Source organism: Nilaparvata lugens, chromosome 4 (genome assembly GCF_014356525.2).
Source record: "Nilaparvata lugens isolate BPH chromosome 4, ASM1435652v1, whole genome shotgun sequence".
In the NCBI taxonomy this organism is placed as follows: Eukaryota; Metazoa; Arthropoda; class Insecta; order Hemiptera; family Delphacidae; genus Nilaparvata; species Nilaparvata lugens.
In genome coordinates this window covers 319008-391096 of record NC_052507.1, presented here as the reverse complement: position 1 = coordinate 391096, position 72089 = coordinate 319008, and the positions used below count along the sequence as shown (strand labels likewise).

The 72089-nt window shown below is 34.0% G+C and overlaps 3 protein-coding genes and 1 long non-coding RNA gene across 6 annotated transcripts in view; 2 read left to right on the top strand and 2 right to left on the bottom strand.

The window, feature by feature from the left end:
* Nucleotides 1-13280: 13280 nt before the first annotated feature.
* LOC111048816 (EEF1A lysine methyltransferase 2) lies at nucleotides 13281-57589 on the top strand. Of its 2 annotated transcripts, XM_039425480.1 has the most exons (7): nucleotides 13281-13683; nucleotides 18058-18156; nucleotides 18745-18829; nucleotides 19890-19997; nucleotides 26093-26312; nucleotides 29660-29739; nucleotides 57388-57589. In XM_039425480.1, exons 1-7 carry the CDS (start codon nucleotides 13631-13633, stop codon nucleotides 57439-57441), a joined length of 699 nt encoding a protein of 232 aa, XP_039281414.1. In that variant the 5' UTR covers nucleotides 13281-13630; the 3' UTR covers nucleotides 57442-57589. The 2 variants fall into 2 exon arrangements, with proteins under 2 accessions (XP_039281414.1, XP_039281415.1); XM_039425481.1 differs by lacking the exons at nucleotides 26093-26312; nucleotides 29660-29739; nucleotides 57388-57589 and adding an exon at nucleotides 24247-24549.
* Nucleotides 31181-31949, top strand: LOC120350758. Its single transcript, XR_005571017.1, has 2 exons — nucleotides 31181-31482; nucleotides 31703-31949. It is a non-coding gene; the product is annotated as an uncharacterized LOC120350758 (long non-coding RNA).
* LOC111048844 lies at nucleotides 33059-41051 on the bottom strand. 2 transcript variants are annotated; one of them, XM_022334826.2, is made up of 3 exons: nucleotides 40831-41051; nucleotides 39495-39565; nucleotides 33059-36551 (listed from the first exon to the last, which is right to left on the bottom strand). In XM_022334826.2, the coding sequence occupies exons 2-3, from the start codon at nucleotides 39495-39497 to the stop codon at nucleotides 34452-34454; spliced, it is 2103 nt and encodes a 700-aa protein (XP_022190518.2). In that variant the 5' UTR covers nucleotides 39498-39565; nucleotides 40831-41051; the 3' UTR covers nucleotides 33059-34451. The 2 variants fall into 2 exon arrangements, with proteins under 2 accessions (XP_022190518.2, XP_022190519.2); XM_022334827.2 differs by having other exon boundaries at nucleotides 40621-40859.
* Nucleotides 57590-65096: 7507 nt separating the features above from the next.
* The window catches only part of LOC111048842, a 27901-nt gene continuing 20908 nt past the window's right edge, over nucleotides 65097-72089 (bottom strand). The window contains exon 9 of the mRNA XM_039425479.1: nucleotides 65097-65390. Coding sequence (XP_039281413.1) covers nucleotides 65162-65390 — 229 coding nt within the window. The 3' untranslated portion in view covers nucleotides 65097-65161. The remainder of the gene's footprint in view (nucleotides 65391-72089) is intronic.

The window sequence follows — 72089 nt, the reverse complement described above, 5'->3', positions numbered from 1 at the left end:
AGATCAAGAAGTTCTACAAGCTTTCAAAATTATCAGGCGAGGATTACAACTAAAAATAGTGTAGACTACCAGACAACATTTTCAACTGTTTGAATAGAGATGTGAGTCATTTATTGAACGTGATGTTTTACTCAAATGCAAAATTTAACCGAAAATTACTCACTTTTTCAAGTAAAACGTAAGAAAATGGAAAAATTGAGTCATTATAGTAACTATTTATAGTAAAGTTATTGACAAAATTACTTCTTATTCTCTTATCCGATTTCCATGGAATAATGTGTTCTATATCCTGTATACACTGTATAAAATATGAATAAGGAAGAGAGTTCCGTAGTTTAGTATAAGATATTTCAGAGAACTTTAAATTTAATTTTTTTCCTACTCACACTGGCGATCAAGAGTCATCTCACGCCAGTGGTTTTTCCCTTACCATCTACTATCAAATTATTGAATTGTATTATCATGCTGAACTTATTTGAATTCTGCATTATGTATTTAGTGTCTGTGTGAAGTATTTAATATCTTTTATAGATTCATAAATAAAGTGATATTGAATATTTTTCATATTGGTCTCATTCGATGGAGCCCATTCCTATACTATTCTCATAATTGTCTCAAAAAATTCAACCGTGAGAGACTTTAAAAGTTTTCAAATTTGGCAGGCCAGCTCCACTACGTCCAGATTGGAAAAAAGTGTGAATCAATGAAAACAATTCTGGGCTTCAGTTCTATACCATTTTCATAGTTTGGGATCAAAAATCATGCTGTCAGCGGAGGAGAAGGATGTAGGTAATGAGGTCCTTTGCTGCCCCAGGTAAGAATTATTGAAGGAAACTGTGATGAGAATTTATGAATCAAGTCTTCAGCTATCACATTAAACTTTCATAATTGGGCTCAACTAAGATGCTGCCAGAAGACGGAATGGTTGTAAGTAGCCAGGTCCTTTGCAGCCTCCAGAGAAGAACTATTTTTAAAATATGATGAATTCCAATAGGAAACGCATCATGCCATCATATTACGTTCATCCATCATATTACCTCATAATTTCCGCTCGACAAGTACATGGTACGCTCTCAACAGAAGTTAGCACGTCTGCGAAGTTGGCCCGGATGATGTCAGCCCTCTCAATGAAAGTGTTATAATCATTAGTTTAGCATTAGTTTAGGTTTGTTTTAACAAATTTGACGTTTGTTCGGGTTTCTAAATACCAAATTTGAAAGTTTCAAATTTTCCGGGCCAACTTCACACTAGCCCGGAAATTTTCACAAAATTAGTTGAAAATAGTCTAGATCGTTGGTTTAAGTTTGTTTTGACAAATTTGACGTTTGTTTAGGTTTCTGAATACCAATTTTTGGAAACTTCAAATTTTCCGGGCCAACTTCACACCAGCCTGGGAATTTTCATAAAATTAGTTGAAAATAGTCTAGATCGTTAGTTTAGGTTTGTTTTGACAAATTTGACATTCATTTAGGTTTCTAAATATCAAATTTGGAAGTTTCAAATTTTCGTCCGGGCCAACTTCACACCCCAGCCACAGACCACATTAATCAATGGAATTGGTTGAAAACTGTATAGATCGTTAGTTTAGCTTATAATAGATAAGATTTTAGCTTATAATAGGGTATAGACTATTAGATTGGAACCCACCAGTCATGTAAGTGGCTTCTTATACATTCATATCTCCTATTGTAACAGTCATGAAAGCGTTTCTATGTGTACTGCTGAGGTGAATAGGATTTTTATTAGAAGTTGGCAGTGCATTATTTCAAAATCATTTTTTTCCATTATATCAATGGAACTATTGCTCATATTTATCAGGAACTACAGAACTATTGTGTCTGCATCCAGAACTATCGTTTTCTAATGTACTTCTGACAAATGTTCTGCTAACTTCACACTGACCAATAGTGTATGTAATCTTGTTATTCTTCAATAGGCTTAATTACAGCATTATAATATAGCATTATGACTATTCAACATTGAAGAATATTATACTTACAATCATACTTAAGTATTGTACAATCATACTTAAAGTTGAAGGATTGAAGAGATCCAACGAAGAAGCAGATACAAATTATAAAAAAATATGCCTAATCAATTACCGAAAGTTGAATAATATTTTATCATCAATTGATTGGAATAGAGAAATACCAGCAGTATCAGTTGATGAGGGATGGGAAAATTTCATTGACATTTTAAAAAGCGCTATCAAAGATTCACAAGAAAATCTTCTTTTAGAAAATAATTTGACACAGAAATATAGGTCGCCATGGATAAATAGTTATCTGATCAAGCAAATAAACTTAAGAAATGAGTTATACAAGAATGTTATCAAACAACCTAATAATGACGACTTAAAACAAATATACAATACATTCAAAAATAACTTACGTAATGAACTGAGAGAAAGAAAACAATATTATTATTCAAAACTGTTTAGAGAAAGCCAGGGAAACATTAGAAAGACGTGGAAAACAATTGACGCGTTAATAGGATTGAAAAAAAATAAAGAACCACTAAAACTGATTGTTGATGAGCAGGGAAATAGCATACATGATAGTAATAAAATTTCTAATTCGTTTAATTCTTATTTTCTAAATGTTGTGAATAAAATGAATGATGAATTAGAACAAACCACATTGCAAACCAGGGAAGAGTCTGCTAGAATATCAAAAATAAGGTTTCCATACAATTCTCCAACAAATTCAATTTTTCTCCACCCTACAAATCCGGAGGAAGTAGCAAGTACAATAAGAAAATTGAAAAATAAATCTTCGCCAGGTGTAGATGGGATAAGCACAAGCATGATTAAAAAAACTTACATGAATTATTTGAACAAATTAACCGATCTAATTAACCTGAGTATTGCCAAAGGAAAATTCCCAAGCATGTTCAAACACAGCGTAGTTATACCTATTCCTAAAAAGCCAAATTGTAAAAACATAGATCAGTTCCGCCTAATTTCACTTTTACCGGTTTTTTCCAAGATTTTAGAAAAAATATTCAAGATTAGACTTGAAAACTTTTATAAAAATAATAACTTTTTTAGTGATAACCAATATGGTTTCCGAGAAGGAAGAAGTACAGAAGCGGCAATTAAAAATCTCATTTCAAAAATAAATGACAGTTTTAGTGTTAATAATAAGTGTGCAGCTCTGTTTCTTGATATATCTAAAGCATATGATGCAATTGATAAAAACATGCTTCTAAAAAAACTTGATTCATCAGGAGTAAGAGGAATTGCCAATGATTGGTTAAGATGCTACCTATCTAATAGGAGTCAAAGGGTCAGACGAATTAACGATACGTTGAGTGAACCCGGGGACATTACCATAGGTATTCCTCAAGGATCAGTGTTATCAAGTACTTTATTCCTGGTCTTTATGAACGATTTGACGGATGGTGACTTACAGGGAAAGATTACATCTTTTGCAGACGATACAGTTATATTTTATTCGGCCAAAACAAATCAAGAACTTAAAAATAAATTAGAAATGGATCTTAAGCACCTTAGGTGGTGGTTTTGCGAAAATAAATTAACTATCAACATAGACAAATCTAATATAATACAATTTAATCTTCAAAACACGGATCAGGAGTTAACTAGTATTTACTTCCATAAATTAGATTGTGCGCAACAGGTGAATAATATATTGTGTAACTGTGAAACTATAAAACAAGCACGTACAGTTAAATATCTGGGCCTCATATTGGATAGTAGGCTCACTTGGTCAGATCATGTACAGAAGATAAAAAATGAGTTATTTGTATACATAAGGAAGTTCTATTACCTCAGACAGTTATGTCCAAAAGAAGTATTGTTACAATATACCATGCAGTTATTGGTTCTAGAATAAATTATGGAATAATATGCTATGGGAGTGCATACAATGTTCACATTAAACCTGTGATTACTGGTCAGAAACATATATTAAAAATAATTTGTAATAAACCTAAACAATATAGTTCAATGATGCTCTTCAGAGAACTATCAATATTATCAGTGAGGCATTCTTTTCTATTCAAAGCATTGCTGGATTTAGCTGAAAATAATTTCGATATTCAACAGATGAGAGAAAGAATAAACCTCAGGAATTCACAGGACATTAACCTCCCAAAACCAAGATTAGAACATTCCAGACGACACTTCAAATACATAGCTATAAAAATATTCAATTCACTTCCAGTAACAACAAGGAAAATAACGTCACGTCAGTTATTTAGAAAAGAAATCAAGAAATTCATTTTACAACTAGACAACCGAATGATTTTTTACTAAATTAATATAGGTCTAAATTTAGTATAATTTACACATTACACGACATGAACACTGCAAAAATCAAGATCATTGAACTCACAAATCCCGTCCGGTATGCGTAAACAGTAAGACAGTATCAAATTTCAATCACTGTATCTTTCTTCAAAACGCATTCATTTATGGTCTAATTACATCAGCACTTTGAAAAAAACGAAACGTTAACTATGAATAAAATTGAACTAAATATGAAAAAACAGCAACCACTCGTACATAGTTTTAAGTTTTGTGTAAGTGTGTGTGTGTGTGTGTGTGTGTGTGTGTGTGGTGTGTGTGTGTGTGTGTTGTGCGCATGTGTGAATGTGTGTGCGTATGAATGTGTGCAAGAATGATTATAAATATTGACATATTGATTTATTTCAATATAATACCATATTCAATTATTATGTTCTTCATGATATAATATTTAAATTTGTATATAAATATTTTATTATATATATTCAAGTGTCCCCACACAGGGTAGCCTATAGGGAACACATAATATTAGAAATTAGGAAACAATATTGTATTTGATTTTGGAATGCATTCGATTGTATAATTATTTCTTTGAATAAAGAATAAAGAATATTATCTACCTCTAAACAGAGTATTAAAATATGCTTATTATTACAATTATCTGTACTTCTATAAATGAGTGTGAGTGAAATATAATATTGACTGCAGAAAATTTTCTTCATAATAATATCGATTGAGAAATTCACCAGGAATGAGTTTTTTCACGTGGTTTAATAACCTGAATAGTTGAAACATAATATATACATCGAAAGTGGGCTTTATAATAAAAAAAAATATATATATAGGCTGACGTGAGACCGGCTAGTCGATGGGTGAAGATGTCAAAAACAAATGCCATAATGGAGATACAAGTCACATGTCATGGTCTCGAATAAAGAGAAGCAGACATAGAGCGAATGGCGCCGAAATGAATACCCTACTCTTCAAACAAAAAAGTAGAAAGGGCACTCCGTGCTACGAGCATGGTCATGCTAATCAGTGTTGTCTTGTGGACAGTGTTGGGGAAGGCCAAGCAGGTTAATAAATTCGTCAGTGTCCACAACGATAAAGATGACTTTTGGCGCACTAATGCAACAATATGAGCACAGACGCTAATAAGGGGCATACGTCTGAAAGAATTCTGTCTCTGAATCCAACCAACCATATACTAATGTACCATAGCTAATATTTTTCTATTTGAAACAGTCTACATTATTTCAAAGATTTTCAATAGAAGGGTTCCAAGAATTTTGTAGAAAGAAAGCCGACAGTTGGTGACAATGTTGAGGAATGGAGAAAGAAGAAGGATGCACTTGTAAAAATCTCTGTATGTCCACCACCAGCAGTACCTGCATTCAGATGAATTCAACATAAAATATAGCATTTATTCAGCATTTATAATAGTTGCGATTCAAAGTTCTATCAAAATTATATAAAAAACCGCGATTTTCTCAAAAACCACTCTAACAATTTTGATCAAGCTCATAATATAAATTGACATTGGTAAGATCATCACCTGCCACAAGTGCCATATCTGTGAAGGAGCGTACAGATATACGCGCCGCGAACATGAACAATTCACTTTTAATCAGCTGACTATATCTGTATTTTCACAGAAACAGAAAGATACAGATATAAAAGCTTGGCATCAGCTGTTTCGGATGGACACGTTAAGTCATCGGTCCCGGCTGCCTAAAAAGCAGTCGTTAGGTCATGTCAGAGGCCCTGAAATTGATCAGTTGCGACCTGAAAACTCTGTCACCAGACCTGAGCCAGCCAGGTAACTCGACATTATTATTATTATTAGCTGATTAAAAGTGAATTGCTCATGTTCGCTGCGCGTATATCTGTACGCACCTTAAGAATTGCAGGTGCTCCGCCTTATCCATGTAAATTTTTATTTTCCATTTCTAATTTCTGAGCGAGCCGAAGGTGAGCAAAGCTCTTATACATGAAATTGTTATTATTTGTTGGGATACTCCTCCTAGACCGTTCGACCAATGGTCATGAAATTTTGCAGTGATATTAAGTTGGACACGGTGACTGCTACTAGCAAATAATATTCTTTATCCGACTTCAGGACTTCTTATTGATTTTTAATAAATTCAGGAAGGCTATTGTGTTATCCTTATTTGAAAAAGTATGAAACATTTTGTCCAATATCCTTTTCCACTGAAACTTCGAGGTCAACATTTGAAGTCCAAGACTTAAAAACCAGAAAATCCTTTAAGCCACGTTTACACCAAAGTTGTTAACAAAATGCTAATAACTCAATCCTTATAGATTCTATTAGATTGAACGGAACTTGACAAACTCATATGATCATCATGTGTAACTATGATAAGTTATGTTCAATCTGATGGAATCTATAAGGATTAAGTTATCAAGATATTGTTATAACTTTGGTGTAAACGCAGCTTAAGAGCATTTAATTTATTATATGGAATTCTAAATAATAATATTCATGCCAGATTTCAGCAATTTGAAAAATTGCCATGTTCCATGCAATAGAAAAAGACTTCTTGGTGAAAAAAATCTTGTGAAAAATTATGCTGCTCAATTGATGATTAAATTATTATTTTTGAGCTCTACCAACTCTTTCTTCTTTCAACTGTTTCTTATTTCTTTGTATAAACATATTTTTCATACCCCTTTTTATACCCCTTCACTAACTTACCTGAATCTAACTAAAATACTGTTCTCTTCTAATCTTATTAGTTATACTGAATCGTTGAGAATATTTAATTAAGTTCGTTATTATTTTCTTCTGTTTTCCTTTTTAATTGTAAAACTATAATTATTATATAACTACACGGACACGGACACGTAAGGACAGGACATAATTCACTCTGATGGACAGTATTACAAGAGGCTGTGGTTTTGAACTGCGCGAGGTCTACTGTTCATTGAACTACTAGTCAGCTGATCAATTTCAAAATAATAATACATCACAATGTGGTAGGTTAAATCCAAATTCATATCACATATGGATTTCAAATCATAGTCCTAAACCGAGGTTTATTGTGATAGTGGTTTATTACAATAAGGCTTTGAGCCAAGTTTGCTCAAACCTCTGTTCACACGACACCAACTTTAACACAAACCTTTATTATAAACTAAACCATATATAAATATTCTATATGAAGTCTTTGAAGTGTTTATAAACTTGAGATGAATAGTAACTCAAGCCTCCTCCTCCTCCTACTCCTTCTCCTTCTTGACCTCCTCCATCACCTCCTCAACCCTCCACCTACTCCTCCTCCTCCCCCAACTACTCCTCCTTCACCTCCTCATCAACCCCTCCTTCTCCCCACCCTTCTCTTCCTCCTCCTCACCCTACTCTTCCTCCTCCTCCAACTATTCCCCCTCCTCCTCAAATCCTCCTCTCCCTCTTCTACCTTCTCCTTCGCCTCCTCCTCCTCTTCCTCCTCCTCCTCGCCCACCTACTCCTCCTGCATTACAGATCTGACTCGACTAAAGTTATAAAAATTATAATGTACAGCAGACAGCATTGGAATATTCAAGAAATAGATTGAGAGTCATAAGAAAATATGATTGGACTAATGTGAATAATAGTGCTTACTATTTAATTTATAAAATCTATCACTTTATTTTTTAATCACACAATAATTATAATACAACTTGGATAAAATATAAAAATGAAAAATATAAATGAATGTTTAAATATAGATTGAAATACAAACCTCAGTACCCTTTTAAATTATTTTATCACAACATGATTCAGATATTAAATACCATTTTCAAGTTTGAAAATGAATCTGAATGTTTCAGACTTGAAAATGGCATTTAATGTACGAATCATGTTGTGATAAAATAATTAAAAGAGTACTGAGATTTGTATTTCTATTTATATTACAAAAAGCCCTAAAGAAAAAGACAAATGAGTGTTTATATGTGATTGAGAAACTACTAGACCAATAAATTATTATGAAAGTTTGGGAATATGTTGTGTGAATAAGTCTTAAGTCTAGTAACACACACATCAATTTTTGAACTTTTTTATGCCATCCTAATAAATTTGATTAAATTGAACAAAATTTGACAAACATATATTATGATGTGATCATGAGTTTGTCAAGCTCCTGGTAGAGTTTATAAGGACGAAAAAAATTGTTCATTCAAAAATGATGTGTGTGTAGTTAGACTTTGGACGTTCGATAAAAACTTGTTAGAATTTTTATTGTACAACCAAAACTTGAAGTAGCTTTTAGACAACGTTAGTAGACAGTCTACGTTCTGTCTACTAACTTTGGCTTTTAGACACATTGATTCTATATCGTGGACGTGCATTTTCAATTATTTGCTCCAGCTGCTTGCCAGCAGTAACATATTGCCATTTAAAAGCCAAAACATAAACTCCCACACATTTTCTTTTACCTTTGAACCAAATAAAATACAATTTATTAGGTCATGTTTATTTATGACTCGACTGCCTGTGTATCAGCCTGCAATGTAAACGCAATGCTGTGACAACGTCCCATGTTCATGAACATCACAATGTCCTACTTTTGTTTCTGTTTGTCTGGTAGGAATATGCACTCGAAGATGTGAGACACTCCCTAAAGTAGGAACTTTGAATAATTTTACCCATTGAATAGTCAATATTGTAAATGAGGATATTTATTTTAAAAAAAACTCTTATTTTTCTGAAATACAAAAGTTTTTCAAGTTGCCCGATTTGAAAAAAATGTCATAATTAGTTTGTGGTTTATTTCTGGTTCAAAATTTTTCTTAATAACTCAATATCTTCAAGTTTTGAGAGTTTATTGAATGTCAGCATTCTATTATATTCGGTTTTTAATCAAATAAAAATTTTTAGTTTTATTTCTGGATTGAAAAAATAACTCAAATCAATTCAAGAGGATAGCATAACCTATCATTTTTATTCATTCATAACTCCACCTTCATTGTATTATCATTCATCTCATCATCATCACCTAGGCTTACAATACTTCTACAAAGTCGCCTTTGTAAAATAATAAATAATCAATATTATTAATTGATAAATTAACAGGATTGGCTCGTCAAGTGCTTCAAAGGCCTTGAAATCTTTCTAGTTTGATCACCGTATGACTTGTTTATCAATAATCACCTCGGTCGGTCTTCTAAAGCTGCGTTTATACCAAAGTTATTAACAAAATGTTTATTTTTCCGTCCTTATAGATTCTATTAGATTAAACGGATCTTGACAAACACATCATTTGTATGATAAGCTACAGTATGTTCAATCTAATAGAATCTATGAGGAAGGAAAAATAAACATTTTGTTAATAACTTTGGTGTAGACGCAGCTTTAGCTAGCCACTGAAAAGCCTTCCAACGGATACCACCAAATAGTAGCAAAACTGCCTTAAATATTACTAAGAATATTTCTGATATGAATTATGGAGTTGTCTGATACTTTCATTCAGGATGAAACTTTCATTACACATAGGATGTCTAATCTGGCAAGTCAAGCAGTTTATTCAGATCCAGTTATTGCAGATTCGGCTCATAGTTTCCAATACCGTACCTATGATTGACTCTTATTGGTAGAGATACGGTATATTTAACTTTGAATATCATATTTTTACCCTTTTGAAAATGAATATTTTTACAAATTTTGAATTTTATTTGGGAAGCTGTCAATTGTAATTAGGAATTGTGAATTGTAATTGAAATAGTAAGATGTAAGTTACTTGGGAAGTTGTTAATTGAAGATTAGAAAATAATCCACTTGTCCAACGTCATATTCCATACTTGCATTCTTTGCATGAATTTTAATTCATGAACAAGATCAACTGGATTTTCAATCAGATTTCTTAATTAAAACAGAAACTTCTGACTAACAAATCTTATTACCGCATCTCAAATTGAATTCATACTTTCTCAAATACAATTTACTACCATTCTTAATATTACATGATGTGATAACTTCTAAAATACAAATGTCTATTCTCAATTATTACAATTGATACTTTCTTGAAATTTAAAAAGGTATAGATTATTACAAGTCTGGTATAGGTAATACCTACACATTTAAAATCAATTCAACCAGATTTTAGCTAATACTTAGCCGTGATAAAAAATAACCATTTAATAACAATAATAATGCTTTTATTAAATCAAGAGCTTTTACAAACACAATGTTGAATTAATAAATATAAAATACCTTTAAATAATAACTTATCCACTGAGTAAACTGAATTCCATTCATTCACAACAATACATGAAAAAGGATTGTCTGTTTCATTGTTAAATCATGACTAAGTGCAAAAAGCCGGTTAAATTTTAATCGTGATTAATTCCAGGAGAGCCTATCAGACAAACCGTCTTATAAAAAATGCCTTTTCTGATTGGTTCTCGTGAAATTAATCACGGTTAAAATTTAGCCGGCTTCTGTGCAACTAACATTAATTAGAGATTATTAATATAAAATTTATCAAACAAATATGAGAAAAATAACATTGTAACAAATCATCTGTCTGTAATAATCATTTTAGTAAAAATAGAATATTGCTATTACCCGATTTCATTCTTTACCTATTCTTCCAGTTTTTTTTAATAATGCAATGTTTCCAAATAGTTACCGGTAACATTGCCTATTAAAATTACGCCAAAGATAAGGCTAAAAACAGCGTTTTGAAGTGCATTATTGCATTTCAAAAATTACACAAAGTACATCTAATTGAAATTTTGTGAAGTTTATAACAAGATAAGCAATGCAATTATTACTGATAAGAATGTACTAGAATAATAATGTTTTAACAAAGTGAAACCGGTGATTAGGTTAGTGATTAGTTTCCATAATGGGCCTACATTTTTAATTCATAATAAATTATTTTAAGTTGCTGTACTACTAACAAAGAATCTACTTTATTATTGTAGCTACAATAAATACAGCCTATCTAAATAATCTTCTACATAATTTATTTTATACATTAATACAAATAAATGTGAAAATGATTCAAACTTTTCTTTTAGCTAGCTCTACGTAACGTATTAAATATATATTGTTTTAAATTATTTTCATATAAGTATGTTAAGTTTTAAATCAGTTACCTTTGATTAAGCATGTAAGCAATAAACAGTAACATAACCTTTAAACCGTGAAGTGTAAAGCCACTGTGGTAAAGCTTTTACAAAGTGGAAACGTGGAACGATCCTATCGTTCCACTCAAGTTTATTTTTGTTTACATTTTTGACTGTCGACAAGCTCTCCAGTCGAACAGTTTATACCCACCCGAGTTTGGTCATGGCATGGATAACAGTTTGAATTTCGCGGTTCTTTGTTACAAAACAAATCGAATATATCATATTTGATTTCATCATCATCATCATCATCATCCATCATGGACTAGGCTTGTAAAGCCTGTTCCGGTGTCCACCGCTTCCTCGGTCTTCCAACGTCCCTTTTCCCATCCAACTGTAACTTCCAAGCTTGTAGTGGAAGACGAGTTGCTGGCATACGGCGCAGGTGATTTGTCCATTTTAATCTGTATTTTTTAATGATTGCTGTTAGTGGTTGCACATTGCACTCACTTCGAATTGTTTCATTACTTATGTGGTCTAGTCTCGAGTATCCTTGAATGCTGCGCAGAAACCTCATCTCTGATGCCTGAATTCGTGAGTCATCATTCTTGGTCTTTGTCCATACCTCACTACCGTATGTCATTAAAGGGATGGCCATTGTCCTATAGAACTTAATCTCAGTCTCTTTCTGGCCTTACCCTTTAATGTTCGGTGAATGACTCCACAAATTGAGTTAAACTTTCCTATTTTCTGAGGTATATCACATTCTCTGTCATAGGATACATCACAGCCGAGATATTTAAAGTTGCTCACCTGTTCCATTATTATATTATTCACAACTATTTTGGAACGTAAGGGCCACTTGCCCCGAAATGCCATTACTTTCGATTTCTGAGCTGATATAATCATATTGAAATCTGTACTTACAGCTTGAAGCTCATGAATTGACATCTGTAGCTTATCCTCACTTTCCTGAACTATCACTGTATCGTCAGCAAACATGAGAGAGTTGAGGAAGACTCCCTGCCCAATTTTAACACCTGAGTCTACTCTTTGTCGCCAATTGCTCATCAGCTCGTCAATATATATATTAAATAGCGTAGGTGAAAGTGGGCATCCTTGTCTAACTCCTTTGTTTATGATCAACTCTTTCTCAGGTTCACCTTTTATACTTATCAGAACAGATGTTTTTGAATACAGTTCAGCAATGATAGTCACCAAATGTCTTGGGTAGCCTTTATTCAACATTATTTCCCACAAGAGAGTCCTATTGACATTGTCAAACGCCTTTTCCCAATCGATGAAGGCCAAATGTGTTGAGCAGTTGAATTCCCGCCGTTTTTCTATGAGCATTTTTATAGTGAAGACTGCATCAATACATGAACGACCCCTCCTGAATCCCATCTGGCTCTCTGCAATCAGAGCATCTGTTATATGCTGAAGCCTTCTATTCAATAGAGAAGCGAATATCTTATAGATTGTGTCCAAAAGGCTAATCCCTCTATAATTTTTAGGGTCAGTTCTATCACCTTTTTTGAAAAGAGACATAACTTTAGACTTAGACCATGACTTGGGCACACTATGAGTTTTCCAGCATACATTTAATAAATGTAGTAGTCTCAGATGGAGAATGAATCCTCCATATTTGATTTCAATATAATAAAATACTTTCAACCTTCAGATTGAAATAGATGTAATATTATTATACAAAAGTATGAAATTCAAATTCATCGAGGAGAAATGAGTCAGCTTTGTTTTGGATTTTAATAATTATTGAACTATTTGAAAATAATAAATTATGAAAATAATTACTTATTGAGCAAAATTTGCTTAAATCAAATTCTAAAGTATTTAATACTTTTAATAGAATATGAAAATTCCGGTGATTCCTAGATTGTAGGACTGAATTGGAATATTGCATGGCCGTTCAACACTTTAGATGGCCGTGATGAATTTTGCCGTTTTGTTAAAATTTGGTTAGCTTAGAACTTTGAGTACTATAGGAAAAAATATCATTTTTAAAGTATCCTAAAAGTTTATTTGTCTTCTGAACTTCTGAAATATAATTCTAAAGTAGTGTAATGAAATAAAATAATATAGGGTATTCTCTATTTACAGCTGTTTGAGTGTAAATTCAGTGGCAGATTTATATCCTTGTTAAATGCACCACATCAAAACTTATTTGCTTTTTATGTAAAAGAAAACAAAACAATCTATATACAACTGTAGAAAAACATCATATTTAATTACGTGATACACTTGTTCATTCATTTTTTCAATTTACTTGTCATGGAAGAAAATGATGCCGGTTTGAATGAGTCTGAACTTGGAACCAAAGAATAGTAAGTTTAATAAACAATATAACTTTTTCAGAACGGTACCTTAATTATTCCTCTAATTGAATCTAAGTGTATTATCACATTAGATGCGTGTCGGTGCAAGTGCACGTCAAAGATGCATCAGCCGAAAAATATCTGAAAAGAGCCATTGAAACACTTTAGGCTTCTCTTTTTGTGTAGTTGAGAAGTTGATATTGTGGTAATTATTCATATTGAATGAAAAAGACTAAGAAGTTGTCAAAAAACCACTGATTATCAATAAATCAGTGGTTTTTTGACAACTTCTTAGTCTTTTTCGTTCAACTTTAGGCTTCTCTGTAGCTACTTACCGTACACTGCAAGCAACCTTTAAAAGCTACATACCCTGTAAGCGTTCAGTGTGAGTGTCTCCATTGCTCTTTCTAAATTCCATGCTGTTCATGTTGCTTATGTACAACTTCACAATCAGGCAGGGTTCATTACTTTTTGCGGATGACATCATATCACATCATTACCTGTTTCCCTTCAGGAGTCCCTTTAATACATTCTGCTTTATCCATTACCCACAATTTTGGGATCGATGGCGTCAAAAAACTCAAAATACATACCGTAATTCAGCCCATAATAGTGATCCAGTGATCGCGCTTACAGTAAAAGTTCAAATTATGGCCCATAGATTCATTTACACTGTAATATGCCTTGTCACATAATACTAGCTTCCGAACGGTTCTCCTGAAGGCGGCCTCATCCAATCGCTCCACACAATAGGCAGCTTGTTGCAGAATTTCAGGGCAGAAATCTAATAACTGGCCTGTGATCGGTGGAGGCGACTCCTGGGGACATCCAGCAGCTCACGGCGCGTGGTGTTGTGGTAGTGGATGTCACTACGGGCAGACAGAGTATGCTATATCTTCTTGACATTCACCAAGTACAGGAGGATGTAAAGGCTGATAAATGTCAGTATATTCAGTCCATGACCGGCAGTCGCCAGACAGACATCGTCAAAATATAAAAAAATAACTAGAGATGGCTGCAGATAGTTCGTTTCATGTGACTCTGTGGATGGACTGCAATTCTAAATCATGAAACAATCTCAAATTGGTCCACAAGTCTACTGGTCTTATCATCTCTTAACCTAGCGCCGCAGTGCAGGATGGTTTCTTACAGCTTGGCGTTGTTGTCATTCGAGATGGGTGTCTGGCTTGGAAGTGTTTCGGCCGCATTGCAGGATGACTGTTAACGGTTGCCGGAAGATCAACAGCTGGATTTTTTTCGTTATTTTTCGTGATAGAGAAATTCTGATTGCAGATTCGTTCTCAGCGACCCCAAGTTTAGCCTAAAGGCTCAGAATGTCAACAATGTTTTTAAATAATTAAAAATCATCTTGAAAAGTCATTAATATGGTAGTACATCACGTTTCTGGTAACATTTTACTGGTGACTGGAGTTGTTATTGACACACAAAAATCAAAATAATCGTGAGAAAGAAAACTGCTGATGAACGCGAATAAGACCGCCACTCCATTGTTCTATTGTCTCGGCTGCTTGGCTGAGCCTGGCTGGAGGGATCAAATAACCGACTGGTTTGATCTTTCGTCTGTCCGCTAGGCGGAACTATGCCGACCATTGCTGGGTGGAAGATGTTACTGCGGCCGGTCGCATTCCCACCAACGCTGCTATTATTTGCTGTCTCAGCGCCTAGTCCGATTCAGCCAAGCAACCAGCCTGCACTGCGGAGCTAGGTTTAGTGAGTACAGAGGGTAGTTGATGAGTTTCTCACGTACCAGCCTACAAAACTTCCCATACTCACGAACACAAATCGGCAGTCTGTTGAAAAATTTTAGCGTCTGATTCATGTGCTTTCGATAGTCTGGAGTAGGGCAGCTCAATGTTACCCCGTCTCCTGGTATTGTGTTGGTGCAGCTGGCCCCTCTCCTGGTAGGCATGAACCTCACTCCTTAGGGAGCTATACATGTAGTGACTGTACACTGTCAGTATTTTCAGACGTTTGAAAATTGGCCGGCAGTGCTCCAGGTAATGTGTGACGTGATGACACGAGAAACTCTCTTCTGTAGAAGGAGAATCCTTTCACAGTTACCCGCATGGCCCCATAGTACTATTCCGTAGCTTATATGACGTCCGTTCAGTAGCTTGGTCTTCAGTGCACCAAGGCGAGGAAAGATGGGCTTACAGTGGGCAAGATGGTCGCTGCGTGTGATAGTACTTACAGCCCTCTTTTGCAGCCTCAGGACATCAGTAGCCCCTGCCGAATGACCTCACAGGAGCAATCCATAAGTGATGTGGCAATGGAAGAGATCGTAAGACATCATTACCAGATACCTCTCAGTCACCAGGCCCCTCATCTTGAGCAGCAGGAAGCAAATGCGGGAGAGTCGGCTGGTTACCTGCTGTAGGCATGACTGTTCCAGCTTATTTTGCAATTCAAGACAAAATAAAATCTGGTGTGGTACACTCACACAACTTTCCTTGCTCATTGAACTGTAAGCCCCATTCTTAAACGAGAATAATTCAGGGGAATAACATAATGACAATTGGCGGCAACATATTTGAAACTACGATCAGACTTCTGTATATGTGTGTATATAATTGTTTTCAGAGTACTTTTTCCTTAGTCTAAATTGTGAAATTCTATGATATTCAGCTTTTCTACAGATGAAATATCTCGTCTATGTGTTCTTTTTATGAACTGCTCTACCTACCCACCTACCTCATGCACGAGAAGGAGGTTACAAAGTCCATTTCTCAAGGATGGGTGGACCCCCCATTAGTTTCCCAGAAAGGAGACTCATGCCAGTTAATAGAGCTGATAAATAACTATACAGGGTATGAATTTGAAAAAAATCGGTCAAGTCATTTTTGAGAAAATCGTGAAAAACATGTTTTTTTAGTAATTATCCGCCATTTTTCTCAAGAATATTACGGAGCTCCTGCAATTTTCCCAGATATGAGACTCATGTCAGTTGATAGGGCTTATAAATAGCTATCCATGGTATAAATTTGAAGAAAATCGTTAGAGCTGTTGTCGAGAAAACCGTGAAAAACATGGTTTTTAGTGATTATCCGCCATTTTTCTCAAGAATATTACGAAGCTCCTGCAATTTTCCCAGAAATGAGACTCATGTCAGTTGATAGGGCTCATAAATAGCTATCCATGGTATAAATTTGAAGAAAATCGTTAGAGCCGTTTTCGAGAAAACCGTGAAAAACATGGTTTTTTAGTAATTATCCGCCATTTTGAATTCAATTCTATTGAATTTCTTATTGTCGAATCCTCATGGTATAAGGACCTTAAGTTTAAAATTTCAAGTCAATCGTTTGATTAGGAATGGAGTTATCTTGTTCACAGACATACACACACACAGACCAACACCCAAAAATCAAGGGGACCTTGAAACGTATAGAAAACTTGAAATTAGGGTACCTTAATTTTCACTTTTTGTGTAGTTGAGAAGTTGATATTGTGGTAATTATTCATATTGAATGAAAAAGACTAAGAAATTGTCAAAAAACCACTGATTTATTGACAATGGTGTAATAACCGAAACCGGTCTTTCTAATTATCAATAAATCAGTGGTTTTTTGACAATTTCTTAGTCTTTTTCATTCAATACCTTAATTTTTTTGGAAAACAATACTTTCCTTACCTATATTTTTCCTTACCAACGTTTTTCTCCTATTTTTCTCCACTGCCATTATAACGTGGACCTCACTATAGACATGCTGCCTCTTTGGTGATACCTCGCAGCAGACTGGCTTCAATTTCTCTGGCTATAAAATTCTCTGACAGTCTTCCCAAGGAGATACTAGGCAAACAGAACTCTAGGTTCTACATAATTGTGAAGAAGAAACTCATTGAAAGGTCACTAAAACTCGCTGGAGTTGTGGGAGGAGCCTTTTTGCGGATCTAGTAACTCCACAACATGAACATCCTTCAGTTTTTCTAAATGTATATGACTGTAGTGTTTTGATACTGCCGGAGATCCCAATTCTTGGCTCAATGACTTGAAGTAATCAAGTATTTTGTTTCTAATCTGCGCGCAAACTACCTATAAAATAACATCATCAAAATAAGTGAATCGCTAACCGCAGAAGGGCAACATGTCCAGTTTTCATAATTTTACAGGAGAGACAAAAAACTTGATAAAACCTAAACCTGCAGTAAACGATATATTCAAAAGGTTGCCATTACAATGCTTTCAGTTGGATATGTTTCCTTTCTACAGTAAACAATGTATCTTACATTAAATATTTGATTTATTGAAAAAAAAATCGAAAAAGATGGACATGTTTCCTTTCTGCGGTTAGCGATTCAAGTATAGATAGTAAGAGATTATAATTTTGGTATTACTGATTATAATTGCATATTCTTTGTTTACAGTTGGGTGGAACATTACAAAACGGAAGTTGAAAACTTCAAGGAATATGGTGATGTAGGAGAAATTTGGTTTGGTAATTCTACCCTCAGAGATGTTATAAAGTAAGTAAAAACTTATCTCACATCTCAAGTTTATTCAAACAATTATCAAACTATGCTCGTTGTATGATCATCATGTGAAAAATAAAAGTATCTCAAATTCGCTGAATCTTTGCATCCTTGAATGCTCTTTGATGCGAGGAAAGAGAATCTGCTTTGAGGATTGGAAATTCGCAACCATTTGGGAGATATGGACATTTGGATTTTTGGAAATTTTTCTTATACAGCTGCAGCAAGCTTAAAGCATACAGGAGGCGTGCCTCTCAAATAAAATTTGGCAAATTCCAAATTGGGCTTTAACAATAAATTCTTTAAAATAACAAACTTCTCCTTGGAGTGCCTTCTACTTGGAAATTAATCTTCAATTTCTCTCTATTCTAATCTAATAATCTCCTGTTTTTGAAATTTTAATTCTCAAAATGGTCGTTTTCACACTTACATCATATTTATTTATTTAACGTATGGCGGTACGACACAAATCTTCATATCATATTATTGTGATAGATACAATTTCATTGTGGAACAATAGTGTTCAATTTGTTGAGGATAAAAAACTGTGTTGATTATAACTTGTCCTGCAATTTATTTCAGATGGTTTCAGAGCAATTCAAAAGTAAATCATGATGAGCCGATAATTGATTTGGGTTGTGGAAACGGAATGACTCTCATCAACCTGGTATGTTAATCCATTTTTTTTTACTTTCCTTGCCCTATTACCATAGGTAAGGAAAGTATTGCTTTCCGAAAAAAATTAAGGTACCCCAATATCTAAATTTCTATAAGTTTCAAGGTCCCCTAAGTCCAAAAAATTGGTTCTTGGGTATTGGTCTGTATGTATGTATGTGTGTGTGTATGTGTGTCTGTGTACACGATATCTCATCTCCCAATTAACGGAATGACTTGAAATTTGGAACTTAAGGTCCTTACAATATAAGGATCCGACACGAATTCAATCAAATGCAATTCAAGATGGCGTCTAAAATGGCAAAAATGTTGTCAAAAACAGGGGGTTTCGCGATTTTCTCGGAAACTGCTCCAACGATTTTGATCAAATTAATACCTTAAATATTCATTGATAAGCTCTGTCAACTGCCACAAGTCCCATATCTAAAAATTTCAGGAGCTCCGCCCCATCTATGCAAAGTTTGATTTTAGATTCCCAATTATCAGGTCTCAGATACAATTTAAACGAAAACTTTCCAGTTGAAAAGATTCAGCATGAAAATTTCTACAGTTAATGTTCAGTAACATTTTCACCTAAAATTGAAAATGAACTCGAAATTCGAGAAAATGTAATTATTCAATTGCAAACTGTTGATTCTATTAAATCATTCACTATGAACAGATAGCAGACTTTGTGTGTCTCCAGAGTTATTGTCCTGTCACCAGCTGACTCAGATCTTTGACTTGAGATGCGCGTAAACACTAGCGTCAGGTAATTAATTTTCATTACGGCAAGGAAAGTTGTGTGAGTTTGCCACACCAGATTTTTTTGTTTTCAAGTGAAAATGGACTAAATTTCAGAAGAGTGAAATCATAACCCTATTTCGGACTTTCAAAATGTTATCTAAATTTGGGAGAGAAATAATACAAGAAGTATACTTAGTTTTTCTCTCCCGGTCAGTACTTTATTGTAAAAATCATAAATAAATCATGTGTTTCTCACATTATTCTTGCATTACCAAATCGTTATTTATCTGAATAATTTATTTATTTCTATATACATTTATTTTCAGGCGAAACTGGGCTACACAAACTTGACGGGTGTCGACTACAGTCAAGAAGCAATTGACTTGGCCTCATCAATTATGGATGGGCATCAATTGTCAGGAATCAAGTACCAGGTAATTCATACCATTCATTTGTCTCTCAACCGTCATGAAATTCCAAAAGCAATTGCCATTTATAAGAAATAGAGGTAGAGGACATTGATAAGAGATATCTCTTATATCAATTGGAAAAAGAGATAGAGGACGTCCAAGAAAAATATGGTCCGATTGAATTGAATTGAATTCTTTATTGTCGTTAAACACATAGTGCAATAGACATAATCATCAGGAAACATAAAACATACAACAGTCACACAGACAGATACAAAATAAAGCGTTTCACAGAAGTCAATAAGGAGTCGGAACACATATCACAATAAACTTCAACAAAAAATGAGTTCTATACATAAATGATACATGAATAGATATAGCCTATGAATATATTTGAACAGTGGAATAAATCATAAAAAAGAAAGGCTCTCTATACTCAAGTCATTCCATTCTTGGAGTGAATATAGTGGTTTGGATTTCAGGAACTTGTACATTATAGTTTTAAATTTTCTAAAACTAACATCTCTAGCATCTAATGGTAACTTATTAAATAATTTTATACTCATATAATCAAAGTTCATTTGAGTCTTAGTCAATCTAGCCTGCGTTACCTGCAGCTGATTCCTATTTCTTGTGATGTGACTATGTATATCGCTTCTTTGCATTAATTTATCGAGATTACCTTTAGCAAAGAGCAAACAATTAAGAATGAATAGATACGGTACAGTGAGTATTCCTAGTCTTACAAAATGATCCCTACAAGACTCAGTGGATGAGATGCCGATTATAGAGGCGAAGAGGTTTGGAACAGGCAATGATGCCTTAACCGTGAAAGGAAGAAGGAGAGATAGGTTTGTTCTTTTATTGAATATTGACTCTATTGTTGAGTGAGCACTATCTGCTTTGTCGAATGATAGACAAAGATAGCGTATATGTGCAAGTACAGTCGTGGTCGCGCATGAGCAAGCGCGCAGATGAGGAACAAAATGTGGAGTGGGAACACTCACACTGAACGCTTGCACTTGCTGCTTGCTACATACAAGTCACTAAGGGCCGGTTTCCGAGCTCGGGATTTAGCTAAGTTCTAGACTTTAACTGGCTTTAAACTCTGGAGTCAGAAAATTGAGTTTCCGAGTCATAGCGTTAACGTAGTTGAGGACTTGAATAGACTGTGGAGTTTAGAGAGCATGTTGGACCCTGGAGTTTATAATTTTGCTTTCTGAGTGAAGGGCTTATAAGTTCAGGACTTGAATTAGATTCTCGCCTCTTTCCGAGTCAAGGATTTATCAAAAATCGTCAAGTCCAGGACTTGAAACAGCGTGATTTTAAACCCTCGACTGGGGTAGGGTTTAAATTCAAGTTCTAGACTTAACTGAGCAAACACAATTCAGTTATTGTTTTGGAGTAGATAAAAAGCCAAATAGATGTCATGGAATACCTAAATTATTTGTGTTAGTCAATCTAAATTCATAATTTATAGTTTGCAAGTTCATTTTGAAATATAATTGTATCAGAATTATGCGTAAAAATTAACCTCATTTTATGACATAACCTGAAAATGTTCAAGCAAAATAATACAAGGATTGCCTTGGAATTTATATTCCAATCTGAATGTTATTAATCAATGCCATATTCAACATATAAATAATAACAATAATTAATTATTACTCCAGTTTTATTCAAAACAAATACGTTTTCAAACTAAATAGCCTAAAGAATGTTTATTCCAAAATCACTGGTTAGGATCAATGATCAATAACAGCATAACGTAAAATGAAATGTTTATTCATTCACCTTTCAAAGGTTTTGCTTTAAATAGGCCTACAAAGAAATCGAAACGTATTTTTACAAAATAGTTTGGAGAGCATGCTCATTTGAATTGTCCCGCTGCAATCAGCTGTTTCGTTTTGCTATAATGCCAACAATAACAACAGCAAAAAATCTGGTGTGGCGCACTCACACAACTTTCCTTGCCGTTATGAAAATTGATCACCTGACGCTAGTGTTCCCGCGCATCTCAAGTCTACTATTCAAATATTTGAGCCAGCTGGTGACAGGGCAATAACGCTGGAGACACACATGAGGTCTGCTATCTCTTCATAGTGAATGATTCAATAGAATCAACATTAATTTGCAATTGCATAATCACATTTTCTCGAATTTAAAGCTTATTTTCAATTTTAGGTGAAAAGTTACTGAACATTAATTGTAGAGATTTTCATGCTCAATCTACTCCACTTGATTTTTTTCGTTTCAATTGTATCTGAAGCCTGATAATTGGGAATCTATCTGCATTGATGGGGCGAAGCTCCTGAAATTTTTACAGATATGGGACTTGTGGCAGTTGATAGAGCTTATCGATGACTATTTTAGGTATGAATTTCATCAAAATCTTTGGAGCCGTTTCCGAGTAAATCACGAAAAACCCTGTTTTTGACAACATTTTCTACATTTTAGCCGCCATCTTGAATTGCATTTGATCGAAATTGTTCGTGTCGGATCCTTATAGTGAAAGGACCTTAAGTTCCAAATTTAAAGTCATTCCGTTAATTGGGAGATGAGATATCGTGTACACAGACGCACATACACTCATACACACACACACACACACACACACACACACACACACACACACACACACACACACACACACACACACACACACACACACTATTGTTGAGTGAGCACTATCTGCTTTGTCGAATGATAGACAAAGATAGCGTATATGTGCAAGTACAGTCGTGGTCGCGCATGAGCAAGCGCGCAGATGAGGAACAAAATGTGGAGTGGGAACACTCACACTGAACGCTTGCACTTGCTGCTTGCTACATACAAGTCACTAAGTCCCGGTTGCACAACAGCCGGTTAAATTTTAACCGTGATTAATTTCACGAGAACCAATCAGAGAAGGCCTTTTTGATAAGACGGCTTCTCTGATTGGTTCTCGTAGAATTAATCACGGTTAAAATTTAACCGGCTGTTGTGCAACCGGCACTAAGTGTTTCAATGGCTGTTTCCAGATTTGGATTCCCAGGTGATGTGATGTGCACTATAGTGAGTTCCACGTTATAATGACAGTGAAGAAAGATAGGAGAACAACGTTGTCGATCCTCTAGTCAATGCCTTCTATAGACGGTAGCTGATACAGGTTTATTGATGTAATATTAACGGTTCGTTCTCGTTTAAAATAATCAATTATATTTCATTAAGCAAGAAATTATATTTTTCAATAATTTTATAATGAACTAGCAGGGCACCCGTGCTTCGCTACGGGAATTAAAATATAAAATTATTTTCGTGAAACATTTATAATCTAAATCCTACCAAAATTGTTATAACCGTTTTTGAGATTAGGCCACAACTTGGCATGAAAATTATTAAGTCAATTCATTCAAATGCTTCGCTACGGGAATTAAAAGATAAAATTATTTTTGTAAAACATTTATAATCTGAATCCTTCCAAAATTGTTATAATCGTTTTTGAGATTAGGCCACAACTTGGCATGGAAATTATTAAGTCAAATCATTCAAATAATCAATTAATGTGTTGGAAGTGCTCTGTAGAAGAGTAGTCTAATTGCAGCGAATTTTGTAGGATATGGGGCAGGGCTTGAGAGTCGCCCTCGTATAACAGTGTTCAATTTACTGATTTTTATTTATTTATTTATTCCATTGGAATTACAGATCATAATTATAATAAATATAATATGATTGGGAGAAGACAACAGGCATAGCCCAAAACTGTCTTCTCCCAATTTTTTACAAATAAAAGTTTCAAAAAAGAATAAGGTTAAGATTTCACTTTCACTTCAAAAAGTCCAATTTCCACTTCAAAACTAATGACTAAACTAAAAATTTTGAATTTTGATATTTAAAAACTGATTAAAAACAAAAATATTTCACTCAAATCTCTACAGATTTGAAATTTTTGAGTAATTTTGCAAAATTTTGAGCCAGAAAAGAAACACAACACTTCACTATTTAGTGTTTACGAGTTTGTGTTGCTTGAATGGTTCTAAATTTTTTTAAATAACTCAATATTATTCGTTACAAGTGGTAATTGAGTGTAATATTTCTAATTAATTTATTAATTCAAGCCATCTAAATTCAAAATTTATAGTTTTCATTTTTGTTTTGGACTGAAATTTTATCAAAATTGTACACATGAAATTCTAACCTTATTTCGGACTTTTTCACCTATAAATTTGGAAGAAAAATAGCACAAGGACTATTAGCACAGCTGATATGAATATTTTCAATTTGAGTTGTGCAGGTTGCTGATCTGATTACCGACAACGATGTCACCTCGCTGGGAGTTTTCAAAGCGGTTTTCGACAAGGGCACCTACGATGCTATCAGCCTTTCGCCTAACGATGCTCTAACCAAGAGGGACGCGTACAGAAACAACGTGTGCAAACTACTCATGGAGTCCGGTTTATTTGTTATCACCTCTTGCAACTGGACTGAGAACGAGCTGAAGCACTTCTTCTCAAGTGAGTTTTCCAATCATTTTCCCGAAAACCAATGCCTTTATTCAATGCAATTGAGGTCCACGTTATAATGTCAGTGTTTGATTAGCAATGGTACTGCTAACCTTGTCTATCATTCAACAAAGCGGATAGCGCTATCTCTCTCTCGCTTTGCTCTGTTGCCAGATCGTCTTTTAACAATGTAGAATTAATAATTAACAAAATATTTCATCTTAATTATGAAAATCCATATATTGTGAAATTATTGAAAATATAATTGATTTTTTTAAACGAGAATGAACAGTTAATATTACATCAATAAACCTGTATCATTTACCGTCTATAGAAGGCATTGACAAGACTTATGGATTGGCAACGTTGTTTCCCTATCTTTCTCTACTGTCATTATAACGTAATAATGTTATAATGGCTAAGGCGAAAGATAGGAATTTAAATTCTTTCATAAAAATCTGGTGTGGTACACTCACACAACTTTCCTTGCTCATATTTGAAACTACGATCAGACTTCTGTATATATATAATTGTTTTCAGAGTACTTTTTCTTTGTGTGAATTGTGAAATTCAATGATTTTTTTAGTCGTCATTTTTTTAAAGTCGTCAAAACAGCTGTTCTACACATGAAATATCACGACTATGTGTTCTTTTTATGAACTGCGCTACCTACCTACCTCATGCACGAGGAGGTTACTAGGTCCATTTCCCAAGGATGGGGTGGACCCCCCATTGGTTAGCCGGAAAGGAGACTCATGCCAGTTGATAGAACTGATAAATAACTATACAGGGTATGAATTTGAAAGAAATCTGTCAAGTTATTTTTGAGAAAATCGTGAAAAGCATGGTTTTTTAGTAGTCCATGGTTTAAATCCGCCATTTTTCTCAAGAATATTACGGAGCTCCTGCAATTTTCCCAGAAAAAAAAACTCATGTCATTTGATAGGGCTTATGAATTGCTATCCATGGTATAAATTTGAAGGAAATCGTTAGAGTCGCTCTCGTATAACAGTGTTCAATTTACTGATTTTTATTTATTCCATTGGAATTACAGATCATAATTATAATAAATATAATATGATTGGGAGAAGACAACAGGCATAGCCCAAAACTGTCTTCTCCCAATTTTTTACAAATAAAAGTTTCAAAAAAGAATAAGGTTAAGATTTCACTTTCACTTCAAAAAGTCCAATTTCCACTTCAAAACTAATGACTAAACTAAAAATTTTGAATTTTGATATTTAAAAACTGATTAAAAACAAAAATATTTCACTCAAATCTCTACAGATTTGAAATTTTTGAGTAATTTTGCAAAATTTTGAGCCAGAAAAGAAACACAACACTTCACTATTTAGTGTTTACGAGTTTGTGTTGCTTGAATGGTTCCAAATTTTCTTAAATAACTCAATATTATTCGTTACAAGTGGTAATTGAGTGTAATATTTCTAATTAATTTATTAATTCAAGCCATCTAAATTCAAAATTTATAGTTTTCATTTTTGTTTTGGACTGAAATTTTATCAAAATTGTACACATGAAATTCTAACCTTATTTCGGACTTTTTCACCTATAAATTTGGAAGAAAAATAGCACAAGGACTATTAGCACAGCTGATATGAATATTTTCAATTTGTGCAGGTTGCTGATCTGATTTCCGACAACGATGTCACCACACTGGGAGTTTTCAAAGCGGTTTTCGACAAGGGCACCTACGATGCTATCAGCCTTTCGCCTAACGATGCTCTAACCAAGAGGGACGCGTACAGAAACAACGTGTGCAAACTACTCATGGAGTCCGGTTTATTTGTTATCACCTCTTGCAACTGGACTGAGAACGAGCTGAAGCACTTCTTCTCAAGTGAGTTTTCCAATCATTTTCCTGAAAACCAATGCCTTTATTCAATGCAATTGCCTATATTGAGGTCCACGTTATAATGGCAGTGTTTGATTAGCAATGGTACTGCTAACCTTGTCTATCATTCAACAAAGCGGATAGCGCTATCTCTCTCTCGCTTTGCTCTGTTGCCAGATCGTCTTTTAACAATGTAGAATTAATAATTAACAAAATATTTCATCTTAATTATGAAAATCCATTATGAAATTATTGAAAATATTATTTCTTGCTTAATAAAATATAATTGATTTTTTTATAACGAGAATGAACAGTTAATATTACATCAATAAACCTGTATCATTTACCGTCTATAGAAGGCATTGACAAGACTTATGGATTGGCAACGTTGTTTCCCTATCTTTCTCTACTGTCATTATAACGTAATAATGTTATAATGGCTAAGGCGAAAGATAGGAATTTAAATTCTTTCATAAAAATCTGGTGTGGTACACTCACACAACTTTCCTTGCTCATATTTGAAACTACGATCAGACTTCTGTATATATATATATAATATATATATATATAATATATATATATATATATATATATATATATAATATATATATATATATATATATATATATATATATATATATATATATATATATATATATATATATATATAATATATATATATATATATATATAATATATATATATATATATATATATAATTGTTTTCAGAGTACTTTTTCTTTGTGTGAATTGTGAAATTCAATGATTTTTTTAGTCGTCATTTTTTTAAAGTCGTCAAAACAGCTGTTCTACACATGAAATATCTCGACTATGTGTTCTTTTTATGAACTGCGCTACCTACCTACCTCATGCACGAGGAGGTTACTAGGTCCATTTCCCAAGGATGGGGTGGACCCCCCATTGGTTAGCCGGAAAGGAGACTCATGCCAGTTGATAGGGCTTATGAATTGCTATCCATGGTATAAATTTGAAGGAAATCGTTAGAGCCGTTTTCGAGAAAACCGTGAAAAACATGGTTTTTTAGTCATTATCCGCCATTTTTCTTAAGAATATTACGGAGCTCCTGAAATTTTTCCAGAAAGGAGACTCATGCCAGTTGATAGAACTGATAAATAACTATACAGGGTATGAATTTGAAAGAAATCTGTCAAGTTATTTTTGAGAAAATCGTGAAAAGCATGGTTTTTTAGTAGTCCATGGTTTAAATCCGCCATTTTTCTCAAGAATATTACGGAGCTCCTGAAATTTTTCCAGAAAAAAAAACTCATGTCATTTGATAGGGCTTATGAATTGCTATCCATGGTATAAATTTGAAGGAAATCGTTAGAGCCGTTTTCGAGAAAACCGTGAAAAACATGGATTTTTATTCATTATCCGCCATTTTTCTCAAGAATATTACGGAGCTCCTGAAATTTTTCCAGAAATGAGACTCATGCCAGTTGATAGGGCTTATAAATAGCTATCCATGGTATAAATTTGAAGAAAATCGTTAGAGCCGTTTTCGAGAAAAACGTGAAAAACATGGTTTTTTAGTCATTATCCGCCATTTTTTCCGCCATCTTGAATTGAATTTTATTGAATTTCTTATTGTCGGATCCTCATGGTATAAGGACCGTAAGTTTAAAATTTCAAGTCAATCGGTTAATTAGGAATGGAGTAATCGTGTTCATAGACACACACACACACACACACACACACACACAGACCAACACCCAAAAATCATGTTTTTGGACTCAGGGGACCTTGAAACGTATAGAAAACATGAAATTAGGGTACCTTAAATTTTTTTGGAAAGCAATACTTTCCTTTGGTAATAGGGCAAGGAAAGTAAAAAACACTTAGTAAATAGTATTTATTCAAGTATCTGTTTTATTCAAGTATAATGTTTTTGGATCGTAGAACATCATTGCCGAATCATTGCCATGTTACTGCCTTCTACAGAGGATAGATGATACCGCTATATCTGATAAAATATTAACTGTTCATTCTTGTTTAAAATAATAAATGATGTTTTATTCGACAAAAAATATATTTTCCAATGAATAGATAATATATATGTGTGTAATTGAGATTAAAAGCAACAGCGCTATCTTTTCCTAGCTCTGCAACTGCAATGTTTACCAATATAGAAGTATAGAGAAACAATAGCGTAAGTAGATATCCCATGGTATAGGGCGTTTATGTCGCAACTTTTACTGTTAACTCAAGCCGATTACTGTTGATTATTGTCGAATTTTACTGTTTTGTTGGGGTGAGAGTGTATGAACGGCACAACATGAGAGACTACCAGTGTCACACAGCTTCACGGCAAAGAATTACATGAACTATCGGCTTGAGATAACAGTAAAAGTTGCGACATAAACGCCCTAAACCATGAGTTATCTACTTATGCTATGTTTCGCTATGGTCAGAAGTATAGTTAATTAACAAAATATAAATCATCTCAATTATAAAAATTTATTATTCAATCATTGACAGATTTTTTCATATGGTTTTTTTCATATGGTACTTCTGAAGAATATATGGTTATTAAAATAGAAAATACATAAGCTTGAATTAGGGCAACTGAAATTTCAAATAATATTAAAAAAAAAATGGATTAATCCAATTAATATAATAGTTTTTATTTCATTGATATTACCTAATAGAGTTATTAATCTCTTGATGAATAAGATGTAATTGATTATTTTAGACAAGAATGAACAGTAAGGCCCGGTTGCAAGAAAGCCTGTTAAAGTATAATCAGGATTAAATACCACGAGAACCAATCAGAGAATATGGCATCTCTGATTGGTTCTCGTGGAATTCAATCACGGTTGCAATTTAACAGGCATTTGTGCAACTATATTGCATTAGATTTATCGGTATAAGCTATCCTCTATAGAATCGGCAACGTTGTTCTCCTATCTTTCTCCACTGCCATTATAACGTGGACCTCACTATAGCACGGCGAAATGTTATAATAGTTAGGAAGATAGCAGTCAGGCAGGCGCATGCGCAGTTGGCTCTTTTCAACTCTCCTCCGCAAATAAGAACTAGAGATCCACCAAAGTAGATAGGGATCTACTTATTAGACCATATTAATATACCTTCTTCACGTGACAGAACTTTAATATTACTGAAATAATTGTTCCAATTTCATTGCCCTAACAAGCATGTGAACTAACATCAGAATAATTGTTCCAATTTCATTGCCCTAACAAGCATGTGAACTAACATCAGAATAATTGTTCCAATTTCATTGCCCTAACAAGCATGTGAACTAACATCAGAATAATTGTAAACTGAGCTTAATGTGAGACATTCAATTTCAACAAACATTCCCATTTCAGATTTGTCATTCGTTGCAACCATTCCAAGTTCAAAGCAATTCGAGTTTGGAGGAAAGGTTGGCAGCACTACCTCAACATTGGTATTTATTAAAAAGTGAATCAACGACTATAAAGCTACCTTTACACCAAAGTTATTAACAAAATGTTAATAACCTTAATCCTTACCGTATAGATTCTATTAGATTGAACGGAACTTGACAAACACATATGTTCATCATGTGTATGATAAGTTATGTTCAATCTAATAGAATCTATAAGGATTAAGTTATAAACAATTTGTTAATGACTTTGGTTAAACGTAGCTTAAGTGTGTGAAACGACTATAGTGAGGTCCACGTTATAATGGCAGTATCTAATCAACATTGGTGTTGCTATCCTTGTCCATCATTCGACAAAGCAGATAGCGCTATCCTTTTCTAGTTTCCCAACTTTGCTAGATCGTTTTGTAACAGTTCAGAAATATAATTAATCAACAAAATATTCATTCCCAATTTTGAAAATATATAATTTAATAATTGAAAAATATATTTCTTGACGAATAAAATAAAATATATTATTTTAAACAGAAATGAACAGTTAATATTTCACCAGATATACCGGTATCAGTTACACTCTATATAGAAGACAGTGGCAAAAGACAGAGATTCGGCAACGTCGTTCCTCTATCTTTCTCCACTGCAATTATAACGTGTAGCCTACCTCACTACAGTAACAATGATGCATTACCAGAGAGCTAATGGCCGTTTTCACACTTATCGATTGTCGGCTCTGATTGGCTAATTCTCATCAGCCAATCGGAGGATAGGGGCGGAAACACACGAGGCGTTTTTTTTTCAGACGAGTTGGCAAGGCACGACAGGAAGCTCTCCGATTGGCTGATTCTCGATACGTCAACCCAATCAGCCAATCTGATATCTTCATGTCCTGTCGTGCCATGCCGAATCTTATTGACCGAACGTAGTGGGGTCTATGTTTTAACTCGGATTTTCTTTTGTCTGTCTGTATGTAACGCGATTACGGCCAAACGCGTTGATAGAATTCGTTGAGATTTGGCAGGAACATTCCTCATTCAACTGCGCGTCGATGTATACACAAGGTTTTTTTAAATTTTGTATTGGATAATATGAAGAGTAATTCCGCCATACTCTGATATCACTATATATATATATATATAATCTACTCTGAAGATACGATCAATCAGACTATAGAATTATTCATAATCAATCAGCTGACAAGTGGATTATTCATTGCATGCATTACACAGATGTCTGGCCATATCTAAGGTAGGGTTTCAATATGTTTTATGTTGCGTGCCCATCAGTATCAATATTCTCACATTTGAAAAACAAATTTAATAGGTGATTGAAAATAAAATAAAAGATGAGTGAATGAACTAAATATTCTTGATTGAAAAAAATTAATTTTAAAATAGTTGAAAAATATTTTTATCAGATGGAAAGATTATCACGGAACTGGATAGATTATCATATGGGATACAAATTCAAACGTGAACTGAGTTTATTAACATAAGTGAGTTTTTGATCTTGGAGAAAACAAACAACAGTTTTTAAGAGTAAATTATTATTCAACTGAATAAACTAGAACAGGTGACATAAGATACTTGTGGATGAGAAAACTGCGTGAGGTCTACGGTTCATTGAACTACTAGTAGCTCTATCTGCTTTGTGAAATGATAGACAAGGATAGCAACACCAATTTTAATCAAATACTGCCATTATAACGTGTACCTCACTATACACACAATATAAATCGAATTCAAGGCGAAGTAGAGTCAAGTTTCAGAGTAATTCAACAATTGTGAGGTCTACTGTTCACAGAACTACTAGTTGAAAAACGCCTCGTGTGCTTCGGCCCTAATTCTGACGACAATTATTGATAAGTGTAAATACAACCATTTTGAATATCCTGTGAACTGAGTTTATTAACTTAAGAGTAAATTATGATTCAACTGTGAATTGTGATTCAACTGAATCAACTAGAACAGGTGACATCAGATACTTGTGGATGAGAAAACTGCGTGAGGTCTACTGTTCACAGAACTACTAGTTGAAAAACGCCTCGTGTGCTTCGGCCCTAATTCTGACGACAATTATTGATAAGTGTAAATACAACCATTTGAATAACCTGCGAATATGTTTGTTAACAAGGTGCTACTGAAAATAGAAAGACGATTTGATTAATATGTATGGACATTCTATAAAATAAATATTGTTTTATACTCTTCAATGTTATTGAAAATTGTTTTAAATATATATTGTTATATAATCTTCGACAAGTATTTGTCTATTTTTCGATTTTGTCTATAGCTTTTCTGTCTCATATTCTCAAGCGTTGATAGAAAAATGAATAGGAGTGGAAACATGGTGAAGAGGGTAAGCTATAGTGAGGTCCACGTTATAATGGCAGTATTTTACTTACCTAGGGGTTGCTATCCTTGTCTATCATTCGACAAAGCTGGTAGCACCAATATTCTAGGTACATTGGATAGCATTATCCCTCTCTAGCCCCGCAACTTTCCCAGATCGTTTTCTAACGATGAGGAAATATAATTGATTGACAAAATGTTTTATCTCAATTATGAAAATATTTTATTCATTAAATATTTTTTGGCGAATAAAATATAATTGATCATTTTAAACAAGAATGAACAGTAAATATTAATCAGATATATCCTCTATAGAAGGCAGTGGCAAGGCAGAGAATCAGCAACGCTATCTTCATCTTCAGTCATTATAACGTGGACCTCACTATAGCTTAGCATGTAATTTGATGGTGGGAAATTTCAAAAGCTTTGGGTAAATTGGAATAGAATTACTTTTTCATCTGGACAACATTGCGATGATGTCACATGTGATTCAACGGTGGTTGAGTTTCATAGACAGTGTGATTCACTTATAGTGGGCACTGAAATAGGGAAAAGATAGCATAAGAATATATATCTTGGTGTAGGTCGTTTATGTTCCAAATTTAAAGCCGATTTTTAGTTAACTCAAGTCAATTACTATCGACTACTGTCTATCATTACTGTTTTGGCCGGGTGAGAGTGTTAATATACGGCACAGTACGAGAGACTTCCAGCGTCACATAGCTTCTCGAAAAGTAACTAAGGGTCTATCGGCTTGAGTTAACAGTGAATTTTGGAACAAAAACGCACTATACCATTGAATATCTTCTTATGCTATATTTTGTCTATGATATTAGTCAATTCCTCATGGAAAATTTTGTTGTTCAAGAAGATAAATTTTGTTCTACCCAAAAAATAAGTGAGTAAAGTGTATTGTAGTGCTTAAACAAGTGAATTTTCAGTACATTTAGTTCAGTAGCATTAATAGCCCACCTTCTACAATACAGACAATAATCTACACACAGAACACAAGAGATCGTTCATAACATTTTATTAGATTGATATACAAAATTGTCACTCAGGTATCTATTTACATAAAAAATGGCAAGTTATTTCAAATTTACATTTACAATTCAATTTGAAAAATTTGTGGAACCTGCTCTCAATGTAGGCTAATTGACACAATTCATTTTGCACCCATAAAGGCCTACAACAGCCCTATCCGAAACTAAAACTGTGATACATCAATGAATTTTATAATTTATTATAATAAATAATATACATTATTACATTATACATTTATTACATAATATACATTATGTAATAATTAACATTACATTCAAAGCAGACCAGATTGATTCTAATCAGAATATGAAACAAGAATATATTTTTCAAGTGTACATGTACTGACATACAGAAGTGCACATTCTATTTGATACTAAACTAAAGTTTTACAGTTGAAATTTTTTGTAAAAAAATATTAAAAGATACATTATATTGATTATATATTAACAATCAATATTATAATCAACATAACTAACAATACAACTCAACATACATGAAAGTACACTTTCATTTTTGGTATTTTATGAACTAATAATAAGCAAATAAATGGTTCATAAAAGACAAATAAAAGGGTGCTACTTGATTAGCTGTAAAAAATTCATTCAACAAATATAAATAATAATGATAGCAACTAGAAATCTAGTGGGATATCACTAGATATCCATATTCACTAGATATCTAGTGGGAATCCTAGTGAGATACTAGATTTAGGGACGATTTCCGAGCTCGGGATTTAGCTAAGTTCTAGACTTTAAACAGCTGGAGTCAGAAAATTTGCTGTCCGAAACGGGGCGTAGTCGCAGTTTTTATGATAAATTTTCTCATTTCTATAATTGGAAACGTTTTTCTTGACAAAATGAAACATGCCTAAATAATTCAAATAGCTGAACCTTTACAGTATTTCCTCTTTATTTTAGTTTCAGTTCAATTTTATAGTTTTTCGAAATTTAATTTAAACGTAGACTGTGACTACGCCCCGTTTCGGAAAGCCAATTTTCTGACTCCAGCTGTTTAAAGTCTAGAACTTAGCTAAATCCCGAGCTCGGAAACCGGCCCTCAATTTATTATAATAATAGTAATTAATTTTATTTCTATAGTAAGATTCACTTCAAACTTTCAGTATTTTTTAGAAATAAAATTAAAACTGATAGTTTGATTACTATGGTATATTCTACGAAATCTAAGCTATTTTATAGCAAAGTTTGACATTATGAATCGGTTTTTCAAAGCATAGTAATTAAGCTGCCTACATTCCCTCAAATCATGATTAATGCTTGATACTTACTTAGATTTATCTAGGTTATCATTTATAGACGTGAAACAGATCCAGAAGTAGCATTATCGTGAATTTTCGTGATCAAATCATGTATCTATTTGAACATTTATAACTGAAAATAGACCAGAAACAGAATTTCCCAGTAGGCGATTGTAGAAAACCAATATATGTTGATTCTCACACTCATCGTTGGGACGAATGTAGGCATGATTGTCTTCAAGATGCAGTGACGCGTTGTCAACATGCACGTCCAAGCCTGACAAATCACGAGCCATTTGCCAATACTGATTTTCAGTGAGATTCCACTGCTCCGGGGGGCCTCTGAATAAAAAGTGGGTTGTGCCGTTTGCTTCTAGGATTGGGGTAGTAACGTTGGCATCTGAATCGACATTATAGGTGTTTAACATTCGCTGTATTTCAGAATAGTTGAGTCGGTCGAACTCAATTATTGCCCTAGATAAGAAAAAACAGTTCAAGTCAACCTCCTCTGGGATACTGTGGAGTTTCATGAATTTATCGTAATCAAAGTCTGCACCGTCTTTTTGCCTCGCTGCATTCAGGTATGTTTTGTAAGATAGTTGTTCAGCATCAAATTTTTGTTTCAAATTGTCACAAACAAAGTGAGCAATTTTCGACATTTCATTGACGGTAATAAAGTTAATATAGGGATGAATGGATTTTTTAAAAAGACGGAAAATTTCCGTCATGAATAAATCTTGTGGGTCTTCCACTTCGCAATACTCAAATAAATCGAGTGACAGCAAGCACAGTTCTCTAGCACAGTGAGGATTGGATTGGCAAGTCTCTCTAGCTGCTAAGTTGCGAGTGAACATTACTTCAACCTTACGTCTTGCCTTCTCAATCGGCTCTTTAACCAGACTCCAAAGGTCTTCGTAGGCGACTGTCAAATCGTTTATGCCCTTCTTCATACTAACTTGCTGTCTCAACATACTGTACGTGGTGGTAATCATGCTATTGACAATAGTGTCCAATCTCGACAGCCGAACATCGGACAACACCCATTTCATGGTGAACGTCACCATTCCAAGCAATCTCTTGAAATCAACATTACCACGGTGTACGCACAGATTTTTCACAGCAGAAAAACTCGAGTTTCTCGAGGAGAAGGAAAACCCAGCCCTCAAGTCAATAAAGGTAGCCATCAGTCTTATAAATGTTCTAGTATTTTCGATGGTCAAATACTCGTTGAAAAAGAAGAGGAAAGCGCTTTTGAACTTTTCCAGATCGGTGATATTGAGAACACCTTGACTGAAGTTGTTGATGGCTGTAAACAGGTTGTTGGTCATTCCCACGCCGCTGATGATAACTGAGACACCCTTCACCAATCGACACGCGACCGCGTCAGTTTCAATCGCGATCTGTCCGATTTTGACGAGCGACTTGCCTTTGACAAACGCGCGTCCGCCGACGGTTACAGCGCCCAGTGTGGAGGTGGCCATATCGAACCAGATTTTGCCCGACTCACTGTTGGTCAGACCGATTTCTTGGTTGTGTGTCTTCCTGTCCACCAGTTTGTTGACTCCGCGTCCGACGTCCCAGGCGCCGGTTGCAATGGCCGTCGCCGCTGCTCCCACCACAAACGGTGCCGTGATGGGGAGCGCCAGTGCTGCTAGCGTCATTCCTGTGGCAGAAATTCCAACTACTGAGCTGGCCACATCTAAGCCCCTCAGTATGCTCTTGCTGATTTTGCATGCTGGCGATTCCGCAAACCCAACTTGAAAACCCTCAAATCTATACCTACCACCTACAGGAAAACACATGTCGCACTTAGGTAAACGATTGTTCTCCAAATAATCCCCCCAATCTTTGTAGGTCCGGCAGTTCAAGTCAACAATCAAATATTTACTATCCTTGAGCACTCTAAACAAAACCTGGATATCGGTTACATCACTCTTTTTATAACGCAAATATACAAAGATATACCCCAGGAAAATACTTTCGCCGCAGTTGTCACTTACAGCAGATATGTGGCTCACAAGTTTGTCGACAACTTTGTCAGTCTCAGAGCTGCAATTGTTGTAAGGCGGTGGTCCAAACAGAGCAAACTCAACTTTTGCTCTAAGATCATTTTGGGGAAACTGGTCAAGGACTCTATCACCCAATACTTCGTTTAGGCCATTCTGATACTTTTCTGCCTTCGCCCTCCAAATCGTTTCCTTGCGTAACTGTAAAACAAGAGGAGTATCATTTAAATAATTACATAGGCTAAGTTGTATATTTTTACTTTATTACATTCAGTAATAATTCAAACAAGTGGACAATTCAGTAACAATATAGATAAAGTATGGAATAAAAATATATCTCATGGTATAATATTTAAACAAGTGGACAATCAATAATAAAATATAGCATAAGAAGAGTAGAATATTCAAACAAGTGGACAATTCAATAAGAACATAGAGAAAATATAGCTTAAGAAGATATATCATTGTATAATTTGAACAATTAATAATTTATGTAAGTTGACAATTCAGTAATGCCAAGGATAAGTTTAGCATAAAAAGATATCTCATGGTATAGAGCATTTATGTTCCAAATTTCACTGTTAACTCAAGACGATAGGCCAAGTAGTTATTTTTCGTGACGCTGGTAGTCTCTCATACTGTGCCGTTCTTACATTCTCACCCGGGAAAAAACAGTAATAAAAGACAATAGACGACAGCAATCGGCTTGAGAGTGTGAGCTCTCACCTGGCCAGAATGGCAATTTGGCCTTATGCTATTATATCTCTATGGTAATTTTCAACTGTGATAATTTGTAAATTTATAATGTTGTTTTTAATTTAAATTGTGGTTATTCTAGTATAGAATAATAATTATAAGTACGAAGGAGTAAATTATACCTCGAAGCAAATAATAATGAATTATTTAGTGAAGATGTATCTATTTTACTCTGACAACTAAATTTCCTACACCTATTAAATAAACAAATGGAATTAATGTTACCGCATTTTCAACTTAAACTCATATTGTCATTATAAATAAATAATTGTATGAATTTACTGCTTGAATATTTTACAAAACATTTATTTAAACTCTTCTACCTACCTGCGCACAGGTTTTAAACCTATGCAGGTATCATTTCCCTCAAATATTACACGTAATTATTTATGATAGACATAGTAATTATTCTAGCAGCAATGTTACTTTCTTTTTAATAAACTATAAAAATATATAGCCACATTTAGCATCAACTTGTAATATGCATGCTAATGCAATAAGTAAATTCCCTTATTGTTTTTCGTTTTCTTTGTAATGTTTTTTGGAAAATAAAGTTCATTTCATTTACTTCACAAGTTTAAATAATTATTGAGTGAACCGTTCTTTTAATCTGAAACACCTTAATATAAATACTCCAAATTGAATTCTTCAGCAAAGTTCTATCATTTCCAACATTGTGATAAATTAAGGAGATAACAGTATTATTTTATATAATAAATAATGAACAGTTTTGGATTAAGACTGTTGTCTCTCCCCCAAACATGTGCTTGGCCCTTGGGTGAATCATAATTAAACCAGCATATTAGAAAAATAGCTCATATAAGTAGGTAGCAAAACATTCATAGGATGTGATTTCTCAAATTTCCATCTCATATTAAAAATTCATGAATTGATAGCATAAATGATGGGATAAAAGGGTTTTTTTAATTATTGTCATGTGTATGGAAAAAACATCATTATTTAAATGTTTCTACAAACTTTCAAATTAAAATTTATTCTTCTAAAATTAAAACTTATTCACCAATAAATACATAGAATACATCCACAGAGATTTTAAGGTTCGTACAAACTAGGGCCAAGACACATCAAGCGTTTTTAGAGTCGGCAGGGCAGGAAGCTCTCCAAATGTTTGGCGCCGGCAAAAAACGCTTCATGTGACTTGGCCCTTATGCGTCAAAATCACGGGCATTTCGCCTTACCATCAGCTGATGCTATAGTACATAATAAGTATCGCTCAAACTCTCAGAAATGATAGTACTTGACGAGGGGAACAATTAATATTCATTTCATAGACAATAGATACGTCATCAATTAATATGTCATCACATTGGCGAAATTCACTCCTATTCTTGAATTATAAGCATTGTTTGAAGATGAGTGATTTCTCTGATCTGTGAGTGGAGAAAGATTTTATGTTTAATAACTCACTCTGTATTGTAGCGAAAATTCTCATATTATAGCACGACACTTGTTAGGTCAACCTCTATCCATAGCCCGAATATCAACTAAATCTAGGAGGTTTGCATTTTTCATGAAATCCATAAATAAAAAAAAAACATCATGGATCTTCGCAAAAATTGAAATCACTCAGGAATGATAGTAGGCCTACTTGACGATAGGAACAATAAACCATACTGTTTCTGTACAAATCTTGGACCAGTTATAGAATAGACACGGCCCATTGTATATGAAGCCAACATCTACTGCCAAATCCACCCATCTTGACGTCACAACAGTGACGTCACGCATCGTAGTGTGTTTGTGGTGTTTAACTTACATTGTTGTTAAACATAGCTTGTTTTCCATAGCAGATTGTTATTTATTTATGTAATTATTATTGATGAAAATGGTAATCTCCTGCACAGTATATAATTGCACTGAAATTTTTAGAAAAAAAGTGGAATATCTTTTCATGTGTAAGTTGAAATTTATACACATAAATATCGTAAGTTTTAACTGTAATATTATCCTTGGTTATGATGTAAGTGAGCTCATTGCAGCATGACAATAAATTAATTTTGTAGGCTACCGTACCTTATTAATTTCAAAACACATTATAACTTTGAAGCCGATATCACATAACACGTTATAACTTAACCGATATCGTTTTTGCTCGTAGCTAGAAATAACCTAAAAACACCATGAATCTGAAATAGACAATCTGAAAGTTTTCCATACGATGCGTGACGTCACTGTTGTGACGTCAAGATGGGCGGATTTGTCAGTAGATGTTGGCTTCAGAGGCTAGACTTACCAGCGTGTCTATTCTATAACTAGTTTAAGGTACAAATAAGAATAGCATCAGCTGATGAGAAGCGAAATGTGCGTGTTCGTGGCGCATGACTCTGTACGCACCTAAAAAAGATATTTGGAAATACCGGTACCAACCATTATTATTTTGGCCTGTAGAGACGATTCCTATGAATGATTGTCAAAATCGAAAGCCAGCGTTCCAAAACCTGAAAAAATAAATTCAGTTTTAATTTAACTGACACAATGTAGCCTACAAAGCGGGAAATACAATTGAATAATTTCAAAAAAATTGCTGTCAGTACAAGAAAAATCAAGTGTTTGTGGTCATGTAGAAACAAAATTATCTCTCCTACAAATTACAAACTACCAAGCAAGAGTGTCACTGACAAATTATCTTTATAGTCAACTTCAAAAATCTAGGTCCTGTACATAAGTCATAAGCTGTTAATACGTATAATAGATACTATAAAAATACCTTATATTAAGCCTACGGTACATAAATTGTTTTATAGATACTGTATAAGTTTTCATATTATGCTTAATATAACAGCAATTATTGGAAAAATATTAGGCCCTTTTCCAGATAATCAAGCTTGAGGTCTGGAAGGGAACTATACTTCCTGGCACCAAAAAGAGGAGTCCCTAAAGTGAGGTCCAAGTTATAATGGCAGTGAAAAGATAGGACAACGTTGCCTTCTATAGAGGATAGGTGATACCGGTATATCTGATTTAATATCAACTGTTCATTCTTGTTTAAAACAATCAATATAGGTGGGTACTTCATTTGTTAAGAAAAATATTTTCCAATAATTTAATAATACATTTTTAAATAAACATGAAAATTAAAATTTCAATAAAGGCTAGCATATTCCTGTTACCGTACTTTGAATTTGTGTTTGTTAATTAGTATTTTTTGCTGAAGGTGATGCCTGCATGAGCTCTAGGCTTGTGCGTGGATAATAAAGTGGATGATTATATTTGATTTGTATTGTGATCTTAAGCTGCGTTTACACCAAAGTTATTAACAAAATGTTAATAATTTGATTCTTATAGATTCTATTAGATTGAACGGAACTTGACAAACACATACGGTAGGGGCCTAATATGCTCATCATGTTTATGATAAGTTATGTTCAATCTAATAGAATCTATAACTTAAGGATTGAGTTATTACGGTAACATTTTGTTAATAACTTTGGTGTAAACGCAACTTTATTTTGTTTTTGAATTAATTTGAATGAGGAATGAAATTAGTACACACCATAAATTTATCGAGAATCAACAAGAAACAAACATAAGGTAAGTTTAGAGATAACTTAGCTTTGGACTGCCGTGCCAAACTTGACTTTGTCAAGTCCGTTCAATATTATGACTGTAAATTATATGACTTTTTCAGTAAAGAATTAAGTATTTATCTTAGATTAAAGAGTCTTAATCTATAAATTATTACATATCAATAAAAATTACTAACAAATATCTCACTGTCTGTAGAGTAGAACTGCACTAAACTTGTACGTACGGTAAAACTTTAGTGGAGCTTGGAGAATGAAAACGAAACGGTTGTTATGCAGTAAAGTGGGGGCAGCATATGGCTGTCTTCTTCTACCGTTTGACATTTGCTATCTTCCATCCTTTTCATACGGACAGATGCCAACCAGTACAAAACATTCTGTAAATTACAGTATCAATTCCAATCCGGGCCAAGGATGGATGCTGTTCTGTCAACCACAGATTCTCAGAATCAGAAATAGCAAGTGGTACATGGAAAGATTGATAGTCGCCATTAAAGGGACAATTCACTTGGATATTGATTTATTATCATAATAATTATTCTAGAATGGTAATTATTTTATGTTAATAGTCGAAATTAGACTCCAATCTCGAAAAATTACCTGAATGTCATCGTGGAACATAAATATAAATGTCGAGTACAGCGACCTTTGAATCATTTCCTCGACAGAAAATCAGCTTGCCACTTGATATTTTGAGCGACGATATCTAGAGAGCAGCGAAGAACTTATTTCAGGAGAAAGTGTTCCTTTGACCATATATAATATAATAATATATGGGCCATAAATACATAGATCTCAGTTGTTGATCAAAAATCATCCAGCGTATAGTGAGGTCCACGTTATACTGGAAGTCTTTGATTAGCAATGGTATTGCTATCCTTGTCTATCATTCAACAAAGCTGATAGCGCTATCTCTTTCTCGCTTTGCTCTGTTACCAGATCGTTTTTCAACAATGTAGACCTATAATTGACGAAATATTTTATCTCACTTATGAAATGTTATTATAGGAAAATATTATGTTCTTGATGAATAAAAGTAATGTAATTTATTATTTTAAACAAGATTGAACTGTTGATATCACATCACATATAGACCTTTACTGGTACAAGCTATATTCTATAGAAGGCAGTGGCTAGGCAGAGAATCGGCACCGCTGTTCTCCTATCTTTCTCTATCGCGTGGACCTCACGGTATTTAGATGTAAATATTCTATACACCGTCTTCTTCTATGTACCGTAGACCTCACTATAGGAACTTTGTGCTGCAATCTTTTCTGATTGATGTAAACTTTTTTGGCCCCATTCATATAATGGTCATAGATATTCAAATTCATTTATTTTGCTATAAAATAATAATAATATTTTATTACCATTCATCAAAAATTTGATGCCCTGTTAGGCTCGTGTTACACTATCTACCTACAAGTCTATGATTACATACCTTAAATTAATATAACTTGAGTTCAATCACAATTAAAATTTTGAAATTGATGATGAAAAGACATGATAATGAAGATTGTATAAATCAAATACTGTTATCAGTAGTAAAGTTTAAAGATTATGATGAAATATTGATAGAAGATATTGTGATATAATGAAGATTATATAAATTGAATATTATTTGTTATCAGATATGTTGAAGAGTTGTTCCATAAATAAGATAAAAACAATAGTATTTTCTTCTCCCTGCACACGGTCAAATCATCCATGCAGAGATGATATTCATGTTCATAACACTGTTATATTTTGTTAATATGTCATATTTTATGAATAAACTAATTTGAAATAAAATTGCATTGATAAATAAGCATAGACCATTGAAGGGGTTGTGTCAATAAAACTATTCAAGTGGAAAAGATAACAAATTGTGATTTTTTCAAAATTGTACAATATGGAAATGCCATTCACTGGTTTATAATAGTTTTCTCAAAATAATAATATCTTAGTTATCTTAATATCTAATTTATATAATTACTTTAATTGAACTCACGACTGGCGCTCTAGTGTTACTTTTGCCAGTAGAGCCAAAATTTTATTATTACTATTATTATTATATTAATAGTTGGGGGGGCTGTTATAACTCACATTTGGAAGAACTTTTCTTATGCCGAAAATTGACCATCAAGACTAAATAATTCTAAATAAACCTAGACTTTTCCCAACCTGTTTGACTTTTCAAGAATTCGATGTTCTCACAATTAGACAATTATATAATTTTGAATGTTGTAAAATTTATTATTAAGCATAAAACTGATTTCCCTCCTACAAATAACGCTGCCAACAGCCTATACAACCTAAGGCCTACAGCAAATAAATATTCAATTTACAATACTAGTAGTTCTGTGAACAGTAGACCTCACGCAGTATTCTCATCCACAAGTACCTGATGTCAACTGTTTTAAATGTTAACAAAATCAGTTCACGTTTGAATTTGTATTCCATAATATATTAATATTTATGTTAATTTAAACAATGAATAGAATATATTTATATTCCAGAATTTATATAATATTCATCCAGTTCCGTGTATTCATCTTTCCATCTAATGAAAATTATTATTTTTCAATCAAAAATATTATAATTTCTCCAGCATTATTTAGTTCATTTGATTATTTTTAATCACCTATTAAATTATTTTTTTCGAATGTGAGAATATTGATACTGATGAATTTGATTAGACCAAATTTATTAACAAAATGTTAATAACTCAATCCTTATAGATTATATTAGATTGAATATAACTTATCATACACATGATGAACATGTGTGTTTGTCAACTTGCGTTCAATCTAATAGAATATATAAGGTTTAAGTTATTAACATTTCGTTAATAACTTTGGTGTAAACCCAGCTTAAAGATGCATACCTCTTCAAGGTCTTTGATTGAAACTATAGACCTTATACAAATATAGACTGGCTTCTCCACACATCTGTGTAATCACTTGTCAGCTGATTTATGATGAATAATTCTATAGTCTGATTTTTACTCTAAAGGTGCGTACAGATATACGCACCGCGAACATAGCAATTCACTTTTAATCTATATCTATATCTATGTATTTTTACAGATACAGATATAAAAAGCTTGGCATCAGCTGATTAAAAGTGAATTGCTCATGTTCGCGGCGCGAAAATCTGAACGCACCTTTATATTGGCATATGAAGGAGGCTCCTTTTTACTTTCCTTGCCCTATTGCCATAGGTAAGGAAAGTATTGCTTTCCGAAAAAAATTAAGGTACCCCAATTTCTAAATTTCTATACGTTTCAAGGTCCCCTGAGTCCAAAAAACTGGTTTTTGGGTATTGGTCTGTATGTGTGTGTGTGTGTGTGTGTGTATGAGTGTATGTGCGTCTGTGTACACGATATCTCATCTCCCAATTAACGGAATGACTTGAAATTTGGAACTTAAGGACCTTTCATTATAAGGATCCGACACGAACAATTTCGATCAAATGCAATTCAATATGGCGGCTAAAATGGCGAAAATGTTGTCAAAAACAGGATTTTTCGTGATTTTCTCGGAAACGGCTCCAACGATTTTGATCAAATTCATACCTAAAATAGTCATCGATAAGCTCTATCAACTGCCACAAGTCCCATATCTGTAAAAAACATCAAGTGGAGTAGATTGAGCATGAAAATCTCTACAATTAATGTTCAGTAACATTTTCACCTAAAATTGAAAATAAGCTTTAAATTCCAGAAAATGTGATTATTCAAATGCAAATATGGTTGATTCTATTTAATCATTCACTATGAAGAGATAGCAGACCTCATGTGTGTCTCCAGCGTTATTGCCCTGTCACCAGCTGGCTCAAATCTTTGAATAGTAGACTTGAGATGCGCGGGAACACTAGCGTCAGGTGATCAATTTTCATAACGTCAAGGAAAGTTGTGTGAGTGCGCCACACCAGATTTTTCCTTTTATATTATCCTTGAAATGTAAAAGTTCCAAAAACCTTGTATATACGTCGACGAGCAATTTAAAAAGGAACATATACCTGTCAAATTTCATGAAAATCTATTACCGCGTTTCACCGTAAATGCGCAACATATAAACATTTAAACATTAAGAGAAATGCCAAACCGTCGACTTGAATCTTAGACCTCACTTCGCTCGGTCAACAATCCCCTAACAGTATATTGAATGTGCGAGAATAACTAAAAAACTTAAACAGAATATTAACACATGGAACAAATGCAATTACTTCTTCTATCTATGAGTGTTTCTTTCAAAGTTTACTCTTCTGACTTGTGTGCTTGCTTATTCTGCAATCCTTTGTAATTCATCTAGTACTTCAAATCTTATTTGTAACACCTGGTCCTATCAGTTTCTTTTTTCCATCCTTCCCTTATTATTCTTCCCCCATCCCATCCTTTCATATCTACCGTCTATTTCCTAGTACATGGATATCCATAGTTGGAAAAACCCTTCAATTTGCCATCCTTTTTTTTGCACCACTCTCTTTTTATTACGTATGTTTTAATGTGTATTGTTTTTGTTGTTGTTTGCATGTAATATTTTTGTTAATCTCTGTATTGGACTTGTATGTGTGTGTAAAAATAAATATATTGGACTTGTATGTGTATGTAGAAAAAAATAAATTTAATTGAATCTTGTAGATTTTGGAAGAGTTTTATATCACTCATTGATATTTTTTTCACAGCAGTAATGTGAAATGAAGAATACAGAGAACGAGTTGTTCAATGTAATTCAAGGCCTTGTTGAGACTACTCATAGAATATTTGAAATTAATTATCTAGTCAATTTATTAGTCACTGATCTTCAAATAAACAACAGAAGACGCCATCACACTGATGTTTCAAGAATTTTCAGTCTCTCTGAGTTGTACCACCAAGGAAACATCATCTTCTTCTACTTAGAGAGTAACTTACTTATTCCGTGGTTCTACCTTGTTTAAAATGTTGCTAAACTTTTTAGCCAAATTACTAGTATTTTCTGTGTTCGTCCTGATATTGAATTCTGAGCAGTAAGTCATCAATCTTGATATTATGCTAATCTCTCTTCCGAACATAAGTTCAGTCAATAAAGACATGAAAAAATCTGGAGTGTTACACTCACATGCCTTTCCTTGCTCATTGTACTGTAAGCCGCATTCTCAAACGAGAATAATTCAGGGGAATAACTTAATGACTATTGGCGGCTACACATTTAAAACTAACATGATCAAACTATTGTATATATTGTTTTCAGAGTACATTTTCCTTTGTGTAAATTGTGAGATTTGATGATTTTTAAAAAGTCGTCAAAACAGCCGTTCTACAGGTAAAATATCTCGAATACGTGTTCTTTTGAATAAACTGCTCTAGCTACCTACCGGTACCTCATGCACGAGAAGGAGGTTACAAAGTCCATTTCTCAAGGATGGGGTGGACCCCCTGTTAGTTTCCCAGGACGGAGACTCATGCCAGTTGATGGATCTGATACAGGGTATGAATTTTTAAAAAAAATCTGTCAACTCATTGTCGAGAAAATCAATGTAATGTCCCGGCTGCCTAAAAAGCAGTCGTTAGGTCATGTCAGAGGCCCTGAAATTGATCAGTTGCGACCTGAAAACTCTGACACCAGACCTGAGCCAGCAAGATCACTCGATATTATTATTATTATTATAAAAAATGAGTAATATATCAGGGAAAATCAATTTTTCTGAATTTCAGTTTTTAATCAACAATATCTCCCAATTATCACCATTCAAATGTAGATATAATTTAAACCCACTGGGCGTAATTTCGTCTCTACAATCTGAGACCAGGTAGAGCACTCGATCTCATCCTACGGTACTCTTTGTTTATAAAAGTTATCTAGGTACTCATCTACATATTTATTTCTTGTTCTGAATATGTGAACTGTTATTTGTTTCCATTATAATGTAGTGTAAGTATGCAATTGGTCTTGCAAGACCTGGCAATACATTGTCATTTGTGATAAAGAATCAATATACCCGTTACCAAATACCCAGGTACACTTAATAACAATTTTTAGCCTCAAATTGAGATTTCGCACAATGATAAAAGATGATCTATGAGGATAACCCGTTAGTTGCACTTAATTTCAGTATTTCCTAGTGTAGAGCTGCACATAAGAACACCTCATGGATCAAAATTTCAAACACTCATAACTTTTGACACAATGATCAGAGCTCATTCTTATAGGCTCGTCAATGCGGTTCAAAATCATGTACCATGAGTTAAATTTAGTCTGAAAATAAGAAATTTACTGTTGAGTGTACTTGAGCCATGATATATATAAAAAATAGACACAAAAATAGCAAAAAAAATACATACACAAACAATAGATACCTACATACACAAAAAATAGCCAATTTCTAATGTCCAATGGACGTTCACGTTATAATGATCTATTTCAACTTTGCGAATGAATATGATTATAAGAGAAAGTAATATGATTGTAATTCTCTTCTCCATCCTTATTATTAGCAAATCATATATGGACAATATTGTATTATCATCTTGAAATATTCACTCATCTTCTTTGAAGAGGAAAGAAGTTCTTTGTATCCATGTTTGTATTGCTGTTTGGCTTTGAAAGCTGCTTTCTTGTTCGAATTACATAAATGAGTCAAAAGTGACCTGCTAAGAGGGAAATGGGTCGCCAAAAACATAGGGTGATGTTATCGGAGGCTCAAACGTATTCCATAACAAAACCTTTTCTAGCTGAAACTCTTTTCGGAAGGAACATGGTGCTTTTCTCACAAGAGGGCTTATTGTCTGTCCAGTCTACAATCTGGAAGTTTTCGAAGGAAAGTGTCGAATATTCATAACAATAAGAATATCTACAACAATAGCTGACCCTCACACTATAGTATAGTTTCTTCGAATTCTGAGAGAAGACAGCTGGGACTATTGTTTCCCTAGCCAGTTTGCAAACATTTTCTTCAAGTGTTCCATTGAGAGGGAAGTATTTATTTTTGTAAGAAGAGGCAACATCAAAGTCACAGTGATATCAATACATTGAATACTAAAAAGGTCTTTTATAATGAACCGGTGGAGGTGTTTTATGAACCAATTCACCTCACACCGGATATCAATCTGTAACCGGTGGAGGTGTTCTATAGACCTCTTCACCTTACACCAGATGTCAAATTATGTCGCCGAGAATTTCTTTATACCATGACTTAGTTAATCTTCATGGCACAACGTGGACTATTAATTACAAAGAACTAAAATAAAGTTTAGGTCTTCAAGGACTAAGAACCAACTAAAGTTCTTACTTCTTATCCTTACTTCTTTCTTATCTTACACATGAGGTTCGAAAGACACTCTTGCAGTCTATCCCACCGTTGTGCACCAATGTAAACGGCGGAGAGTTTCTCCTCTCCTGTAAAATTTATTGACATTATACTACTATCAAACATCTATTTGAATCTGTGATTAGTTGGGAGCTTACAGTGGACTCGTTCATCCAAATGCACATATTCTCAGCAATATTTAATCGTCACCTATTTTAGCAACTAATAACTACGAGCCAGGAACTTCAATGAAAAATACTTTAAGATACTTTAAAAATACTTTCAGGTTTAGACCTGATACACGAAAAAAAACTGCAATAACATTCACTCAATTTCACACTATTACAATTAATTGGCTTCTTATTATATAGAATTCATTTATTAGATTGGCTTCTTAACACTAATTCTATTTCCTATTCAAAGAGCAAAACGAAGTTCTAGTTTATGGTAGTTTTAAATTGTGAATGTTATTCTCGTGGATGTCGATTCTAGAGAGCTATAGTGCATTATCTTGAGTCTTCGACCATGTATAGATGGCCCAATACATCCTATACATTGTCGAAATTTAAATCACCACACTTATGATTGCCGTCTGTCATGGATCAGTAGCCTCTCCACCATAATTTTGTGTATTGCTAAGTATATTAAAGTATTATCGAGTATTATCAAGTGTAGGCTATTAAAGTTTTATAAAGTGTTCTAAATGATAAGATACTGAAGTATTGAAGTAATGATTTTCACAACACATCAAGATCATTATCAAACTTGCTTTACTTGGTTGACCCCTTACCCTCCACCCCATTGATTCAGAAAAAAAATTAGCTTCTACACACACTCCCCCCATCTATACAAATTATCGTCAGTCATACTACATCACTAGCTTTTGTGGGACCTCCACACAAGAATTTTATTGATTTAGAGAGAACCCAAGAATTTCAAGAACGCATAGATGGGGAAGGGGGATTTGTACCCCACGAGATTTCAATTGGAGTGAAACCTAAGTATCTCATAGGCCCTATCCAAAACGATTTCAAGTACAAGCTTAGTCAAAAGTATAAACTTCAGTGAATCATCATGAATGGAAATCGGTATTCAAAAGTCTGTATTCAATACTCTGTATCTCGAAAGTCTTAAAATTTCTCTGTATCTTTAAAAGTCTTACTTTCTTATTTAAAAATTGAAGAAAACTTGGAAAGACAAAGATATCGAATTATTGATATTTTAATCTATTGCAGCAGTCATCATAATATGATTATGAATATGAATTCTAATATTATGTGTAAGCTCTAATTATTAATGTTAATACTCAAAATTTCTCATATAATTATATTTTAATTAATAATTAACTGAAGAGTTATTGGAGAGTTTGGAATAACAAAAGAAATGCAATTGCGAATATTTAATTGCAAAATCATCATGGAACTTCGTGGAGCATAACCTTGGATTATTGTCATAATAATAGATTGCAACATGTGTTTCATTTTATATCATTGAAAGTCTTCTTCCTCTTGATTTTGAGTAAACATTCCAAATCAATAGAATATCATTTAAAAGGACATTGAAAATACTGATGATGATGTAATCTAAGTCGAAATTATGTTCTATCATGTTAGTCTATAATATGAATGAATGAATGAATGAATGAATGAATGAAGTTTTATTCTCAATAAGCACAATACAAGGAAATGTAAAATACATGCATATCAAAAACAAACAATCAAGATTATTATATACAAAATCTTATAATATGAGATATTTTAATATTATAATGCAACTTATTACTTATTGAGAAAAATACAATCCAGCACGTAAGATGCAACTTACGGACCGCTGGAGGGAGTCTAACACACTATTTTACTAAAGCAATAGAATGGACTGAAAAAAAAGAAAAAAGAGAGGTAAAAAAAACATTTATGGGCTGTAATCAAAATAGGATATTAGTATTTAATTATTAAAGAGATGATGCTAATTAGAGAAAGCAAAAGAAAATCATTAAAAATAGAGATTCAAATTGTGTGAAAAGATTAATTTATTGATTTATGTTGCAAAAAAAAACGGTAAGAAGAGCAGGGAAAATACAAAAAAAATAAAGAGGAGAAAAAATAAAAAGAAAAGCAAGATAACAGAATGCAAAGTTAACAGAATGGAAAGAAAAATAGACGGATTAAACAATAATTATGAACAAAAACTCTAGAGCTTCGGGAGTGAGTGACAAAAGCCAAATTTTAATTAATCTCTTAATCTTATTTCCACAATTACATGCAGCAATGGCATTCTTGACCTCAAGCGGCAAAGCATTATAAAATCTAGGTGCCAGGAAAATGAACGTTTTACGAAAAAGAGTGCAATTGGGTTTAGGACATCTGACTTGGGAAGCCGCAGTCCGCCTGGTCTGTCGAAGTGCGGTAACAGGCTGACAGTAATCAATTGTCACACCTCTATTTCCACTTATATTGAAGAACAATGACAAAACCTTGAATACATATAGGAACCTAACAGGCAAAATTCTAAGATGACAGAACAGTGGAAATGTATGATCATCAAACCTACTGCCCGTTATCAATCTTATAAAAGCTTTTTGAAGTTTAATAATTGGATCCTGGTTAGCGTAATAGGAGCTTCCCCAACATGTGATTCCATATTCAATTTTGGAATGTACAAATGAAAAATAAAGTTCCTTCATTACATTAAAATCGCACAAATATTTAATGCGATGGAAAATCATCAAATAGAACCTTAAAGACTTCTTTAGAGTTTCAATTTGTTGCCTCCAATTCAGATTTTCATCCATTGAAAGACCCAAATATTTGATAGTCTTTGCTGGACTGATAGGTACTGGGACAGTCACAGCTAGAATAGGAACAAACCGGAGAGTGAAAGCGCAGTGGAGCAGGCAAGTCAGCACTTCCAGAGAGACTGAACATCATATAATTAGTTTTGGCTACATTAATTTTAAGTTTGTTACATGTAAACCATAGAGATATTTTGTTCAAGTCAGACTGCATTTTCTGATGTAAATCTTGAAGGTTATTACTTTTATATGAAAGAGCAGTGTCGTCCGCAAAAGCAGTTATCCGTCCATTCAATTCACCATTATACAAATCATTTACAAAAATTAAGAAGAGAATAGGGCCAAGAACCGAACCTTGCGGCACACCACAAGTTATGGGTAATACTTCACTTGCAACGTTTCTGATCCTTACATACTGTTTCCTACCCTGTAGGAAGGACTTAAACCAATCTAGTGGAATTCCCCTTACACCAGCACTCTCCAGCTTGCGGAACAGCAGACTATGATTAACTGTATCGAATGCTTTACTAATATCCAGGAAGATTCCCGCTGTTTTGCCACTACAGCCACTGTTTAATCCTGAATAGACATATTCCAAAAGATGCTGTAAGGCAATTTCTGTACAAAGATTTTCCCTGAAACCGAACTGGCAGGCCGAAAAAAAGTTGCAGCTATTGAGGAATGAAAGTAATCTAGTTTTTATAATTTTTTCAAATAGTTTTGACATGACTGGTAATAATGAGATGGGTCTGTAGTTTTCTTTACTGAGTTTATTTCCTTTTTTGAAGATGGGAACAACAGTAGCCGACTTCAGTATTTCAGGAAAACAACCAGATACCAACGACAAGTTAAACAAATATAAAAGAACTGAAGAAATAGAAGAAAAGTTATCTTTAAGGATTCTAGCAGTCACAACATCGTCACCCGAACTTTTACGAGTAGAAAGAGAGTCAACAAATGTTTTGAGTTCAACAAGTGTAACAGGGCTGAAAAAAATAGATTTATGGCTAGTTTTAATTCTGAAGGACTCTGAAGATTGTGCCTGAATATGGGTGGGTAAAGCAGGAAAAGAATCAGAAAGATTCTTAGGCATTTCAATAAAGTATTTATTCATTACGTCAGAAACTAGGCGATTGTCATCAATTAAAATACCATTCTCCTGCAACACAATATCCGTATCTTTATTATTGTCTTTTACTGGAAAAGTGTTTTTATTGTTTTCCACTTTTCTCGGGGGTTATGTTTTTGAATGAATAACTGTGAAGAGTAAAATAGAAGTTTGGCCTCTTTCACCCATACTTTTATTTTATCTTTCATATTTACGAATTTTCTTTTGAGGATCAAATTGTTTGGATCATTTTTATGCATCTTATGCAATTTGTCTCTTACATAAATGGCATTGGACAAACCAGGAGTCATCCAGGGCTTTAACATTTTTATGTTCTGTTTGTATTTAATATTTTTTTGTGATTCTACAATACAGTTATTTAAGATTTGATAAAAAATATCAAATGCTTTGTTAGTTTCGGGTTCTTCAAAGACAGGTTCCCAATTTTCATATTTTAATAAGGTACTCAAACGCTTGTGGTCCAATTTTTTAAATTCAGACTGCTGAATCCTTCTCTTTTCAATAACTATAGGCAAAATACAAGCCACCGCCCGGTGATCCGTGATTAGGGTTTCAATGACAGCAACTTTGTCAATGACAAAAAGATTTGAACGATATGATAAGTGGTCAATACAGGTTGAAGATGACCCCACTACCCTCGTCCCTATATCTACTAACTGCTGCATACCATTTTCATTGAGACAATTTAGATACGAATCACTATAATCATCCGAAACACTAACATTTAGGTTAACATCCCCTAGACAATATAAATCTGAGCTCCTGGTGGTAGCCAAGAATCTATCAAAACTGGCAATAAATGTATGCCGATCACCTAGGTGAAATCTGTACAACCTAACACATTAAATAAATAATTCTTGTATTTACAAAAAAGTAACAGTGAGTCACAGTCAGCAATGCAACAATCCTTTTTAGTGGCAGTAATAGAAGAATGAACAAAGATCACAACACCGCCCGCCCTCGTCACAGAACCAGCAGCAGCAAAGCTTTCATATCCGACAATATTATATAAATTTAATTCATTCATATCCTGCAACCAGGCTTCACTTAAAATTATTATATGTGGCTTGGTTATTAAATTATTAATGTATGAAAGGAAGTTATCAAAATTAGTATTTAGGCTTCGGATGTTTTGATGGAAGAACAAAATACCAGAATCCGAATCAAAAAACTCATTCACTTCATCAATTGAGCTTAAAAGAGTCGTTTCAGAATTATTCATTCGCTAACTTTGAAGTTTAAATTAACTAGCATCAATCAACAATTGAACTCTCTTCCATAAATTTGATATAAATGGGGGAAAAATAAATGAATCCTTTGAACAAATGAAAATCAATTTGGCAAAAGCAGCTCCACCAGAACATAATATGAATAGAAGAAAACAGTTTAAACTAACATGATTGATAATAAACAACGATAGACCGCTACAAAAATCTGTTATCAATTCGACTGGGATAGCCATCACAATCATAACGGAGCTTGATAAAGCTCTGAACTGAGTGATAAAATTTGTGTCACCAGTACTATGCTTTCCAATGCTGAAAATGTTATCATTACACAAAAATTGAGATAAACCAACTAGAGCACATCGCTTGACCCAATGTGCACAATTGGATTCATAACCTCTACGATATACTATTATCAAATAATATAAGTAATATAAAACGTTTGACCAACTAGAGAAATCAATTTTATATAGGAGAGAAAACAAACAATGAAAAATTAAACATTCCTTATTTCTACCCGAGTAGCGAAAGCGAAATTTTTGCAATAAACGAAAGTCATTGATATTTTCCTCTAGTATTGAAACATTAAGAAAAAACAATTTAAAGTCTATCGAGATCACTCAACGACGATATTTTCACAATCGGTTTACCCTGCTCCTTCCTCATTAGTATCTTCCCGTTCTGCACCCACAGATAAGCGTAGTCATATTTCTTCTTAGCCTCCCTGGCAGCTGCAAAAATTCTTCTCCGCGCCGGACTTAGACTCTCGTTGATGTAGACTACTGCCTGCTGCTGGAATCCAAGGTCCTGCGTCGATAAATTACGCTTAACCTTTCTCCTCGCCACCACCGAGAACTTGTCCTCTCTCCTGACAAATTTCACAATAATACCAGCAGGCCGATTGTCTCCCTTAGGTTTTCCCAGTCGATGGCAGACGTCAATTTTTTCTCTTGTTATATTAACATCAAGAGCATTACACACTCTCTTTACAGTTTCATACACATCCTCGTTTTTCGTCTCCGGTACTCCATAGATTTCAAGTGTATTGGAGCGTGTGTACTGTTCAGCATCTTCGAGCCGTGTCTCCAAGTCACAAACTTTCCTCTTAAGGCTTGTATTCTCTTTTTTCAAGTCCTCAATTAATCTAAGGCACTCATTTATTTTCAAAGTTTGATTAGTAATTGTATTAGTCTGGTCGTCAATCTTACTGTTTGCAAACTCGAAAGAAGCATTAAATTCCCTCTCCATTCGCTTCCTATCCTCTCTGGCCTCCTCTAGCATAAATATCACTTGTGATATGCTGGCATTGCCATCCTCAGCAGAAGACACAGCACTCATACTCTGCCTCCTCAACTTGGAACAAGGTGGGCATCTCCAAATCTGACCCTCGTTGACAATACATTCCACGTCTGCCTTGGTCATGTTAACACATTGAGGATGACTTAGTTTTTTACAATCACTACATGCAAGTTTGCTTCTAGTCGCCGGAATTGCAGCCTGGCATATTGTGCATGCAGATTTATCAGCCATATCAAACAATAAATTTTATGAAAGAACACGGTTTAATAGATAACAAATTAAAATATTATATGCGCCGAGTAAGCGAATAACTATGGAAAATAAATTTGAAATGAAATATACGGAAATCAGGGTAAATATGACAATAGAAGGTAGTTGAAAGGAAAATTGCGTCAAGAGGGCTATCGTGACGTCTTTATACGGATATTGAATGGGAAGCCCCTGAAACTGGAAGAGGAATACGACAGACAAAAGAAAGAAGGAAAGTGGATGCAAAGAATAGAAAAATTACGTGAATTATTGCGAAATAGAGAGTAAATAATAGAAAATAGCTTGAATAACTTTACGTGTAGAAGCTATCTCTTGTCGACCTGTAGAGTAGCGCAGCAACAGATAACAGAGCACTCGAAAAACAATGTCCTATCGCTTCAGAATCCAGAACTCGACTGATCTATAGTATCTATTGATATAGTATCTATCTATCGATCACAACTCAATGTGAAGCATTGAATCTATTGAAAGGAACAAATTAAAAGATTGAAATTATTGTTATGATAACACGGGTGAACACACCCTCCCCCCCCACTGAATTAAGAAACTCTCTCCCCCCTCCATGTAATATGCATCCCCTGGGCACCCTTGAAAATAATAATCATCCGTTTGTAGAAGAATGGTGTGAATTTGAATACAGTTGCTTCACATTGATTTGAAAGGTTAGTGTGAGGAATTAAAAAATAAGTTGGTTGAGACCCTCAACTTGACCCCTTAATTTTAAATGTAATATAAAACTAATAATTGCTAATGTGATCAATAAACTAATTAATCAATCTCCAAATAGAAATGTTATATTGTTTAAATTTCACCAGATGATATCAAGTAGAAAAATTGAACTCAACTTCCTATGCATTACTGTATCAACTCGAAATAAGTTGATATTTTCCTTAAAAAAATTATTTAGCCTTAAAAATCGATTTGATGAATGGTAAGGTGGGAAGTAATGCCATAGTAATCTATTAATTCATCAAATGAATATTGATTGTTTATAGTTCACTTCTAATAGATCACTATAATTTCCCTATGGATTCCTACAGCAACATTCCCTTAGAGTAGAAACATAAGAGCTGTTTTCCCACAAAACAGCTTTTTACTTTTCCTTGCCCTACTACCATAGGTAAGGAAAGTATTGCTTTCCAAAAAAATTGAGGTACCCCAATTTCAAATTTTCTATACGTTTCAAGGTCCCCTGAGTCCAAAAACATGATTTTTGGGTATTGGTCCGTGTGTGTGTATGTGTGTGTGTGTGTGTGTATGTGTGTGTGTGTATGTGTGTGTGTGTGTGTGTATGTCTGTGAACACGATAACTCCATTCCTAATTAACCGATCGACTTGAAATTTTAAACTTAAGGTCCTTATACCATGAGGACCCGACAATAAGAAATTCAATAAAATTCAATTCAAGATGGCGGAAAAAATGGCTGATAATTACTAAAAAACCATGTTTTTCACGTTTTTCTCGAAAATGGCTCTAACGATTTTCTTCAAATTTATATCATGGATAGCTATTTATAAGCCCTATCAACTTGCATAAGTCTCATTTCAGGGAAAATTTCAGGAGCTTCGTAATATTCTTAAGAAAAATGGCGGAAAATGACTAAAAAACCATGTTTTTCACGTTTTTCTCGAAAACGGCTCCAACGATTTTCTTCAAATTTATACCATGGATAGCTATTCATAAGCCCTATCAACTGGCATGAGTCTCATTTCTGGGAAAATTCCAGGAGCTCCGTAATATTCTTGAGAAAAATGGCGGATAATGACTAAAAAGCCATGTTTTTCACGGTTTTCTCGAAAACGGCTTCAACGATTTTCTTCAAATTTTTACCATGGATAGCTATTCATAAGCCCTATCAACTTGCATAAGTCTCATTTCAGGGAAAATTTTAGGAGCTCCGTAATATTCTTGAGAAAAATGGCGGAAAATGACTAAAAAACCACGTTTTTCACGTTTTTCTCGAAAACGGCTCCAACGATTTTCTTCAAATTTATACCATGGATATTTATGCCATTCATAAGCCCTATCAACTGGCCTGAGTCTCATTTCTGGGAAAATTCCAGGAGCTCCGTAATATTCTTGAGAAAAATGGCGGATAATGGCGGATAATGACTAAAAAGCCATGTTTTTCACGGTTTTCTCGAAAACGGCTTTAACGATTTTCTTCAAATTTTTACCATGGATAGCTATTCATAAGCCCTATCAACTTGCATAAGTATCATTTCAGGGAAAATTTCAGGAGCTCCGTAATATTCTTGAGAAAAATGGCGGAAAATGACTAAAAAACCACGTTTTTCACGTTTTTCTCGAAAACGGCTCCAACGATTTTCTTCAAATTTATACCATGGATATTTATGCCATTCATAAGCCCTATCAACTGGCATGAGTCTCATTTCTGGGAAAATTCTAGGATCTCCGTAATATTCTTGAGAAAAATGGCGGATAATGACTAAAAAGCCATATTTTTCACGGTTTTCTCGAAAACGGCTTTAACGATTTTCTTCAAGCCACTAATCTCAAGCCACTAATTATAGCCGACTGATTACTCGTTGCCATCGCTCAAACTACTTAGTTTTGCTGGTAACGCCAATGATAATATTATAATCGATTTTTAAATGGAAAATATTTTAATTTTAAGTTTTTGCAATGTATTGTATATGAAAATTTTTATATTTTTCACATTTGTAAAGTTTGTTTAATGATTTTGGCAATAAATATTTCTTTCTTCCTTTCTTGTATTGTATAAAGGTCCCGTCTATAGACTGGTCGCACACTCCGGCATCAGATCCTTTGCAGGTGTGAGAAGTGCCTACATAGAAGTGTGTGCCTTAGTAGCGTGCGCTGATAGGACGATCGAGTCCTGTGGACATAGACCGTCGTTCGAGAACGTCTCCTCCCGTACACAGGTCAAGAACGTTAACATCCACACGGAGTCCCTCAACATTACCACACCGTTTGTCAGTACGCTCGACTCTAATATCTATCCTCTAATGGGGAACGAGTTGTCGTTCATTGAGTCGATTGATAAGTTCCGAGGGTATATACAGAAGACCTACTTGTTCCTGGAGAAACCCAAAGATGTACTTACTTTTGTATGAGATTTTTATAGTTTTAGACCCGATTTCTAGATAATTTATCAAATCTTAGGTTGGGCGTACACCGGTTAGTCAAGATAAGACTAGTCACGTTTAGTCACAATACTTCACATAGTTGCTTATAAATAATTTAAGGAATTGGCATTAGAATAACCTATTTAGAATATTGAAAACACGGATTTTGTCAAAAAAATGTCACTTATTTATTATAAATTAACATTTGACAGCATCCCAGTGTTTTCATTATGGATTTATATCACGATATCTCACCAGCAACTGTATCTGAAGTTAGTCTAATGCAATGACTAATCAGTGTGAGTTGCGTCATAAGCAACAATGTGAAATATTGTGTCTAAACGTGCATGATCATGTCTTGTCTTCTCGTGACTAACTGGTGTGTGCCTAGCCTAATAAACCATCAAATTTATATGTTTAATGGTCCATCAGATTTAATAAGTATCCTAGAAACCGGCCATTAAAATAATATTGTTCCTCCAATTTACCACTAAACTAGTACTTGATAATCTGATCTATGTTTTAAGAGATGTAGAACTGTTCATGTAGTGCTAATACAATACTGTGTCTTATTAGTTTTTTTTTATTTCATTTCAATTTTTTCAATTCAATTTATTAAAAACACACAAAACAAGACAAAACAAAATTACAAAGATTTACGAAACAAATAAAACACAATAAAATGTTACAAATATAAAAAACCATGGACTTAGTGTTTGGGTGTGTTGGAGAAGAGAAAAAAAGAGAGGAAGATACCTAGCCAACTATGGTTTCCCATGTAATAGGCAGGCAAAGAAGAGAAGAGAAGTAATGAGGAAAAAAGGAAGGGAGAAATGGGGGGAAGGAAGAAAATAGAGGAATAGGTACTCAAAATAAAGGTAAGCGAGTCCACTGAAAAATGAAAAAACTAATGAAAAAAAAAATGCTGGAGCAGAAATCTCGAGTCATATATCTAAATGGAAGAAGAAATTACTGTATGTCCAGTTTTTTATATCCAGTTTAATTTTTCCGCTGATCTTATTGTCCATGAGAAAGTGATTCGGAATGAGGTTTATTATTTTAGTACCTATGTAAATTAATTGCCTCCTTATACATTCAATATTAGTGTTATAGGTTACATATTTGTTAGCAGTGGCCCTTAGATTATAATAATTAAGAGTAGAGTTTATTGTGAGAGGAAAATCGGATCTATATTTTATTAAGTACTCAATTACGGTTTTTATGTATAATTGACGTATAGTCATGACCTCAAAATCACTAAAAACCATATCCGTTGGATAGAGCCTGGGTTTGTTTAATATAGTTTTAATTATCAGTTTTTGTGCTACAAATAATTCAGCAATATGACAGTTGAAACAGCCTCCCCAAACAACTATGCCATACTGCAGAATAGACTTGACTAGAGCATGATACATCATTTTCAGGTGGTTCTTATTAAGAATTCTGTTAACTTGGTAAAATTTAAAGGATAAATATCTAATTTTTCTACATATGTATTTAATATGAACATCCCATTAAGGTTTTCATCAATTATAATTCCCAAATACTTAGTATTATTGACTTTTTTAATGGTGGGACAATCACAATTACCCAAGTTTAAATTGCACTGAGAATGGAGTCTCAAATCTTGATTCTCGTTAGGCTGCCCTACTCTATTTGCAGAGAAAGTAATGTAATTAGTTTTTCAATATTTAAACTTAAGGTATTCTTATCTAACCACTTCTTAATTAAAAGCATATTATTTTCAGCTATAGTATGAACTTCATTCCATGAATTTCCGTGAAAAATAGCTGCAGTATCATCTGCAAAGGATATCACAGTTGAGTTTAGAAGTCTTAAATTTAAAAAGTCATTTACATAGAGTATGAAAAGGATGGGAGAAAGTACAGTACCTTGAGGAAGACCATAAGAAGTTAAGTTAGTTACACTAGATTGATTATTTATGGTTAGGGACTGGGTTCTGTTACTCAGATAGCTTTTGAACAATTTAAGCGAGACTCCTCTGAAACCATAGGACTCTAGTTTATTGAACAAAGTATTATGAGGTATTGTATCAAAAGCTTTGCGTATATCCAGGAAGACCGCAATAGTTTTCTTATTGGAGTTTATTTTATCAGATAAAGTATTGATGAATTTTATTAGAGCGTCAGATGTACTTTTACTATTTTGGAAACCGAATTGGTTCTTGTTGATTATTTTGTTAAGATTCAAGAAAGAAACAACTCTTGACTTTATTAGTTTCTCTATTATTTTAGCAAGGTTGCTGATAAGACTAATCGGTCTATAATTACAGGGATTAGTCGGGTCACCTTGTTTGAATAGAGGTTTTATTTTGGCTGATTTGAGGTGCTCGGGAAAATATCCCTCCTCAAAGCATCTATTAAAAATGAAAGCGAGAGGTTGAGATATAAAGTTGGCTATTTTCTTCAGCGTAATATTACCTAGACCATCAATACCAGGACTGCAATTGTTCTTTAGATTTTTAATAGTTGCCTCAACTTCAACTGGGCACGTTGGTCTCATAAAAAACGTATTATCGATCTGTATTGCAGGAAATCGATCACCAGTATTATCAGGGATATTGATAGTTTGAGCTTGTAATTTACCCACATTTGTGAAATAATTGTTGAGGGAGTGAGCATCAAGTTCAGTACTCTTTTCCTTGATACTGGCCTCACCTATAACCTCGTTTATGCACTTCCACAACTTCATGCTGTTGTTATTACAATTTTCAATTTTCCCTTTATAGTAGACTTCCTTTGCATGATTTATGATCTTATTCAAACCATTACGATAAGCCTTATATTCATTCTTTAAGATATTGTTATTAGGATCTCTTCTGAGTCTAGAATGCATTTTGTCCCGCGTGATTATTGATCTTATGATGCCTTCAGATATCCAGGGCTTCAGGGGACGAAGTCTGTTAGGTATCACTTTTACCTTCTTGCATTGATTGATGAGACTGGTCAAACGATCGACAAATTTATCCATAATAGTGTCAATGCTTCCATTCACGGTAAAGATTTCTCCCCAATCTTCATTCCTTATGCGTTCCAATAGTGCATGATAGTTGGTTCTAGTTAATGTGTTTATCAATACGTTTCTATTATCCTTATTGATAGGGACCTTCACCAAGTTCAGTACAACCGCGTAGTGGTCAGTTATGGTTGTCCTAAATATAACTCCTTTAGTGAACATAGAATGGTTGCCTGAATTTTTATAAAAAATGTGGTCAATGCAAGAATTTACTTGAATAGTTTTATTTCTATAAAATATGGCTAAGTCGGGGACGGTCGGCACTGTTAAACTTCTCCCTCCATGGCTGGACTCTCAACTCAGGAATAGAGAGTACAATAAAAGGTAGACTCAACTTGCAGCGCTCATTTAATTGAATATATTATTTTAAATTAGGGATAGAAACAGTTCTGGACGATTACCTGTTGTTCATCCCAAATTTTTTAATTAGTTACTGTCAATAAATGACTGAAACAATATCTGTGCTTCAATGCATTTTGCTGTCCTTTATGGGGAAAAGTTTTATTTTTATACAGTAAAAACCAATAATCTGAACACTAATTGGCAGTTGTGTCATGTTTAGGATAGAACTCAACTCTGCACAAGCACAATATCTCAAATGAGTCAGCACAATTTGAGTTCAAAGCAAATCAGAATAGCTGGTGCAAGCTACAGTCGTATTTATTGTGCTGTGTTTAAACCACAAGCTGATCCAATATAGTTTAAACTTATTCTGTGCTTATCCTGACAAATTATTGTGTTTTTGAAATTGTTATATATATATATATATATATATATATATATATATATATTGTAATAGCTTCATTGTTTTGAGGAATGATGATTAAGCGATATCTTTTCCTCGACTTTTCTAGTTTTATTTATACAATAAAAAATGATAATATTCGCATGGCTTTCATTGGTGGAGAGTCCCTGACGGAAATTCCCCTTCGCCTGAGTAGCGAAGTACATAATTAAAGCCATCTATGGGCCTCACGACTGTTATATATCAGCCAGGACCGAGAATTCTACGTGCTCATCCGATACAATGAATTATTCAAGTGGAACAAGACACAGTATTTTATAATTTTCATTAGTACCTAATAATTTGTTCAAAGAAATGTGTACAAAAGGAACAAATGATTACTAATAAGTCATTAATGTTACCTGTAATTTTTATTAATGTGTTGATATGTTTTAATGTTTGAGTCAAGTCAACTTTACTAAGGACTGTTTGTGTAAATTCAGACCTCATCTGAACAGCAACCTGTTTGTACTAAGATCTATTTTATTATATTTTTATATCATATTTAACAGTAAAGGCGATACATTAATTTAATCTAAGCAGTGATGTGAAAAAATGGTTGAAAAAAGTAAAGAATTAGAACGAATATGGTTGTGGTTTATGCCACTAGCTTTTCCGATTAAGTTTCCACTAAAGGAACTTAAATTAAATTTCATGAATGACCGATTTTATGAATATTTTGATACTATTATTGACCACTAACAATTCCTAACATTCACATTTGCTCAAATACAAGTGATATTCGTTATTTTTCAAAAGTATTGTAATCAAATATAACTAGTTAATGTTGAAAATATCAAATGTGATTTTAGATCAAATTCTGCAGAATTCAATGGTAAATGTATTCCACTATTATAAAAAATTATCGAGCAGAATAATGAATAATATTGTAACTAGTCTGTAAGATGATCGACTGAATAATGTTTAATGTTAGATTGAATATTTTTTTACAACTGACAATAAAAATGGAGAACTAGTTTGCAATAAATTATACACTATTCAAAAAACGTTGAATCGATTCAATTATTCCATCTACTCATTTTTGTATAGGCCAACTAAGAACCACAGTAATTCACCATTAACCATTATTATTTACGTTGGTCTCCCGCTTTCGTCTCCAATATTCTTTCATCCTCGCACTCTGAGCGATTTGTCTTTCTAACGACCAAGTTTCAATTCCTGGTTCTTCTGGGAAAACATTATTAAGCTGATTCCGTAGCCCTGCTCTGATTAGTAAATCTGCCTCTGTTATATTTAATTTTTTTATCCTTCTTAGGTTCCATAAACCAGTTCGATTTGGATCTCCCACTTATTTTCTTAAATATTTTATTTTTTTGTTAACTCATTTTATTCCAGACTAGCAGGTACCCGTGCTTCGCAAGGGTCTATTTTAAAACTTGGCTTAATGAAATCCAGAAGAATTGAAAATAGGCCTATAAGAATCCTCGGTTGATTAAGAATTTATAAGCAGCATTTCAAGTAAATCAGTCCAGTAGTTCACACGTGATGATGCGTCAAACATAATTCCCCTATCCTCTACACGTGTGTATACGTGTTTAAGCCAGTCCTTTCCACTATTATAGAATAGAAGATGAAAGATAGATGGATATATCATCCATTTATCTATTATCTTCTATACTATAACAAAGAAAATGAATGAGAATAAATTTTGAAAGGTTTGAGATATCGATGTGCGGTTTTCACCATATCTTTTCTCTGGAAATCCTGTACAGGAATCATGTATCATATGACCACCTTTCAATTAAAACATAATTGAATGCGTCAAACATAATTTTCCCATACTACTTTACACCTGTATTACGTGTATAATCCAGTTCTTTAATATAATAAAAATTTTTAATTCCGACCATATGATTTAGTGATTTTTTTATGAAATCGTATGTACTATTAATGAAGTTTGAACATTAGTTCTGAAAAATCTAGAAGGAAAAATGAAATTTGGGCTTCCAGGTGCACGAGATTGATATTTTTAGAATCTATATTCAAAATTAGGAGATCTAAATCATTCCCGTTTTTCCGGTATACAATCCACAAGTTGACATGTTTTGATGCGAACAAACGAACACACGAACAAACACAGCCCTACTCTCTCTTATTATATAGATGATATTTGTTGTAAATGAGTTGATAATGTGAAACTTCTCCATAATTGGATTGGAAAAACACAGTTTTTATTTTGTCACAATCATTAAATTTGTTGATAGGACTGTAGTTTCGTGTTGGAAACTAACACATCTTCTGCTGCTTTCAACACGAAACTGAAGTATTGTCAACATATTAAATAAATGTGGATGTGACAAAATTTAAACTGTGATTATTCATTTCAATATACTTGAATGTTTCTTCAACAGTAGAACAGTAAATTCATTTGTACAAGAAAAAATCTTCCTTCCACTCACAGATCAGAGAAATCACTCATCTCCAAATGCTTATAAATCAAGAATAGGAGAGAATTTCGCCAATGAGATGACATATTATTGTTCCTCTCGTCAAATACTATCATTCCTGAGCGATTGAGCGATTTTAGTTTTCAACCATTTTTGCAAAAATCCATTATGTTATTCATGGATTTCATAAAAAATACAAATCTCCCAGATTCGGGCTATGGATAGAGGTTGACCTAACAAGTGTCGTGCTGTAATATGTAACGTTTCGCTAAAATACAGGGTGAGTTATTCACTGAAACAGAATATTATCTTAATAACTCTGTCTATATTACACGATTCTAATAAATAATTGAAGAGTTTCAATCCATGGTTGTGTCTCTTTCAAGAGTTTTATACTATAGTGATGTTCAAGTTATAATGACAGTATTTGATAAAGGCTAAAATAAACTTTCTACTCGTGACATTTTTCAAAGTTTTTTGATTTGTCAAGCTATCAAAATGAAAAAGTTTTCTCAGGAAAAATGTTTTTTTCCGATCATTACTTTTTGAGATATGAGCGCCTGAAGTTTGAATTTTTGGGACAGAACATTTCAAATTCGGTAAGAGATAAATCCATGAGATTAAGAGGATTAATTCTTCATGGTATTAATGATCTAGTAAAACAAATAATTTTCTGAAAATATCAATTTTTGAAAAAGTTATTCAATTTACCAAAAATAACAACTAAAAGTTATTTTTAGTAAATTGAATAACTATCTTAAAAATTGATATTTTCAGAAAATTTTTGTTTTACTAGATCAACAATACCATGAAGAATCTATCCTCTAAATCTCATGGATTTATCTCTTACCGAATTTGAAATGTTCTGTCCCAAAAATTTAATCTTTAGGCGCTCATATCTCAAAAAGTAATGATCAGAAAAAAACATTTTTCCTGAGAAAACTTTTTCATATTGAAAGCTTTATGATATACAAATCGAAAAACTTTGAAAAATATCACGAGTAGAAAGTTTATCTTTAGCCTTTGCACAGCCTTAACAAAGTAAAGTAGATAAGTTTTCTATTGTATTCTATTCTGACATTGGTTTCAAACCCATAGGTTCAAAGAAAAACTAGCCAATTGTCACTAGGTAACTATAAAATAATATTTATTTACAAAATTACAACACACTAAACAGATCCTTGTCACACCACTGCCGCCTCCGTTATTTCAGAGTGACTACTTTTGTTTTTCAATTGTTGCATGAGGTAGGGTATTTTCTCGCCGTCCAAGAGGTTATTCCAGATAGACTGCGTGACTGGAACGACAGAATATCCCATCGCTTCCAGCACTCTCATTTTCACATTCTCTTGGCCTTTCACTCGCTCTGTGTTCACTGTGTAGCTGGTGGGTCCCAGATACAGTATGGCGATTCTGAAACAGATAATAATATTTGTCCTCAGTTCTGTTTTCCATTTTTCTTCAATCCTTTTTATTTATTAGCTCTTAAATTAAAAGTTTACACTATTATAACAGGTGCTTTGTCAAGTTTATGACCAATTAATAAGTTCAAGTAATAACATGGAGAAACAATAGCATAAGTAGATATCCCATGGTATAGGGCGTTTATGTCGCAACTTTTACTGTTATCTCAAGCCGATTACTGTTGATTATTGTCGAATTTTACTGTATTGTTGGGGTGAGAGTGTATGAACGGCACAATATGAGAGACTACCAGTGTCACACAGCTTCACGGGAAAGAATTACATGAACTATCGGCTTGAGATAACAGTAAAAGTTGCGACATAAACGTCCTATACCATGGGATATCTACTTATGCTATTGTTTCTCTATGGTAATAATGACCAATTTGATTACATATACATAATAAAGGTGATGTTTTGTCAGCTATGCTGTTCAACTTAAGCCTGGAAAAAGTAATAAGAGGAATAGTAATAAATCCAAGAGGAACTATAATGAACAGAATGTTGCAGTACATGGCCTATGCGGATGACGTAGTCTTGATTGCAAGAAATATCTAAACTCTAAAAGATGCCTTCAAACAGCTCGATGACGGATCAACAGAAATGGGACTCTCAATTAATGAGAGTGAAACAAAGTATCTGGCAAGCAGCAGAGCCCGGCAGATTGGCGACAGATTCATAGAGTGCAATAATTACACATTCGAAAGAGTGGAAAGCTTCAAATATATTGGTTCTATTATCACAGAAGATAACGATGTTGAAGTTGATATAAAAGCAAAAATAGCGGCAGGAAATCGATGTTATTATGCACTTAGCCAATACTTGAGATCCAAAACACTGCCAAGGAAAATTAAACAACAAATCAATGAAACTGTTATAAAGCCAGTTGTGTTATACGGGGCAGAAACCTGGGTTTTGAAAAAGAAGGATGAAGACCTACTGAGTATATGGGAACGGAAGATTCTGAGAAGAATATACGGTCCAGCATGTATTGATGGAGAATGGAGACTTCGTTCGAATCAAGAGCTGCGTGACCTGTACAGAAAACTACCTATTGTACATGAGATCAAAGTGAGACGCTTGAGCTGGTTGGGTCATGTAGAAAGAATGAGCGATGAAAGAGCCGTTAAAAAAGTTTTCAGAGAAAACCCAGGCGGAAGAAGGTTGAAAGGACGTCCACGCAAGCGCTGGCTGGAGGATGTGGAAGATGATCTCCGGAAAATAGGCGTTAGGGGATGGAGACGCAAGACTGCCGACAGAGAGGAGTGGAGAGGCATTCTTGAGGAGGCCAAGGCCCTGGATGGGCTGTAGTGCCATGGAGTAAGTAAGTAAGTATACATAATAACATACATTTTTTATAGTGAGATTCAGTTAAATTATTTAATTTATTCAATGAGTGGTGATAAAAATCAAGTGTAAAATGCAACTATAATCTGGTGTTTTAATCCTTCTAAATTCAAAATGTTTAGCTCATATACATTTTTGGACACAAATTGGATTTGAACTTTCAGCAGTGAGAACATAACGTCCCATTTCTTGGATATGTTATTCAGTATCAAAATTTGGGGATAGAATAGTTTTGGGCAGTGCCTGTTATTCTTTCCCTCCCAAACATATTTATATGATTTTTAATTGTATCCACGAATGAATAAATAAAAAAAACTCAGCATTCCCTATGAATAACATGATTCTCATTAAATCAATGCTGAACGTTTGAAGTCAATCTTACTATAAACAAAGCGAAAACATGCATTAATTTATTATTATTATTTCATGCTAACATCAAGAGAAATAAGTTTTCAGTAGAGATGTAAATTCGATTCAACATAATATTATGAAGAGGATTGACAATTATTGGTCATGACCTTGTTCTTTACAAACTCAAATTCATGAAAGGAAAATGATACTGTAAATATAAATAAAAAAAAATCTGGTGTGGCGCACTCACAACTTTCCTTGCCGTTATGAAAATTGATAACCTGACGCTAGTGTTTCCGCGCATCTCGAGTCTACTATTCAAAGATCCAAGCCAGCTGGTGACAGGACTATAACGCTGGAGACACACGAGATCTGCTATCTCTTCATAGTGAATGATTTAATAGAATCAACAGTTGCCAACAGTTTGCAATTGAAATAATAACATTTTCTCAAAATTCGAGCTTATTTTAAATTTTAGGTGAAAATGTTACTGAACATTAATTGTAAAGATTTTTATGTTCAATCTTTTCCATTTGGAATTTTTTGTTTAAATTGTATCTGAAGCCTGATAATTGGGAATCTAAAATCAAACTTTGCATAGATGGGGCGGAGCTCCTGGAATTTTTACAGATATGAGACTTGTGGCAGTTGATAGAGCTTATCAATGACTATTCTAGGTATGAATTTGATCAAAATCGTTGGAGCCGTTTTCGAGAAAATTGCAAAAAACCCTGTTTTTGACAACATTTTCGCCATTTTAGCCGCCATTTTGAATCGCATCAGATCGAAATTGTTCATGTCGGATACTTATATCGTAAGGACCTCAAGTTCCAAATTTCAAGTCATTCCGTTGATTGGGAGATGAGATATCGTGTACACAGACGCACATACACTCATACACACACACACACATACAGACCAATACCCAAAAACCACTTTTTTGGACTCAGGGGACCTTGAAACGCATAGAAATTTAGAAATTGGGGTACCTTAATTTTTTTCGGAAAGCAATACTTTCATTACCTATGGTAATAGGGCAAGGAAAGTAATATACATCTGAGTGCCCTTTTCAAATTATTCCGTCACTACATGTTTCGGCTACTAATGCCATTTTCTAGTCTTGACGGAATAATTTAAAAAGGGTACTCAGATGTATATTTTTATTTATATTTAAAAGTACCGTAGTCCTAGAGAAAAAAAGACAAAATGATACTGTTATGGAATTTCTTTCCATTTTGTGGGTTGATTTCCATTTTCTTTGTCTGTTTCCATATTATCGAATAAATGAGTAATTTTTTTTTTTTGTTATTTCTATTAAAACTAGTCACTAGGACTAACCATTAATTTTGTTCTGTTATTTCTTATCCTAAATTAATTTTTATTGCTAAAGTCTTCCAGTGAAGCCTACAGTTCCAATCTATAATTTCACTACTTTAAATTATTTCACTACACTTTTATTCAATATACTTTAATCACTCCACTAGCACTACACCAACTCGAAGGGCTTTGTTCTCTTCAACCTCCTAGTGAGTTCAGTGTTGTCTAGTAGTTGGATGACTTCGGTGTTGTCGTGTTGATGAAGACGTGACTCATGATGGGCTGCCAATCGTCTTATCTCACAGGTCACATAGGGGATGTGCAGATCTCGGTGCAAATCGCTGTTCCTTATGTACCAGGGCGCATTCACCATGTTCCGCAGTACTTTGTTTTGGAATGTTTGAATCTGACTGATGTTAGATGTTCTAGAGCAGCCCCAAAGCTGAATTCCATACGTCCAGACAGGTTTTAGAATTTGTTTGTAAATCAATAACTTGTTGTCCAATGAGAGTTGTGATTGACGGCCCAACAGCCAATAGATTTTACTGTATTTGAGTCCTAGCTCGCTCCTTTTCATCTTGATATGCTCTTTCCATTTCAACTTGGCGTCAAGGAATTTTTGCTGTGTTGCTGTGTGGTACTACATTCCCATTCAGATTTATTCGAATCGGGTCATTGATAATTTTGTTTGTGAAGTTGATATGAATAGACTTCATCTCATTTAATCGAATTCTCCATTTTTTGGTCCAGTCACTGAATCTTTTGCTAGCATTCTGTAGTTTTGTTGCTGCTTCTTGTACTGTTTCCCCTTCTGCCAGTATTGCAGTATCATCAGCAAAAGTAGCTATTGTCACTGCATCCAATTCAGGAAGATCGCTTGTGTACAGCACATAAAGAACTGGTCCAAGAACACTACCCTGTGGAACTCCAGCCCTTATTTCCTTCAATTCGGAGACGTCGTCACCTTGTTTTACTCTGAATAATCTGTTGTTGATGTATGATTTTAAAAGTTTTACAAGTTGAGTGGGGAGAATTTTATGAAGTTTAATGATCAGTCCTTCATGCCACACTTTGTCAAATGCCTGTGCCACATCAAGGAAGATTGCTGAACATATCGATTTTTTCTCTAATGACTTCTCTATTACATTGGTGATTCTATGTACTTGGTCCAGGGTTGAGTGCTTCTGCCTGAAACCAAATTGATAGGCTGGTATCAGATTCCTGCTACTTATGATGGGAGTCAATCTCTTCATTAGCAATTTCTCAAAAAGCTTTGAAATTACAGGTAGAAGAGATATTGGGCGGTATGATTTTGCTTCTTGAGGACATTTCCCAGGCTTTTGCAACATAATGACTTCTGCCACCTTCCAAATTGTAGGAAAATGCTGTAATCGGAGTGATGCATTGAATAAGTATGTTAGCATGACAATACCTTTCCTTGGAAGTTTCTTCAAGATTTCACCTGTAATCAGATCAAACCCAGGTGCTTTTTTGGTATTCAGATTATATTTTATTTCTTCTTGAACCTCATTTATAGAAACTGGATCAATCTCTGTATCTAAATCATCTATTATATCTTCTTCAGGATCAATTTCAGATTGAATGTTGTTTGGCTGGAAGATTTCTTCTAGATGATTAGCAAATAAATCTGCCTTTTCTCTGTTATTTCTTGCCCAAGTACCATCTGGTTTTCTAATTGGAGGGGATTGTAATATTGGCCGCTTAATTCTTTTTGTTGCTTTCCATAATGAATAATCTGTACTGGCATCAGCTGTCAAATTTTGAAGGTAGTTATTAATGGATTCCTCAGTTAGTTTCCTTATCTCTCTTCTCAATTGTTGTGTTTTGTTATTCAAGATATTTTTGTCAGCAGGATCACGAGTTTGTTGCCATCTTCTTCTTGCCCTTCGTTTTTCTAAAACAAGTTGTCGAATCTCCAGAGGGTAATTGCATCCTTTTGTTTTCCTGGTATATTGTCTGGTGTTTTTCCAGGCTGATTTCTGGATTTGCCACATGAAATTTTCTGCGGCTTCATCTAGCTGCTCAGTTGTTCTAAGTGGAATATTCAAGTTTATTTCATTCTCCAAATCCACTTTAAAAGCTTCCCAGTCTGTTGTTCTGTTGACTAACATTGGTCTGTCTTCCTTCTTTATTATTCGTTCACTAAGTGTGAGAATTACAGCTGAATGATCAGAATCCAGGTCAAAGCTCTCTTCGATAAAATTACTGGATATTCTCTTTGTTATGAAGAAATCTAGAAGATCTGGAGTTTTATTCAAATCTGTTGGCCAATACGTAGGTGTCTCTGTTGAATGGAATTCGCAGCCCAGCTCCTGGATAGCCTCTCTGAGTTCTTTTCCTTTGGTAGTCGTGAGTCTTGAACCCCAATCCTTATGCTTGGCATTAAAATCTCCACCGACTATAAATCTATCTCCAAGCTGATGAAGAATATTTGTATAATCATTTTTCTTTAAATTGTAACGTGGTGGAAAATATGCAGCTCCAACAAGTATTTTCTGGTTGATGGACTCTATTCCAACTACAGTTAGCTGTATTTCATTACTTTGAATACTGAAGTCTTCATAGTGTTTAATACTCTCCTTCACTATTACAGCACTTCCACCTCTTGCTTGATTTTGAGGATGAATAGTTTCGTAAACATTATATCCATTGATTTTGAAGTGAGTCTGCTCAGTTGAATGGGTTTCAGAGATGAGGCAAACATCTATATTTCGTGTCTTTAGAAATATTTCTATTTCTTGTTTTCTATTATTATTGATATTATTTATTCCATTGGCATTCCAGGTAGCAATCCTTATATCTTGTTGGCTCGCAATATTCATTTTCTAGTTTTCTTCTCGATACTCTTACTCTTCCCTTCCAAGCTGTCAAGTCGTCCAGAAAGAATATTTAAACTGTTCAAAATTTCCTGCAAAACCTTATTGACTTCAACTGGTTGTTGTTGTTGTTGTTGTTGCTTTGGTTGGCTCTCCTGTTGTAGGCTTGGAGTGGGTTTCGTTACTTGGGAATAGGATACTTTTCCAGTGTACTTTTTTGAAGTGAAGTTTCTCTGTTTAGTTGTATGTGGTACTTCGCTACTTCTTTTAACTAGGTTTTCTTTTTCAGTTCTTCTTCTCTGAAGTTCTTTAGCGATGAAACAGCCTCTGTAGTTAGCTGGGTGAGCCTCAGCACAATTGAAACATTTGGCTGGGGTTTCTTTAGCCTTAGTACACGAAATAGTCCAGTGTTTTCCAGCACACTTCACACACACAGGTTCATGTTGACAGTATGTCTGTGTATGACCAAACCGCTGACAACGTTTACACTGTGGAATCATTTTATTACTTCTAATTGATTCAATTTTCACTTTCATGTAGCAAATATGTTTAATTTCAAATATTCTTTTTGTATCTTCTGTATTCTTGAATGTTAACATGAACATTGGAAGTCTGATAATGTGTTCTTTTTCATCTTTCTTCACTTTTTTCATTTTGTTGACAGCACTGATTATTTGAAAGCCTCTGCTTAGAAGATCGTTCTTTATATCCTCTGGATCGCATGATGGATGAAGCTCTTTAGCCATGACACGAATTGGACGAGTTTGTTTATTTTCGTACGTGTGCCATTCATATTT

Coding starts and splice junctions, on each gene's coding strand:
- LOC111048816 (XM_039425480.1), top strand. CDS start 13,631: ATGGAAGAAAATGATGCCGGTTTGAATGAGTCTGAACTTGGAACCAAA. Junction 18,157..18,744: donor ACCCTCAGAGATGTTATAAA/GTAAGTAAAAAC, acceptor AATTTATTTCAG/ATGGTTTCAGAGCAATTCAA. Junction 19,998..26,092: donor TGTCAGGAATCAAGTACCAG/GTAATTCATACC, acceptor CAATTTGTGCAG/GTTGCTGATCTGATTTCCGA.